Source organism: Planococcus citri, chromosome 2, assembly GCF_950023065.1.
Source record: "Planococcus citri chromosome 2, ihPlaCitr1.1, whole genome shotgun sequence".
In the NCBI taxonomy this organism is placed as follows: domain Eukaryota; kingdom Metazoa; phylum Arthropoda; class Insecta; order Hemiptera; family Pseudococcidae; genus Planococcus; species Planococcus citri.
The window spans coordinates 65908236-65979659 of NC_088678.1; the positions used below are offsets into that span (position 1 = coordinate 65908236).

General features: G+C 33.8%; 5 protein-coding genes and 1 long non-coding RNA gene across 10 annotated transcripts; 5 read left to right on the forward strand and 1 right to left on the reverse strand.

Annotated features, from left to right (window-relative positions):
* Window positions 1–2279: 2279 nt before the first annotated feature.
* On the forward strand, window positions 2280–8966 carry LOC135837156 (esterase E4-like). 3 transcript variants are annotated; one of them, XR_010557146.1, is made up of 12 exons: window positions 2280–2749; window positions 2852–3041; window positions 3517–3684; window positions 3750–3890; window positions 3986–4145; window positions 4231–4416; window positions 4487–4698; window positions 5949–6108; window positions 6213–6385; window positions 6491–6650; window positions 8464–8639; window positions 8755–8966. XR_010557146.1 is itself a non-coding variant. In XM_065352335.1 (12 exons), exons 3-12 carry the CDS (start codon window positions 3544–3546, stop codon window positions 8918–8920), a joined length of 1638 nt encoding a protein of 545 aa, XP_065208407.1. In that variant the 5' UTR covers window positions 2280–2749; window positions 2852–3041; window positions 3517–3543; the 3' UTR covers window positions 8921–8966. The 3 variants fall into 3 exon arrangements, 2 of the variants coding, with proteins under 2 accessions (XP_065208407.1, XP_065208408.1); XM_065352335.1 differs by having other exon boundaries at window positions 8501–8639; XM_065352336.1 differs by having other exon boundaries at window positions 3569–3684; window positions 8501–8639.
* Window positions 8967–9305: 339 nt separating this feature from the next.
* LOC135837154 (esterase FE4-like) lies at window positions 9306–19345 on the forward strand. The gene is made up of 10 exons (XM_065352334.1): window positions 9306–9592; window positions 9660–9800; window positions 9875–10034; window positions 10126–10311; window positions 10382–10593; window positions 17734–17893; window positions 18000–18172; window positions 18247–18406; window positions 18872–19010; window positions 19136–19345. The coding sequence occupies exons 1-10, from the start codon at window positions 9452–9454 to the stop codon at window positions 19299–19301; spliced, it is 1638 nt and encodes a 545-aa protein (XP_065208406.1). The 5' UTR covers window positions 9306–9451; the 3' UTR covers window positions 19302–19345.
* A 944-nt stretch (window positions 19346–20289) lies between these two features.
* LOC135837157 (vesicular glutamate transporter 3-like) lies at window positions 20290–22891 on the forward strand. 2 transcript variants are annotated; one of them, XM_065352339.1, is made up of 10 exons: window positions 20290–20514; window positions 20580–20776; window positions 20949–21179; window positions 21285–21459; window positions 21560–21687; window positions 21774–21894; window positions 21989–22122; window positions 22203–22345; window positions 22472–22592; window positions 22715–22891. In XM_065352339.1, the coding sequence occupies exons 2-10, from the start codon at window positions 20690–20692 to the stop codon at window positions 22853–22855; spliced, it is 1281 nt and encodes a 426-aa protein (XP_065208411.1). In that variant the 5' UTR covers window positions 20290–20514; window positions 20580–20689; the 3' UTR covers window positions 22856–22891. The 2 variants fall into 2 exon arrangements, with proteins under 2 accessions (XP_065208411.1, XP_065208409.1); XM_065352337.1 differs by having other exon boundaries at window positions 20593–20776.
* Window positions 22892–29319: 6428 nt separating this feature from the next.
* LOC135837167 (vesicular glutamate transporter 2.2-like) lies at window positions 29320–34972 on the forward strand. The gene is made up of 9 exons (XM_065352356.1): window positions 29320–29601; window positions 29713–29888; window positions 29998–30228; window positions 30308–30482; window positions 33701–33952; window positions 34056–34189; window positions 34298–34440; window positions 34565–34685; window positions 34768–34972. The coding sequence occupies exons 1-9, from the start codon at window positions 29526–29528 to the stop codon at window positions 34933–34935; spliced, it is 1476 nt and encodes a 491-aa protein (XP_065208428.1). The 5' UTR covers window positions 29320–29525; the 3' UTR covers window positions 34936–34972.
* A 9-nt stretch (window positions 34973–34981) lies between these two features.
* Window positions 34982–43364, reverse strand: LOC135837180 (uncharacterized). Of its 2 annotated transcripts, none has more exons than XR_010557151.1 (8): window positions 43157–43364; window positions 42865–43055; window positions 42543–42737; window positions 42137–42286; window positions 41695–41882; window positions 41468–41608; window positions 36882–36934; window positions 34982–36817 (listed from the first exon to the last, which is right to left on the reverse strand). It is a non-coding gene; the product is annotated as an uncharacterized LOC135837180 (long non-coding RNA). The 2 variants fall into 2 exon arrangements; XR_010557150.1 differs by having other exon boundaries at window positions 42114–42286.
* Window positions 35779–41469, forward strand: LOC135837164 (vesicular glutamate transporter 3-like). Its single transcript, XM_065352349.1, has 10 exons — window positions 35779–35916; window positions 36073–36280; window positions 36510–36740; window positions 39336–39510; window positions 39602–39735; window positions 39831–39951; window positions 40115–40248; window positions 40360–40502; window positions 40595–40715; window positions 40807–41469. Exons 1-10 carry the CDS (start codon window positions 35858–35860, stop codon window positions 40969–40971), a joined length of 1491 nt encoding a protein of 496 aa, XP_065208421.1. The 5' UTR covers window positions 35779–35857; the 3' UTR covers window positions 40972–41469.
* Window positions 43365–71424: the final 28060 nt, after the last annotated feature.

Consider the following 71424-nt stretch of genomic DNA (forward strand, 5'->3'; position numbering starts at 1 on the left):
TTTGATCTTCAAAAATGACTTGATTTACTTCAAAGGGAAAAAATGGAAATCGACAGAAAATATCTTGAAAATGTTTGTATTTTCCTATCTGCTAAAGACTATCACTACAGAAAATGTTATTCAATGTAAACAGTATTTTTTCAAAAAATTACGCCACAAGACAAAAAAAAATGCGAAATTGTCGAGTTTTTTTTCAGTGATAATCAAAATTACAAAGCAGACTCGTACGTAATTTTCAGAATTCGTCAATCCTGCTTCTTCTTCTCAAAAGGAACAAAAATCAAATTCTATTCTTACAAAAAATCTGAATTTCAATTTTTTTTCTTTTTTCACTTTTTAAACTACTCAAAAATGAAAATAGTAATTTTTCAAGTGTTTGTCTTCCAAATAACACCTATTTTATCTTCTCAAACGAAGCATACAAAAATAACAACCATGATCATTGTTTTAAAAATCCCAATTCGGTCCATTTGCTACGAAAAAAGTCAAAAATTTGATAAGTATAAACATTATGAAGACTGTAATTTGGGCTGTATCCTACTTTCAAGTTTAGAAATCCCAGATCGATTGGTTCAAGCCATTTTGAAGCTTTCGTGAAGTTTTAGAATCTCTCAATTTTGGAGAAATGCATTGTCATGAGAAAACTCAACGCAAAATTGGAGTATCTACGAACTCAAATTGACCATCTTTGAGATCCTTTCGATCGATGAAGGAGGGGGGGGATTCGGAATTAAGAGTTTATAGATGCTGAATTTTATTTGATTATGAGCTGAGTCATTTTTTTCGAGCGTTTTTATGAGCTAATTTTAGAAGCTCGTCATTACAGTCCTGCAGTCTGTTGTCTAGAAGGGTGTAACCTCAAAAAAATGTATTCTTCACCTTTATACCAATTTTCAGCACTTTTGGAGAGCAATAATAAACCCACCTAAATGATTAAAAAAGCGAGTTTTGACAGCAAATTCTGTCCTGAAGAATGTCCCATTAAGTTGCAATTTTTTTCAGAGAGTCATTCGATGATTTAGAAAATTTTTAATTTGTTTTCCATAAAATGAAATCAAAAAATAAAAAATATCATTCTCGTTCAATATGATTAGGAATGATAGAATAATTTTTTTCTTTAAAATTACCAAAATCATTTAATATTAAGGTGAAAAAAAAATAAGTCGATCAAATATAAATCAAAGATTTTTTTAAAATGTGGTAAAAAAATTGGATTGAGAAAAATCAAGAAGTCGACCTATAAACCTCGAATGCGTTGCGTATTCATCGAATCAAACTGCCTCAAAATCTACTTTTTCGCAATCAAGTAGGTACCTATATACCTACCAAAACCCAACTATTTGATTTAATTTTGTTGAAATTGAACTTCTTTCATGTACCTACTACCTATTCCCACATTTTTCATGGAAAATTCAAAATTTCAAGGTAAAAACAGATTAATTTGACTCGCTGAATTAGAATAATACGGAGATGTAGGTAGAATTTGACTGATTGGGCCGCCGTCCTCAAGGCGAAAAATACTGTCGAGTGTCGATACATCACACCAAACAACAAGAGTGAAAGTTGAATTGTCGACTCTGAAAACTGAAGGGGCAGAGTTATGTGCTGTTTTATGTTGATTCTTACGAGAGTGTATAACTCCTTGAATTTATTATACATAGATAAACTTAGTCTGATTACGAGTACAGGTAAAAGTTGAGTTATTTTCATTATTTGTCTGAAATCGAAATTGAACGCGCCAGGGCATCTTATAAATTTGAAAACATTTCTGATTTTGCATTTTATCGCCGTAATAATTTCTTCTATTTGGAAGAGCAGAATATTCAAAATTCTGCGATTCATTACTCACCTAAACTTACAATCGAAGGCGCTCAAATTTTTCTAAAAATTTTGCAACACAGAATTTGAAATAGGTGCCTGCTTTTAAATTTTTTAAACACTCTAGCGCCTTCAATTCTGAGTTTAGGCTACCTAATAATAATGTAACTCAATTCGTACCTACCTATAATAATTGTACATGAACTTTGAATCCCGATTTTGGAGGTCAAAAAACCTAAACAAAAATGCGAGCTTACTCAACAATCGCTTCTAGTGAACTTACACAAATAAGTACGTCACAACTGTTATCATGCATTCTCGCTGAATTTCTAGAAAATATCACCTGGCTCGTTGTTATAGATAGGTATAGGTAGGTAGGTAGGTATTTATTATCAAAATCCTATACATTTTTTTTGCATATCATGCAACTTTACACATTTTTAAACCCGTTTTAAATTTTACATTGCACCGTGACCTCAACAGGATTCCACCTCTTGCTGTTTGAGCAAGCAGCGAACATCTTCACTCATGGGTTGAAGTACGACGCATAATAATACACTCACTCCAGGAGATAGAAAAGAAGACTTCTAATCACATGTTTATCGCTCGAGCTTTCGGTCCGGGTGACAAATGCCAGCGGGCTGAGGAATTATTTTCTTTTTGCTTCTCAAAGTCAGTAATTTCATGACGATGGTGAATGTAAACACGTGAAAAACACAATAAGAATTCGTCCGAGTGAAATATTTCAGAGTTGACATCATTTGTGGCGATTCAATTCGCAATAAAATTTAAATGATTGAAGTTCTCGGTGATTTTTTTTTTTGATCGAATTTGAAAAAGTTCTATCAATTATAACATTCAAAATGACCAAGAGTGTAGAGGAATCATTCTATCAGCAAGAAAGAGATGTGAAACAGCAACAGTCACAAAAGTAAGTGCATACCTACATCATTATGTCACTAGGAATTCTAACTGAAATTTTCCAACAACTGAAAATTAGCCTAAAATTATGTTTTTTTGAAATTTTTTTCAGGGTGCCTAATGCTATTAGATCGAATATGCCTTCGATATTGTTTCTTTATGAATATCTACTGCCTATGTTTCTTGAACAGCGTAAACCTGGCCAAGGACGAACACACCTCAGAAGGCAGACACTCCAACCCTCCAATGTGATCAAAGAAACACGCCCAGAAATCAAATAAAAATACTCGGATCAATGGGAGGTAAAAACGAATAATAATGATAATAATTTATTTCATAGTGCAAACCATTCAAAAATCCTGCTAAGCTCAGAAAATTACTCCAAAACATTCACTTGTTACTCGATTATTTAAAAAAAAAATCAAATTCTCACCAGCACTGCTCAAAATACCTGCAAAAAACAGCCCCCCCCCCCCAAACAAAATATCATAAATTTCAAAATCTTTCAAGTTTCCCTATACGTACCTACTTTTCAAGGTTAGCGAAACTTTAATGAAATTCTCAAACCTTCAAAATAATGTTTTTTCACTCATTTCGATACGAAGTCAACGATTCCAGATAATCACGAATAGACATTGCGAAACGCTTGTACTGATGGTGATAAAATGGTAACATTACAGATAGTACACTCATAAAATACGCTAATACTCCGAAATACCCGAAACTTATACACATTAGGTATTTCAAGAACACCTTTCGGCACTTTTTTTTTCGCAGTAAAGTAATTCCCATTGTGCATTGAACATGGCTCAAAAAGTGACTGTTACAGTGAACGAAGGTAAAGTACGAGGGGCCAAGAAAGTGTCCAAATTCTCCGGAGCAGAATATTACTCATTTTTTGGTATCCCTTATGGACAAAATACTCGCGGATCGATGCGATTGAAGGTAATTTACTCTACCTGAATTAATACCAACTCAATATCATGGTCTACGATCGACATTTTCCTCAGGACCCAGTCAAAGCGAAACCCTGGGATGGCATTTTAGACGCTAGTGTTGAAAAAAAAGAAGGATGTTTGCAGTACTCGTATGTTCGGCAAAATATCGTCGGTTCAGAAGACTGTCTTTATACCAATATCCACACTCCAAATGTAAGAACCCAGACCCACCAACATACAAAATACATATTCGAATTAAGTATGTGTAAGATTAGCATTTATGAATATTTAGCCATCTTCTGTCACAGCTGCCTTCAAAAAATGATGCTTTAAAGGCTGTAATTGTCCTTCTACATCCAGGAGGACTCAGTCACGGTTCACCTGAAACTTGGCATTATGGATCGCCTGATTATATTATGCATTTAGACGTCTTATACGTTGGTATAGCACATCGATTGCATTTTCTAGGTAGGTACCTATATTTTCATATGGCCATTCAAGGGTTCTCCTGAGTTCATACTTTCGAGTCTGACGATTGCAACGAATTCTGTAGGGTTTCTGAACCTGGGATTGGACGAATGTTCGGGCAACCAGGGATTAAAAGATATCATCCTCGGGCTAGAATGGATCAGAGATAACATTTCCGTTTTCGGAGGTGATCCAAATAATGTGACTTTACTAGGAAGCAGCAGTGGAGCTGCACTTGTACATAATATGATGCTGTCTCATCGAGCTCAAGGTTGGTATCCAATTCAACATCCTAATAGGTTCGATTCTGAATTCCACTACAGCGGATATTTTTTCCGAAGGATTATTTCACAAAGCTGTAATGATGAGTGGCTACTTCTTCAATCCTCTACGCCTGACCATGGCAGAGAATATGACCATGAGCGCCGAATTAGCTGAAAACCTCGAGTACGACGTGCCCGATAAATCAGATAGAAAAAAATTACTCTCGATTTACAGAAAAATAGGAGCAGAGCACTTGATCGCTTACAGACCAGACAGAAAAATTAACATGGTAACGAAGCGAATTTGAATCACTTATTAGAGAAGGGGCGTAAGTCACAGTTTTGGCAAAAATCGTTTTTTCACTAAAATCGACTCCTTTCATGTCGACACACATTATGCTAAAAAATGGCGCAAGTCCATGCTTCATACTCCTACTTTGATAGCACCAAAGTTTTCATCTATTAGAGAAACGGCGCAAGTCCGAGGACTTGCGCCGTTTCTCTTCCAGCTGAAACATAGTACCCATATAACACACTACAGATGTTGCCTATTGAAGAAAGGGCGTAAGTCCTGAACCTATCTATGCGCTTTCTTCTACATGAAATAGGTACGGACTTGCGCCGTTTCTCTTCCTGCGGAAACATGGTACCCATATAACACACTACGGATGTTGCCTATTGATGAAAAGGCGTAAGTCCAGGACCTATCTATGCGCTTTCTTCTACTTGAAATAGGTACGGATGTTTTTGGAACTACACTATAGCAAATTAAAATATGAAACAGATTGGCTGTTTGCTTTCATCCCGGATCTCTCATGGTGGTTGTATACTTAAATTTATTCGATAACAGTCGGCATCCTAAATTTTGTGTTGTTATATTGAATAATTTTTCTTTATTTAAACACTACAATAATGTCAGATCATGCTAGTGACGATGATTTTTGCGAACCAAAACCGAAGGAAAAAAAAAGGTTTTCGTAATCCTGACTACTTTACTATGCATCGAAATTAACGTTTGAGATGTTGGTTTTATTTTAATTAGATAAGTCGAAAATCTTATGTTCATAAATATTGAAGTAATAAAAAGGTTCAGAAGACGACTTAATTGACTTTTAATTTCATTTTGTGGCAAAATATACTGTTTTCAGCAAAAAAACTTGGAAAAAAAACAAAAAAAAATCTATTAGAGAAAGGGCGTAAGTCCAAAACCTTCGATCGAACCTCGCTAGGTTGCGCTGAACTCAAGATTTGATGTAATTAGTGAAAAATACTCGGCTTGATAAGTACTTTTTCGTGGTGCAATCGTTTTTCAAAAATTTTCGAAAGTTTAGTGGTAAAACAGTTTTTTCCTTCTCCTGTAAAATTTTATTTTTGGGACTTACGCCCCTTCTCTAATAAGTGATTCAAAATTTATAAAATAGATAATTTAACAAATACTTATCTTATGCTTATCATGTATCTAAACAGACACGTGTAGCTATTTAAAGGAGTATGACGTACATATGTTGATACCTTGCTCTTTTTTTTTTTGGTAAGACAGGTTTTAGGCACACCATTTCCAGTATCACCTTTCATGCCCACTGTAGACCATCGAGAAAACGGCGTGCATCCTCATCACTTCCGAAAATCCATCCCATCAACAGCTCGTGTACCTTTACTTTATGGGATTTGCGAAAAAGAGGCGTTCGGAGCATTTTGCAGTATGATAATTTTACCTTCAAACTGATTGCTTTCACACCCACTTATAATTTTTGAAATCCCCGAAAAAAATGTTTGCTACATTTTCTCATCATTGTTTTTTTAGGAGGAATGCGTGAAGGAACAATGAAGAATTTCGTAACATCAATTCGTAACAATCATTATGGTTGGGCATACGACGTCACAGATGATGAAGTTCAATACATTAAAAAACGACTAGGAGACTGCTACTGGAAAGGACAAAACATAGAATCGGCTTCTTTGCCGATATTAATCGACGTATGATTACAAATTTTGAGCTCAATTATTTCAAAGCCTGAAATATGTAGGTACCTACTCTATAAATAATTTCTTTTCCAATGGTTTTTGTTCCTATGGTTTTAGGTTTATACAGACTTGGCTAATTCAGATCTTTACAAAACATTGCTCGATGTGGTGGCGAAAGATCTGCCCGAATCTGTTTATGTCTACAAATTCACCTTCGAAGGAAACGCTTGCACGTTGAAAGATAAATTATCTGTGCTGCTTGAGGAATCCGTACAAGGTAACACTTTTAGAAACTGATTTTACCTCCTCCTCTACCCCCTCCCTTGTTGAACCATAAAACATTATCGTTAGAATTCCCTTCTTAAACAGTTTCGTGATTAGTGACTTCAAAACCGGTACAAGGAAATTCGCTTACTCAGATAGAAATGTTTTTGAGCATGTTTGAAAACTTTTAGGTTCAAAATATGAATTTAGAGATTTTTGAAAAAGACTTCGTACACGACTTTTAGGTTGAAATTTTGCGAGAAATTCAGATATTTTAACGAAAATATTTGTGAGCACATTTCAAAGTATTTTGAGCTTAAAAGCGAGTCTTCATTTTTGGGATTTCTGAATAAGGTGTAATTCGACCTATCAAAACTCAAGTAGACTGAAATTTCAACAGAAAATCAAAAATTTTCATCGAAATTGTTTTTGAGCACTTTTGAAAAATTTTAAGCTCAACATCAATTCGTGACTTTTAAGAATGAATATCTGAAAAAGGTATCATGTAACCTATCAAGATGACCTGAAATGACAGAAAATCAAAATTCTTCCATCAAAAACTGTTTCTGCACACCTTTAAATAATTTTGATCACCAACTTGGGCCTTGACTCTCGAATTCGATTTTTTTTGTCATCTACGAAGTTTTTCCAAGAATGCCATCATCTTAAGAAATTTCTCGGTATACCTTCTTACTTCTCTGTTTGTCTCCATTCTGTTAAGTAAAGAAATCTTTCATAAATTTTTGATACGATTGCAAAGCATCTAAAAAATTAATTGTTTCCAAAAATTCAACTTTTGAAGCTGAAATTTTTCAAAAATTCTCAGGTTTTCTGGCCTTCTGGGAAAATTTTTTGATTGCCTCTTAAAATTGATATCCATTCTAATCGGTCTTATGACAATTTCTCAAATAGCTCAAGAATCATGACTCAAGTTTGGACTCAGAATTCATCAAAATGCAATTTAAAAAGTTTTAATAGAAATTTTTGATTTCCTGCCAAAATCTCAATGACACCTTTCCCCAAAAATCCCAAAAATTATGACCAGGGCTGGGATTTTTATGCTCGAACATATTTTTTTTTTTACACAAAGGAGATAGGAAATTTGTCAATTATCTCCACGAAACCACGATTCATAAAATTTCCAGTAAAATGAGCCTATTTCACCCTTCATAACACATCATATTTAGACATTTTAAAGGGAGTTTTCCGCGTTTTTAAAGAATATTTCACGTTTTTAGCGGTTTTTAGGGGATATTTTGCTCAATTAAAAATTTTTTACCGATCATTTGATTCATTTTTCATTTTTTTTTTATCGCATAATATACAATACTGGCTAGGCATTTTTCAGAGTTCATTTTGATTTCTAAATTTGTAGGTAATGAAATAAAATGCTGTGTACCTATTGCATTTTTGTTCGTGAACTATTTTCACGTTTTAGAGCATATTTTGGAATTTTTTAGACAAAAAAAAAATATTTAAACGCATAGGTATTTAGGGTTTTTTAGGAAAAGAATATGCGAGCTCTGATCATGACAGAATTTAGATTCCAAAATTCTTCAAAAATGATCGGAAAACATTTTTGTCAGAATATTTGAATTTAATGCAAAATTTTAACCCATCTAAAACTACGAAAATCCATAAGTAATAAGCTGTTTTTTCTAAAATTTTCCACCTACGAGAATGCCTAAAAAAAATTCACCAAAAAATTTTAAAAAAATAAAACATTTTCTGGCCATTAGCATTAAAAATTTGATCATTGTAAAAATGGTAGATAAAATGCCAGGAAAACTGAATAAAAATGTACAATTGCGTAAATTTTGGTACAGTGTTTTATATAATCACACTTCACACTCGACGATACAGGAACGTTTCACGCAGACGACTTCAGTTACTGGACCCCTATAGTTTTACCTGGGGACGAGCCGCATCGAATTTTTTCCAATGAAACAATACAAATGATCCATACTTTCACAAAAATGGTCACAAATTTCGCTAAAACCGGGTAAATATGCAAAAAAAGTCGCATTATTATTGTGAAGTACAAAAAATATGACTTGTCTTCATCGTTGAAACCGGAGATGAAAATATCTAATTTTCACGTGAATTTTTTGTTATAGTGATCCCAACATCGATGAGTTCAAAGTACACTGGGATCCTTCGACGACAGATAAACCATGTTACATGCAAATAGACAACGAAAGCAGACTGATAGAAGGCAAATTGAACGGCGAAAGGATGGAGTTTTTGGAAAACTTGAAGCACGAGTTGAGAAAAGATTATTAGATTGATTCGTAAATTCAAATATAAAGACTTCGGTTTCGTTCGTCAATTTCTTATTACGTTATTTTTTTGATGGAGGGGGAGGGAGGTCCACAGTCAAACCTGCTGGTGCTCACATCTACAGGGTGTTTCATAGGTAACCTAGCTCATTAAATCTACCACGTATACAACTCAGTTGGGCTCAAGTAGACATGTTTGCACGGGTATTTCTCTCGTATACTTATGCTTCATGGGTCAACAACGCTCAAACATAATTTTCAACCTTTTAAATAACTCAACTTTTTAATTTTTTTCAATACGAAGTCGACAACTCCTGGTAGGTAATTAGCTTCGTATAAACATTGAGCCGTACTTGTACCTATGTTGATAAAATGGTAATACGCCTTCTATAGATACGTAGTACAAGTACACTCGTAAAATGAGCTTCTATTGTGAAATGTCCATTGTCCACTATATACTTACGAGCAGGCCGTATTTCTAGAACACCTTTCGACAATTCTTTTTCAGTGAAGTGATTCCCATTGAATATTGAACATGGCGCAAAAAGTGACAGTTACAGTGAACGAGGGTAGAGTTCGAGGAGTCAAGAAAGTGTCCAAATTCTCCGGTGCAGAATACTATTCATTTTTTGGTATCCCCTATGGACAAAATACACGCGGATCAATGCGATTGAAGGTAACTTACACACCCTATGAGTTAACACAAGCTCAATATTATAGTCTATGATCTACATTTTCATCAGGACCCAGTCAAAGCGAAACCCTGGGATGGAATTTTAGACGCTAGTGTTGAAAAAAAAGAAGGATGTTTGCAGTATTCGTATATTCGGAAAAATATCATCGGTTCAGAAGACTGTCTTTATAACAATATCCACACCCCAAGTGTAAGAACCAGGTCCACCAATACATAAAATATTCGACTTTTGTGTAAGATGGGCTTTTATATTTTTTATCACAGCTGCCTTCAAAAAATGATGCTTTAAAGGCTGTAATCGTCCTTGTACATCCAGGAGGACTAAGTCACGGTTCGCCTGAAACTTGGCATTATGGATCGCCTGATTATATTATGCATTTAGATGTCGTATATGTTGGCATAGCACATCGATTACATTTTCTAGGTAGGTATCTACATTTTCACACGACCACTCGGGGGTGCTGCAGGGTTCATGTTCATTCCTTGACGTATGACGATTGCAACGAATTCTGTAGGGTTTCTGAATCTGGGATTGGACGAATGTTCGGGCAACCAGGGATTAAAAGATATTATCCTCGGACTAGAATGGATCAGAGATAATATTTCGGTTTTCGGAGGCGATCCAAATAATGTGACTTTACTAGGAAGTAGTAGTGGAGCTGCACTTGTACATAATTTGATGCTATCTTCTCGGGCTCAAGGTTGGTATCCAATTCAACATCCTGATAGGTTCGATTCCAAATTCCACTAAAGCGGATATTTTTTCCAAAGGATTATTTCACAAAGCTGTAATGATGAGTGGTTACTTCTTTAATCCTCTGCGCTGCACTCAAGAAGAGAATATCACCAATAGCGTGAAAATAGCTGAGAACCTAGAGTACGACGTACCTGATAAATCAGATAGAAGAAAATTACTTTCAATTTACAGAAAAATAAGAGCTGAAAAACTTGTAGAATACAGGCCAGATCGAAAACTCAACACAGTAGGTGAAATGATTCATAATGTACAGGGTGTCTGGTGAGTGGATGTCAAAACTTCAGATTTGGATATACCTAGCTGGGTACAACTTGAAAAAAAAAACGTTTTGTTATGGACAAGTTGCCTATCTTTGAAATTTAAAAGGGCACCGAATTTTGAAAAAAAAATTAAGAATGTAAAGGTAGGTAGGTATGTACCTATTAATTATAACTAGATAACCCATTTTTCGCGCATACTGCGCTCCTCTTCTAGACGTGAATTGTTCATTTTGAAAATTTTGAAAGTATCTTTTTTCGCCTATAATTCCCAAAAAGTCTTGCTTTTTGCTAACATTGTTATTGTTGCTTTTTGCCGGAAATTGTGAAAGGTTATGGCTGTTTTAATAATTGACAGAAAAAAAGTTGTTTCAAAGCAAAAATTTCAATAATTGTTACTTTTTCATCAAAAATAACCCAAAGCGTAAATTGTTCTCTAAAATATCCTGAAAAGCATCACTCTGTCATCGCTTTATCATTCATTAAAATAATGTCCTACTTTTCTACAAAAATTGAAAAAAAGTATCAGCTTTCTTATAACAATTGCTTGAAAAGTCATGGTTTCATTTAAAGTTGGCAAAAATTTCAAGTTTTAGGCAAAATTGCGAATTAGGCTACCTATACTTATCACTTTTTTAGCAGAAGTTGCTGAAAAATTCCAAAAATACTTGTTTTTTTTCCTACAGTTGAAATGAAACTAACACATCGGATTGGATCTAATACCACATAACTGAAAATTTCAAAGTTTCACTTAACTTTGACCTGGAACTTTTTTAAGCTTTCTTCAAAACTGCGAATGTGTCAAAATGTATTTTATGGCAAGCTTTTTCTAAGCAGACTATGAGTACTCTAAATATTGGTTCGGTACTGGAGAATACTTCAATAAAATACTTACTTGACACAATTTTAGAAATGTGACGCGACCAGCGATACCATACCATATGTCGGCAAATTTTTTTTCGTTTTATTGTGGTTTCTGGTAGTGTTTTTCTTCCTCTTTTCAATGGTGCAAACAGATTTTCAAAATATTAAAATCTGACAAATTTGCAAAATTTCAAAGTTGCGTATTTTTTGAAATTCAAAAACCAAAATTCTGAGAAAAACGTTTTTGAAAGTTTGGGTTATTTTTGTAACATTTTTAAAAACCAGTGAACAGTATTTTTTTTTTTTGATTTTCTTCATCTTTTAATGGTTTTACATCATAGGTAATATTTTTTTTTTTTTGACATTTTTTTATGAAAAGCACTTTTGTAAAACCGGTTTTTCACCACTAAAACGATGTGTTTAAGATCGGTGGGTACACCCATTCCAAAGTATAGGCTTCATAGTATATGAATCGACAAAAAATTTTTTTTTGATATTTTCTGACTTTTTCCATGAAAACGCGATTATCTCAAAAAAAAGTTTTCCGACTTATGGTATGGTATCGCTGGTCACGTCACAAATATTCCAAGATTTCCGAGTCAAAAATGCAATTAGGAATTTCCTTAAAACGTGATTCTAATTTTGTCAAGGACTCACAAAAAAAATTCAACCCCTCAGTTGAAAAATCTAAACTCCTACATATAACAGTAGAGATTTTCCAAAATAGTCCGAAACTTGCATAAGTTGATGAAAAAGTGAGATGCTAGATAAGTATAACCACTCCAGAACTCAAAAAAATGAAACCATGGTTCCAGGATTAATTTTGATACCCAATGTGCTAAAAATAGCACTTTTTCATGTGTACATCAACACCGTTGTTTATCTGTTTTGAGCTATTTAAAAACTTTTTAAAGCTCCCTTCAGAAACTTTTCAACTTTTGATAAAAACCATGACAACTAAAGTTTAAAAGCTATTTTCAAATTAAAATATTATTGAGTAGTAGAGAATACTGATTGTATGAAGCTTTTTCATGTTTTTTAAGCTTTAGGATTTCATTTAAGCTTTCTTCAAAACTGCGAATGTGTCAAAATGTATTTTATGGCAAGCTTTTTCTAAGTAGACTATGAGTACTCTAAATTAGTTCGGTACTGGAGAATACTAATTTTTTATGTCATATCTGAAGCTTTCTAAAAAATTTTCAGCTTTAAGCTTTCTTCAAAATTTCACGAATATGGTCAAAAAGTATTTTTTGGCAAGCTCGACATAGGTAGACTATACATACTTTAAAATATTCATTGGGCACTGGAGTATTCTAATTTTTACATCATATCTGAAGCTTTTTGAACTTTTTTCAGCTTTAAGCTTCCTTCAGAATTTTGCGAATATGGTCAAAAAGTATTTTTTGGGGAGCTCTTTTTAGGGAGACTATACATACTTAAAATATTCATTGGACACTGGAGAATTTTAATTGTTCTTATGAAGTATGACGCTTTTTGAACTTTTTAAAGCTTTAAGCTCCTCCATGACTCACCCCACAACCTCACCAAAAAAATAACTCCAGATTCGAACTCTACGACCTCGAAAACATATCAATCGACATATCACACAATAATATAAGAAACATTTGACATTTGAGCATTTTTGAACTTCAAGCTTTTTTCAAAACTTTACGAATATGGTCAAAAAGTATTTTTGGCAAGCACATTCTAGGTAGGCCATACATACATTAAAATAGTTATTGGGTACTGAAAAATTCTAATTGTTTATGTCATGTATAACGTTTTTTGAACTTTTTCGAGCTTTGAACTCTTTCCAAAATTCTACAAATATGGTCAAAAAACATTTTTTGGCAAGCTCTTTCTAGGTACACTATACGTACTTGCGCGTATACATCGACACAGTCATTTATACTGCCTTGAACTTTTTGAGCTTTTTGAAGCTTTTCAAAGCTTTAATCAGAACTTTCCAAAGTTTTGATACCACAACCCCACCAAAAAACTGACTCCAGATTCAAACTCTACGACCTCGGTCGTTAGGTCCCTTTCCGTATGCGCCCTCACATATAAGGAAAATATGACATTTGAGCTTTTTTGAGCTTTAAGCTTTTTTCAAAACTTTACGAATATGGCCAAAAAGTAGTTTTTGGCAAGCACTTTCTGGGTAGACCTCTTACGTAATTTAAAATGTTTATGGGGTATTGAAGAATTCTAATTCTTTACATCATGTACAAAGCTTTTTCAACTTTTTCGAGCTTCAAGCTTTTTATAAAACTTAACAAATATGGTCAAAAATTATTTCTTGGCAAGCTCTTTCTAGGTGGACCATACGTATTTTCGCGTATACATCGTCACACTTGTTTATACTGTATCAATTTTTGAGCTTTTTGAATCTTTTGAAAGCTTTTTTCAAAACTTTTTGAACTTTTGACCAAAACCTGCACATCTACGGGTCAAAAGCTTTTTTATGAGACATCGTCGAACAAAATCGGTTTGGCGGTTCTTCCAAACGAACGATCACAAAAAAAACACCTTGCTATTTATAGATATTGAGCTTTTTTTGAGTTTTAAAGCACAAATTTTTTGTGAACTTTTTTCTTCAACATTTGACTTTTTTAGATGCTCTTTCAAGGTATAATATCCCGTTCGCTACCGCAGTCACACATGCTGTGACACACAAAACCACACACACAGACTGCTGTCACATATGTGTGACAAACTTGAATGTTTCTTTCTCAGAGATGGGCCATCCTAGCAGTTTGAAATGTTAGTGGCGGAACTATGAACGCCTCATCCATGTTTAATCAACACCACTGGGATTCCACTAGGCTCGCGCAGTGTTACCAACAACCTATATTTTTGGCTGAAATTTCACCAAATTTTTTTTTTCATTTTTTTCAAAATTTATGCCTGGGCTGTGTGTGTACTGTGTGTTCATGATTTTGGGTGCGGTAGTGAAAGGGATATACGTACTACTGTGAATACGTGACATATGCTACATATAGGCTAAAATCAATTATTGAGCTTTTTTGAGCTTTGTGGCACAACTTTTTTGTAAACTTTTTTTTTGACATTGGACTTCTTTCGATGCTCTTTCAAGGTATAATATACATATTTCTCTATATATGTCGAATGCACTACGTATAGGCTAAAATCAATTATTGAGCTTTTTTGAGCTTTAAGGCACAACTTTTTTGTGAACTTTTTTCTTCAACATTTGACTTTTTTAGATGCTCTTTCAAGGTATAATATACGTACTACTGTGTACATGTCGAATGCGCTACGTATGGACAAAAATCAATTATTGAGCTTTTTTGAGCTTTACGGCGCAACTTTTTGAACTTTTGATTAAAACCTGCACATCTACGGGTCAAAAGCTTTTTTTTGAGACTTCGTCGATCAAAATCGGTTCAGCCGTTCCTGAGATCTCACTGTCACAAGAATCCGGTCATAATTTTAATATATAGAATATAGATGAATGAGATGAGGATTGGATGTCATATATTCTTATAGAAGGATAGATCAGAATAAACAGGAAACACCCAACTCATATAAACTTTTCTTATGGTTTACGGATAGCTCGAAGGGATATGACGATCTCAGGTGTAGCTACTCTGACATAATAATACATACATACTATAATGGGAAGAGTAGGCAATATTCACACAATATATCACTCTTTTGTAGTATTATTCGCAATACAGGCGCTGGTAAATAAAATAATACAACTACAAGTGGTATTTCTACACTCATATACAGTAAAAGCTTGTTATAACGCTCTTCAAAGAACTGAAAAAAAAAACGTTATAAGCCGAAACGCGTTATAAGCAAAAGTCTTGTTTTAACACTGATGAGGGTGTAATACCGCGAATTCTCGTTTTAAAGCAAGAAGAGCATAATATAAGAAATGTAAATGTGAACTTTATTTTGAATTTGAACAACTGGGGACATACATACCTAAGTACTTACGCTAAAATCCTTCTTAAATGCAGAGAATTAAATTTATAAAAAAATGAAACTTTTGGTGACATTAAAAAATGTTCAAACATTTACCTGCAGTTGTTTGAAACAATTCAATTTCCATTCTTTCAATCATTACAATTTCTTCTTTTTTTTAAAAAAAAACACGTTCCTTAGTCACATTACCTGCCTTCTTTGTAAGAATTGTAATCAAGCTTCTATTAAAGTTTGATAAGGTTATCAAAAAATCTTACTTTTTTATGGCCAAAATAATTTTACTTGTGTGTATGAACTGAAATTGTTTCAAGTTAAAACACATATTTTTTGGCAAAATTTTGCAAAAAGTTTTTCTTTACTTTTTTAAAAATCAAAACTGCAAAAATTTCAAAAAAAAATGTTGTCGTGGCCAAAATTTTCTAAAAGTGAGGATTTCTTACATAAAAATAAGCTTTTTTGTTGCAAAAAATTGGTTTTTTGTTGTCAAAAATTATAAAAAAATGTGATTTTTCCTGAATCTTAGAGCATTAAAACGCGATTTATAATTGATCATGAGCGTTATATCGCGATTAATTTTACATTGGTTTAAATGGGGTTGCCTATACTTGTCTAGGGACCAGAGGAAATCAGCGTTATAACCCAAAGTGTTATAACGAGCTTTCACTGTATTTGCGATATATTTACAAATATACACCTTATAGAATTAACACACAGATTGTAGATGTACTTAACATAACAAACTGTACCTTACCATATGTCAAGGACTACACATTTGAAAGCACCAAAGGTTGAACCAATTCTCTAGGTTCACAGTAGAATTAATTAATCAGTCCAGAATCTACAATTAGCCGATTGTTATGAAACAACAATCATGCTTGCGAATAAACCAAATCAACATCCAACATACTTGCAATATACTTAATTATGACACAACCAATTTAGGGCTCAAGAGGTGATCAAATCAAACAGAGCTGTGGGACCGAAACGATCCCAGAACCGGAACAGATTGAATCCAGATTCAAATCCAATCCCAAAACCAAAGTCATTATTTTTCTTGATCCCAAAACCGATATAATTTTGAACCCAAAACAATCCCAAAACTGAAATGATTTTGTTTTGGTTTTGGGATTTCAATTTTTGCCCTTTTGCAGCGATTTTATTTTGATAAATAGTAATTTTACATTATTTATCGTCGAATCATTCAGATTATGATAAAAATTACTTGACGAATTAAGCAAAATATGCGTTTAAAACGTTACACTAATTACACCATTGGATTTTGCACGTCAAAACCACCCATTTTTTTAAACTCTTGCCGGGTCCATTAGTCAATTTGAGCTTAAAATTGGTTAAAATGGAAATCCCAAAACCGAAATCAATTCAACCCGGAACCGAAACAATTTTTTCAATCCCAAAACAAATCCCGAAACCGAAATGAAAATTCAGAAGAGCAAACCCGAAATGAAAAAATGTCGAACCCAAAACCGAAATCCAATCCCAAAATCGTTTTGATACCACAGCTCTGGTGATCAGCCTAGTGAGTACTCCGACTTTTACTACAAGTCAGATTACCCAAGTATGGCAACTTGAACAAAGTCGATCAGTTGAAGCTAACTTGTGCAGTGATGAGAGCTTCTCTCAGCATGATGCAAGGGGCCTCGTACTGCGAGTTCATAGATAGATATACTCGTACCACATTTGGGGGTAGTCATCACATAAACGCAGACAGAGATCATTTTAGAAGAAACACGTAAATGTTACAAGGTATGATGCTACCTCACAAGAAAAACGTATTGGAAATGGATAGTACTTTGGAAAATGAACAAATTTTGTCATCATGAAGTTTTGGCCAACTTTGAAATTGAACAGGCTAGAAATGTTTTGAAATGAAAATTTGAGGAAATTGTGTTTTTGACCTTCTGTAGTACAACTTTGGAAAATGGACAAATTTTGACCTAACTTTGAAATTGAAGAGGCCAGGAATAGGCATTTAAATTTAGGTATTCATTTTAAAATATGTCTGACCGCTTCAATTTCAAAGTTGGGCAAAAATTCGTAATGACAACATTTTTTCATTTTCCAAAGTACTACCAATTCTCACGGTCAAAAATCCGTTTATCTGAAGTTGCCCCTTAAATTTCAAATACAGGCAACTTGTCCCATATAACGTTTTTTTCAAGTCGAACTCGGTTATTATCCAAATCTGAAGTTTTGACATCCACTCACCAGACACCCTGTATATGTAGCCTTGTATAGGATAGATTAATCACCTCACTCATCTAACAACGCAGGTTATAGGTACACCATTTCCTGTATCACCTTTCATGCCCACTGTAGACCATCGAGAAAACGGCGTGCATCCCGAACATTTCCGCAAATCCATACCATCAACAGCTCGAGTACCTGTACTTTATGGAATCTGCGAAAAAGAATCTGTGGCAGCATTCTGCAGTAAAAATAATTGATTTTTAATCGCTCGTATTTTACTTATTACCTAGGTACTTCAAAATTACGGGGAAAAGTTTAATTTCTATCCGCTTCGTCGTTATCACTTTAGGGGGCATGCGTCAAGCCACAATGACAAATTTTATAGGATCAATTCGTAACAACCATTACGGATGGGGATACGACATCACCGATGACGAGATTCAATACATTAAAAAACGATCCGGAGATTTCTACTGGAAAGGACAAAACATTAAGTCGGCTCCTTTATCAATATTAATTGACGTAAGTCTATGAATATGATTAAAACAGTGATTTATGTTTGAATCATGTACCTAATCGTTCACCTGTGATTCTAGGTTTATACAGATCTAGCTAATTCAGACTTATACAACACTTTGCTCAATGTGATGGCTAAGGATTTGCCTGAGTCTGTTTACGTTTACAAATTTACTTTCGAAGGAAATGCCAACAGCCTAAAAGAGAAATTAAATGTGCTGTTCGAGGAACCCGTACAAGGTACGTACATATTTCAAAGCTGCAAAAATTACAGGAGGGATTTTTCGCAATAAAATAAAATTGAAAAAATGGCATGATTTTTGGGGCTAACTATTTTTTTTCATACAAAACTTCCAACCATCCAAACGCGAAACGTATTGAATCGTACATTTTTTTCATAAATACTTACTAAAAATGGTGAAAAATTATTGTCGTAATTTTTCCAACACAACTTCATGATAAGGTATATAGTTTATAATTCCTACGAACTAGACATACATAGGTGTACCTATGCGGAGGGGAAACCAGGAATTTTTCAAACAACTCTACAATATGGCACAAAAAAACTACAAAAACACTTTTCTGTTATCAACACTCAAACCTAAACAATCGTAAGCTCGGTAAAATTCCACGGAATTTGAACGAAAATGCAAGATAGAAAATTTTGGAATAGTGCCTTATAATTAATTATACTTGAAATTGCAGGAACGTTTCACGCAACTGACTTCAACTATTGGACCCCAATAGTTTTGGCTGGAGACGAGCCGAACCGCAAACTCACCAAAGAAACAGTACAAATGATCCGTACTTTCACGAAAATGATCGCAAAATTCGCTAAAACTGGGTAGAGTTACCTACTTACAGAAACAAAAAATTTGAATTCACAGGGTGTTCATTCGCCACCAAAAAAACCCCATGAGAAATAATTTGCCTGCATTATTAACACCTAACACTATTATCTTCTTACAGTAATCCTAATACTGAAGAACTCAAAGCTTACTGGGCTCCTTCAACGGTTGATAAACCATGTTACATGCAAATAAACAGCGAAAGCAGACTGATAGAAGGCAAATTGAACGGTGAAAGAACAGAGTTTTGGGAAAACTTGAAGCACGAGTTGAGAAAAGATTATTAGATTGATTCGTATTCAAATATAAAGACTTCAGTTTCTTTCGTCAATTATTATTATGTACTTTTTACCTACTCGCATCTACTCGGTGTTTCATATAGGGAACCTACCGCATTACATTAAGTAAGTAGGCAACTTATGTTGAGCTCAAGTACGTATATTTGCCTATTTTTAAATTGAAGGGGAATGATTTCTCGACAATTTCAACCGCGGATCACAAAACAAAAACGAAATATTCAGAAAATACCGAAAAAATGATAATGAATTTGATAATGTTTACCAATTTTCTTCAAAATCTCAATAATTCTCAAAAAAAAAAAATGATTCTTTGAATGGTACATTATCCACTTTCTCTATCTTGATTAGGCGACTTGATAACTAAAACTAATGCAAATTCGAAGTCTAAAAAATCATTCCAGTAAAAATTCAAACAAGTGTTTTCATCTTTAAAATCGTTTGAAATTTATACAGCACTAAACAGCATTATTTGAATAAAAAAATTAGGTACCTACAATATTTTTCATGAATCTTGGAAACAAAATTCCTTCATTTGAGTATGAACCAGCTCCTTCAATCCAAAAGGCAGGCATCCATACGTACTTGTGCTCAGCATGACTTGCCTACTCACCATATTGAAGGAGGTAGACCATTTATGAAACACGGTATAAAATGAACTGAACGTAGTAAACAAACACAACCACTTTTGCACTCCTAATCTCCCAAGCCATAAATATTTACACAGGTATGTATCATAAGTCAATACTGAAAAGCTCTCTCTCAAGAGCTTCACCTCAGCAGCTTTAAAAAAAAGTGAAGTTCAAAAACATGGGAATTTGTTCAGCATTTCTTCTGGGAATTACTTTTTTTAAAAATCGGAATAGCTTCCAAAATCACATTAAATTCTCAGAATGTTTCACCCAGCTCATAGATAGTTTGCTATCAACGTCCAAGGTGTTTTTTTTTTTAGTCTACATGCAGGTTGACATTATTTCGAAGTCATTTTACTCGGAATTCAAACGTTTTACAATGATTAACGCAAGTAAAATACGCAATACGCATTCCATATTCATGCACACGAAAACATTTGAAACCATATTATTTTTTCAAATACACCCTTCACACGAAGAAATTTCTTGAAATCGCTCAAAATGACCAAATGTGAAGAAGAAACATCCCATCATCACCAAGAAGTAGACGTGAAATTGTTGCAGTTACAGAAGTAAAACAAAAAATTCTAACTATGATTTTTCTTACACCATAATTGACAAAAAATGATCAATTTAGATTTTTTTCTCAGGGAAAATGATGATTCGGAATCGAAGGTTGCATCGATATGGTTTTCAAAACGATTCTTCGTGGCGATTTTATTGTTTTTTGGGTACGTTTCTTATGCTATGGGAGGTCAAGTTGTTAGCATAGCAATAGTTGAGATGGTATCCAAAAAATCAGACTCTTCAAATAATCAAACAACCAGCACAAAAGTGAGCAAATTATCAATCAGTCAGCAAAAAAATAAAAACCACACACATCCATCTAATTGAATTAAAATTTCTATGTAAATCTCACTAATTTACCCACTCCACTCTCAGTGCATAAAACAATCACTCTTTAAATCTTCTTAAATTTTTTGTTCTTTTTTTTTTTTTCCTAAAGCAACCAACATTTCAATGGAATTCACTAACGGTTGGAATAATTCTAAACACATTTTACTACGGTTCCTTGTTCTCTCCTCTAGGAGGATACTGGTCCAGTAGATTCGGAGGAGTTGCAACTTTTGGAATATCGATGATGTTGGCAGGTCTGCTGGTATTTCTGACTCCATTCAGCTTGAGCAATCACTTTTACTTATTCTTACTGGTTCGAATATTGGTAGGAGTGTTGGAGGCAAGCAAAATTTAATATTACCTATACAGACTTGAAGGAGAGGGGGGATGGTAAGATGGTTATTGAATTCATTAACAATGCTACAATAAAAATCCTCTCTTTTAGAGTTTTTGCAATGCAAGCAACGCTGAAATTTTTACACGTTGGTTTCCAAAACAAGAACGGCCAATTTTCATGGCTTGCGTCATCAACGGTTTATACTTTGGTACAGCTGTAACATCACCTTTTTGCGGATTCCTCATCCATAAGTGGGGATGGCCGATGGCATTTTATGGTGCAGGTAGGTATTCAATTGCATATTGATAGGATAGGTATAGGACTAAAAAAACTGTTTCGGAAAAATGAAAGTACGAATTTGAATTTGATTTTCTTGTATGGAGCTTTTTGCATTTGCTGGTCTCTACTGTGGCTGTTTTTGGTCCAAACTGATCCTTTGAAGGATAAATGGATTTCAGAAATTGAACGCAACCATATCTTACAAGGAACGGAGAATAAAATTAAGAAAACTGTAATGTCTATCTATTCCAAGTTCTATAAGCTGTGCTACGTAAGATCACTGTAAACACTTTCAATGACTTTGTCTAATTTCTTCAGGAACCCTTCCAATACAGGAACATCTTCTCCTCAACTCCATTCTGGGCTCTATCACTGAGTAAGTTCGCTTTTGGAGGAGGAGTGACATTCATCGTCGCTTACTTTCCTACTTATATCAAAGGTCAGAGAAGTATTTTTGAACAATATCACCATCACCATGATTTAAAAATTTTGAGAAATTATTCACGCTAAATTGTTGTATTTTTGTGCCTTAGATGCAGCCCAAACAAACATCAATATGACAGGTGTTCTTTCATCAATACCCAACTTCGTCAACATACTGATAATACCTATCGCCAGTCTCTTAATGACTCATTGGCAAAACCACAGCAAATTGAAGGACACAATGGTAAGGTCATGAACTCTCGAGGTTTCACGAATTTCATTAAAATCGTTTTAAAAAGTTTTAATTCTGTGATTTACATATAGATACACAAAATAATACTCAGCACTGGATTCATATCAGCTTCCAGTCTTTTTGTTGTAATCGCTTTTGCGAACAGCTTCACCATATCCATGATCTGTTTTGTACTCATAAAAATCATTTTATCCAATAACAAAGTAATATTAGAGTACGTATCAACACTCAGCAGCAGATTTTCAAGTCTGGATGCTCAGCTATAAAATATTTATATAATTTATAAGAAGTAGGTAAGGTACCTACTACCTACTTAATAATTATTAGCAAGAGTTTTCAGACTCATAACGGTGAGCATGGCGCCAAATCACTCCAGCATTATATCAGGGCTATCATTATTCTGGCAGACTATTGGTAGCATTGTTACGCAAATTTTTATAGGAATTTCAGTCAAGAATCATGTAAGTGAAAATTGGTAAAAAAAAAAAAAAATGAAATGCAAAATCTTTAATAAGACTTGACGAACGATTCTCATATAACAAATCACCAAGATTGATTTTCACACGAATGATTATGATTACAGAAATTGGAAGAATGGAATTCATGTTTCTTATGGGCCGCAGGTGTTTTAGTGATCATCGCTTTAATATTCGCGATGTATGGCTCTAGTGAACCTCAATCTTGGTCCAACTCACAGACGGATACAATAGATTGGAAATTCTGAATTTTTAAAATGTTTGAAGAAATTTAATCTTCTCTGTTTGTTTTTTTCTTTCACAAAAATGTTTTTGAGCATTTTCGAAGAATACGTATAGAGTCCAAAAATTGAATCACGATGAAAAAGATTTTTGAAAAAGGTGTCATGAGACCCATCAAAATATGTTAAAATTTCATGAGAAATTTATTTATCTCGACGAAAATGATTTTTTAACAATTTGAAGAATTTTTAACCCAAAACTAAGTCATGATTTTCATTTTTTTTTTTTTTTTTTGAAAAAGATGTCATGCAACTTATACTTATTAAAACAAATCAGAAAGGTAAAAAATCAAATTTCATAACTACCTAAGTACCTATCAACACATTTTTGAGCATTTAAGAAACTCACAGATTCAGGCTTAGGTAGCTGATTCTAGGAAAATATGTATAAAATTCAAAGTAGATTGAAATTATATGTACCTATACTATACGAGATTCAAATTTTTTAAAATTAGGTATATGGAATCTCATTGAATTTAATGAACATCTCCACAATATGGAAATAAACAATACACAAGTAAATAAACGAAAAAATTGCCAAAAATGGAGAAAAACCAGAAAAAAAATCGTACATATGTACCAATTAGTAAAAAAAATTGAATTCCATAATAATCGTGACCAATGTTAGGGCTCAAAATTCTTCAAAAAATCTCAGTAAAAGTTTTGAAAATATTTTTGATTTTTTCCAAAATTTTTGACCAATTTTGATAGATAGATTGAGTGAGACTTCTTAAGAAATTCCAAAATTGTGACCTAATTTTAGACTCAAAATTCTTCAAAAGTGATCAAAAATAGCAGGTAGGCCGAACTCGAGTAAACGAGTAAAAAATACCGAGTATCACCTTATGAATGACGAATTTGTCAAATTTTGAGGTGACCTCAGAATTATCAAGTCAAACGTTTGTCCCCAATCAATTTTAAAGATAGGTATGTTTTGTTTGTCTTTTCGAGTACCTTCTTTAAGGGCCATTATTCGAGTGATTCCAACATTTTTTCATTGTCGTCGAATTTTTCAAAAAGTAAAAACCTTCCAGTTTGAAGCAGCACATAACTACCTAGTACCTACTTCAATTAACATTAACAAGATAGGTATAACTCATCATCACGATATTTCTCCATTTTTTTGTCTGTCAACTCGAGTTCTATTAATGGTTAAAATATTTTATAAGTTTCATTTTGTGAGCCTCTATTTTGATCGTATTTTTCGGGAATTGGAAAATTCGAAAACCCACTAGGTACTTAATGACTTCAGAACAACTCAAGACAGCGATCTGTTGATGTAGTTAGTCTCAAATTCAATAAAAAAGTGACGTGCAAGAAAAAATAAATTAAGTCATCTGTCCTTAGACAGACCTAATAGACCATCTTACACGCATTTGAAACAACCCTTAGGTTGGCTAAAAGACAATCCCAAGGGAAGACCTAGCTATCTAGTAGCTTCGCGAATGTCTGTCGAATTACCGCCTCGCCATTCGCTTTTCGGTGAAATAAAAAAAAACAGAAAGTACTTTTTAAGCACTGATAAATCCCATATATTTGAGGAATAAAACAACAAAATATATGGGTCAAAACAAAGGAACAAAAAGGCAAAAAATAAGGAACAAAAAGCAAACAAAAATATTAATAATGAATGGGATTATCCCAGCGCTACCCTACCATTCCTATACCCCTCAGTACCAGGCACGAAAGCATCTGAGAGACAGGAGCACCCTCACTCCATACCTACCCAAAAGGTGTAGGTACAAGGTCGGATTCCCTATTCCGTAGCTAGCAGATAGGTAACCCTATGCGCTATGTACATGCACTTGTAAGCGATGTACATAGACTGAATTTTGACACGTAGAACCATCGCGTCTTTTGCCATAATTATGGCTAACAAATCCCTACCTAACAACGTCCCTATACATGCCGTAGCGGATAGGTACGCAGTCTGTTAGATAGGTGCACTGCTCTAAATTCTAAAAGAAATAACTTTTCTTCCCCCTTAGAGGAAATAAAAGTTTACTTTTTCTCGCACTACATTGCCCCAATTTATTTTACAAAAAATGCGAGCATTCTTTATAAGATAAATCTTTGACACGAAATACGGAAAAAGTGAAATTTTGAAAAAATTACCCTGTAACCTACACACCCGTGGGTGGCCTACGAGGAATGCCCCGATTTATTTTGTAAAGAAGGCACCGGTAACAAAAGGTATAGGATAACAACAAAAAATTATTAATGTCTAATAAAGACCGAAAAGAAAGAAGAATAATAAACTAGTCAGTCTTAGACGTTGAAAACAAAAATACTTCTAAGGGAACATCAAGATATTTATGACTATTCGGATAACATCTTAGAGTTATAAGTGTTCAAAATCAAAAGAAAATCAATACAGAAACATAAGAAAAAAAACTAGTCAGTCTTAGACTCAAAAAAAAATAAGAAAAGTTACAAAGTAATTATTAATGTACTATACAAGTCGTATATAGTCTAAAATTAAACAGAAATAATACTTTTAGAGAATATTAGAATAGTCACGAATATTCAAAAGGCATCTTAATGTTATGAGAAAAATGGTCGATACCAAAAGAAAAATTTAACTAAAGAATATAATAGTCTAACTAGACATTGGATATTAAATTGCTATAATGGAAACGTGAGTGTAAAATTATTATTACACAATATTAAGAAAAAGAAACAAAAACAACAAAAAGATCTATACCTATAGGTATTCATATAAAATACTAAAAAGAAATTTAAATGCTAAGGCATTAGTGAGTATACGAGTATAGTAGTAAAATCCTAATTGAAATAATAAAACCATAAAAGTTAATTTTCTAATAAGAAATTAAGTCATAACTAGTCATAATTTAATCGTATTTAGATCTATACAGTGACTAATTTATGAGACAGTATAAAAAATTCTAAAAAAAAATAAAAAATCGCAGTATCAAAATATAATCGGCAACACTGCTGTCTTCGGTTTTGTCGCGTAGAATGGGAAATTGGCATCATTGGTGCCGTGGAATCATAACAGTGATAAGATGATAACCGTCGATCGAATGAAAATGTAGAGTTCGTATTGTTGATTAAGCATCGAATTTATGTCGTATTTGTCGAAATGTTGAAATTTTCGCAAATCGAAATCGTCGAGATACTGAAGAATACACCAGAAATGATCGAGCTGTCTACTTTGCATGGGACACAATTGGCAATATACGCGTGATTGTTTCTAAAATAATTTGATTTAACAATTGAGGAACATCGGACGTTTTGTCGTACATCGGGCCTGTCTTGTCGAGAGAGTCTTCAACGAATTCGAGGTAAATTATAAAGCCGGGAGCGGCCAGTTGCATAGCTTCTTCGCATAACCATTTTCATAGGGATCTTCTCTTCAATGGATGTACACCATAGAGAATCGGTGGTATTATGACAATGCGTAGAACATTTCTTGAGAGAAGAAATTCGAGTAGACGTTGAATCTCGACAGTCATCAGGTTTTCTGGGACGTTTTGGACCTTGTGTTCCTCGACCGAAAGTAGCACAAAAGAAGACAACGTTATCAGGTGATCTTGAATGTTTTGTCCTATCAATTCGGCGCTAATGACTTCACCAACAAAGGAGCTTTCGTAGAGTGACATTCGTCGGTCTGCTTTTCCACCGATGCAGTCCAGAATCATTGTAAAGATCACTGAGTCTCCAAGGAGCAAATATTGCTGGAGATAGTAGAGATATTCGTCGCTACGGTTTTTTAATTGGATTCTGGCTTCAGCTAAGTAGTAATGAAATCTTTGCATTACTAATTCCGGCGGATTTATATAGGGAGGAATTGTTTCAACAAAAGTGAATCCACTCTCTCTCACGACTGATTGAAAATTGCTAATAGTGACTGGTAAGGTAACTATGTTGTTATTAAACATAACCTTAGTATCGTGGCGTGTGGCGAGCTCTCTACGAGTATTTCTCGTCGATGGGATTCGAAAATTTGTACTGTTTTGGATCCTTCGAGCTGCCAACTGCTCCAACCTTCGCTTGCATCGTTCACTGTGATTGATTGGCGGCGAAACTGGTCTTAATCGGTATGGCTTCTCAACTCTACCATCGACGATTTCTCTCGATGGGAATTGAACGCCTGATGGACCAGGACGTGGAGAATTTACACCGGAAGGTCCAGCACGTGGAAAATTATTCAATGAAGGTGGTTTAGGCACGAATGGCGTCACTTTAGCAGTTGATTTAGTGATCTTAGAGATGCTGTTGATCGATATTTTTGGTTCTCTGGAGTGCTGCTTAGCGACATGGCGTTTCCACACATCAGAGTGATTCTAGTCTGAATTAAATTCGATATTCGGGGAGGTCATGAGATCGAGAGGTTCATCAGCATCGGATTTTACTGGCGATTTTCGACGGTGAGTTTCTCGACGCGATTCTTTCGGTTTGTCTCAAACAGGAGTGTTGACATTACCATCAGTCTCCATGGGCTTCCATAGGACTAATTGATTGTTGATTTCTTCAGGTTGGACGGGAGTCGAAGAGAATGGAGGTAGGAAACTGGCGTATGGTTCGATCGGAATTGGATAATCTTCTCCCTCATCCATGGTCGCATAGTTAACAATGTCAACGACATCGTTATCACGTTCCGGATGCTCCAACTCGTTAATCATTTGTTGAATTTTTTCGCTTTTCGCCGTATCGACATAGGCCTGGAGCGCCACCCACACCTGATTAACGTCTACCGAAATCACTGAAGCAGCGTCATCGATCATCGCCAGAATTTCATCAGTTGCACCGGATAAGCGAGGGAACTTTAGTTTAAGGTCGTGCAGAGAAATATGCACGTCGTGTATGTGCTCACGTTGTGCCTCCACGCGCCAATCGAGTTCAGAGTTCTTATTCCTCAATTCTACCAGCTCTTGGTTGAGCCTGGTGAATTCCCGTTCAATTTCCTTGGTTGCAGCCGGCGATCGTATTAGATGAAATTTGAAATCGGTATTAATTTTGACGAACGAGTTCCGATTTAATCGTTGACTACATGGTCAGTAAGCGCATGGAGCAACACCTTTGAATTCAACCATACTGATGTGTTTGTCAAAGCAGCGTTGGTGGTACGTGTGTCCACATTTCACCGCAGCCACCGTGCCAATTTTGGAAAAAATACCCTGAAAGTTGCTGGCCAACGACCAACGGCACTTTACGCAGGTTGCCACTCGTAAACGAACGGAATCCATTCTGTGAAATCAGTAAAAACAGATTCGAAAAGAAAGATGTTAAAAATGGTTGTTCGCTGGTGGCAGAGTATGAATCCTAAAAGGCAGAATAAATTACCTGTAATGTAATACTTGTATTGCCTTTTCATTTTTTTTTTTTACAGGTTCATAAAATAATAATTTGTAACGGTTTCGTTATATCTTCGGCTTTATACCTTTTGGTTGCGTATGTCGATAATTTTATCATATCCATCGTCTGTTTTGTACTCATCAACGTGATAATTTCGTATAACAGGGTCATTTATGAGTAAGTGAAAGTACATGTAAAATTTTTCACCCATAATATCATTTTTACCCGACTAATGAATATTATTTTGTTTTATGATTTCCTTTTGTGTGTTTTTCAAAGAGTACTGACAGTCAATATTGCTCCCAATCACTCCAATCTGATCTTAGGATTGACTTTATTTGGTCAAACGATCGGTATCATTGTAGCTCAGTCAGCTATCGGGTACATCGTTCAAAATCACGTAAGTTTCCAATTCCCAATCAAGATTATTTACATGAAAATATGACAATAGTTACTCATAAAAATATTTCTTTGGATTTTAGAAAGCTTCAGAATGGGATATATGTTTTTGCTGCGCTGCTGCTGTGTTGACATTCACAGCTGTGATATTTGGCTTGTTCGGTTCAAGTAAACCACAACCATGGTCGGTCTCTCCTCCAGCTCAGGTTGCAAACTCTTCCAAACCTCAAGACTGAAAATAATTATTACTTATTGATACGTTACTTCTTTAATTTAATATGGGTAATAATGAGAATGTATTATTCTGCACAAGTATTTTTTTTTTTTACAGTGTACTTAGAAAAAGACTAGTCAATCAAGTATTGAAATTTTTTTGTGATTCAACACTGTGATCAATTTTTTTGTACTTTCACTTTTTAAAATTTTTTTAATTTAAAAAATAATTTATGCATTTAATGTAAGAACAAGAAGTTACCTATTCAATTTGTTGAGAAGTATTTTTATGAAACTAAGTCGTTTTATTTTTTATATTCAATTTGAATAATTTTCAATAAATTATTTTTCCATTTTTACTCAGTAAATTTTCCGATTGCAAAGAAAATGCTTAGAAATTTCCTTACATCTAGGTACTCATCTTCTTTCGGTAGTTTTTATAAGACCAAGATTACATTTTTATCAGCACTTCGTAATGTATACATAGCAAACATAACCCATAAGTAAATCTTCAAGTAATCACTGCTCTCAGTACAAGACATGTTGAACGAAAAACTTAACACACGTAATGTTAATTTTTATCTTTTTATAACCAAGCGATGTACGAGACGTAAAACCCCCTACCGGTACATTTTGAACTTGACACTGAAATATCGCTTTCCTATACTTAGTTATTACAAATTCATCAAGAGTCAAATTACAAAATATGACATCAGACAACATCAACGTTCATGACAGAACAGCCTATACAGCAATTTCTGCAAGACATCATTCACAATATGGTACGTTTGAAAGAATACAATTTTGCATAACATGAATTATTTTTTGAATTGAATCTAAGTAGGTATTTTAAAATGCATAAGTATTATTCTAAAATGATTTTTATTAAATAGGTAATATAGAAAATGCCAATCATGGTTCGAAACCACCACGGTTATTATTCTCCAAACGATGCAACGTAACTGCATTATTATTCGTAGGATACGTACTGCTGACAATAGGAGCACGAATGCAGGGTATCGTCATAATCGATATGACATATTTATCCGGCAATAATACCACTGTTGATGTAAGTTCTTCTCAAACTATTACAGATTTATGTACCTATGTGCATTAATAAGAGCTCAAATTTTTACACTTGGAACACTTTACACCTTTATAATTTATCAATTCCTAAGGTTGCACGCTACGATTGGGACTCACCAACCATAAGCTTGGTTTTAAACATGTTCTGGTACGGTTTCCTATTCTCACCCTTCAGCGGACACATTTCACAGAAATTCGGAGCAAGTGTAACTTTGGGAGGATCGATGTTGCTATGTGGGGTATTACTCTTCGTCAATCCATTCGGATTACAAGTACACTTCTATCTGTTCCTTTTGATTCGAGGACTAATTGGCTTCCTCCTGGTAAGTAAATGCTGATTGTTTAGCTTCTCAATCTTGATATAAATATTTTTTCTCATAAAACGACGATTTTATTTCATAGGGTATAACAATGTCGTCCATCACTGGAGTCATCGCTAACTGGATACCGAAAGCTGAACGAGCCAAGCTCATGGGATTCATTGTCAATGGAATACATTTAGGTAACGTTTTAGCGTTCGCCTTCTGTGGGTTTCTCACGCAGCATTTCGGTTGGCCAATGTCATTTTATGGCACAGGTGAGCATTCTCAGGTACCTACTATACTTCATACCTGCGAGTAGTTTAAAGCACGGTAAAGTGTATGTGTACAGTTTGGTGAGTTCGATACTTATTATCTGCAGTGATAAATCAGCAAAAAATTCGATCTGGTTGAAATTATTAAACGTAGGTACCTACTAATGAAAAAAACAAAATATCCGGCGAGTAATAGGTAAGTGCTTAAATTCGTTTTCATTTTCAATTTTCTGTTTTTTTTTTTTTTTTTTTTTTTTTTTGTAGAAATAATGTCTTTAGTTTTTTAAAATTAAGCGATTAATTTTAAATTTTGTCGAAAAAATTCTACACTCAAGAAATGCAAAATGTTGCCTACTCCAGAATTTTCAATCAAACAAATTTCAAGTTTATGAAAATTTAAAAAGAAAAAAATGAATAATATGAGTAATAAAATAAAAATAAAATTTACGAAAAATTCCCCAAAATCCAAACATCTAAAACTGGGGAATTCATTTCATAATACATGACACCATTCAACAGCAGTCGGGATTTCAAATAATTGGCGTCTTTTCTTCCTCGCCCCTCCCCCTTTCACTCCTAATCTCAATAGGATATGCAGGGTAAACTTCCAAAAAATTTCTGGGGCCTCTTATTTATGGCGGTAATAGATGGTTTTAGAGCTTAGAGCCAATCATAATAATATTTCCATATTTTAGGGCGAGAGAGAGGGGGGATGACTTGTAAAAAATGTTTTTGATTTGCTAGATTTTGAAAATTCTTCTCTCAATTGTAAAATCTATGTAACCATAATCAAGAAATCAAATTCTAAAAAATTTACTCTTCCTACAGAAAATTAACCTATACCTAAATCTCAAATTTGTATTGTAGGGAGCTAAAGTTCTAGTAATTATTTTGCCTAACTTTTCGAACATAATACAGTGAGGGGAGGGGAAATTGGAAAATAAAAATGGTCGAGGACTAAACAAAAATTTTAAAAAACTAAATCTACCTAGTTTATTACTATAATAAAGTTATTTATAGCGAAATGTTATGCTCATGCTCGTTTTCACTCAAAATAATATGTTTTAAACTATTTGGGGGGGGGGGGGTGGGAGGAAGGGGGTAGATTTGAATTTTCTTTCAAAATGACGTCGGGCCAAGGTAAAACATGAATCACATTTTTACATTTTTTCTTCTTTTTCCTCTTTTGCCTTTTGAATGGCAGCGTTGTCCTCTTTCAAACAAAAATTATGGATTTTCAATGCCTATTTAGAACACTACTTTGATTCAAATTGTTTCAAAAACATCAATAAAGAGACGATAAAATGAAAAAAAATACCAAACACAGGAAATTATAGGAACTCATGAGTCAAGACCAACCCAAATTAAACGATTCCGCGTTGTTAGGATTTCCTATAAAAGGGTAATTCTCAGAAAAAGGGTCGATTTTGATATGCATAATTTTGAAAAACGAAAATCATTTTTTTGGAAAATTTCAAGTGGGAATCATTTGTATATGTGTCCCAGATCCCTTTTCTAGTGTTGGCCTCAATTCAATCCCCCCACTGTGGACCCCGGCCCCCCTAAAACGGCGATAATTAGAATTCGACCCTCATCGATGTGTAATATGTCGATTGACATGTTTTCAAGGTCGTAGAATTCGAATCTGGAGTTATTTTTTTTGTAGAGGTGGAGGGTGAGGCGTGGGGAGGGGGAAAATTTCAAATTTTGCTTATATTATCGTGTAATATGTCGATTTATGTTTTTCAGGCCGCAGAGTTCGAATCTGGACTTATTTTTTTGGTAGGGGTAGAGGTGAAGTGTGGGGAGGGAGAAAATGTAAAATTTTGCTTGTATTATCGTGTAATATGCCGACTAGCGCGATAAAAGTACAGCTGTCTGAAATTTGGCCAAGTCGAAGGACAAATGGGCGCTGGACAAGCCGAAGGACAATCTCAACGTTTTTTCGTTTCTAGCCTTACCTACTGGACATTATTCGATTTTTAACACGTAATAAATGTGTACTTATCATGTAGAATAACTTCCCGTGCTCAATTATTGGTTTTGGCGGGTTCATTGGCGTAAATGAAAACACCAAGCCGAAGGACACAGATTTTGCGAAATATCAAAACTTCACAGATAGGTACGATCAGAACGAGCTGTAATGTAGTTTTTAAAAAGAACGGTGCGGGGTAACATTTCTATGAGAACAGTGAACCAGTGCAGCCACTCACCAGAAAAAAATGTTGGATTGGGAAGCTACCAAAAATAATTGAAAATTGCTCGAAAATTTGCGCAAAAAGTGTGTGACAGTTTTCAAATGTGAATTGTGAGCTTCCTATAGACTTATTGCAATTGCAATTTGCACAATAAGAGACCTTCATGTTCTATGATAATGAGAATGTGTCAATTTTTCCAAAAAAAAATGAAGTTCATGACACTTTATAACATTCATTTTCAAAAACATGATGTGTGACAGCCAAGTCGAAGGACATTTGGGGTATAAAATCAAATGTACACCAATGAAAGGAGGGTCTAAAAACCTCAATACCATGTGTGAAATGTGTGCGGGGTCATTCTTGAATGGACCAAAAAAAAAAAAAAATTCATGCTAAAACCGTTGAGAAATTTGCCATGTACACGAATTTTACCTATTTGCCATGTACACGAATTTTACCTTTTTCTGAGAATTACCCACAAATATAAAAAATTATGCTCAATTCTTATCAATGTTTCAGAAAATGAATTTGTAACGAAAGTGCCAAATTACTAGGTACCCACTGAGATGACCAAATGAAATGAAAATTGTAGAGTACTGACAATTTGAAAATCGAATGGTTCCTTGGATAGAAAAAACACAAGAATTCTGTAGCATATTTTGCTTATAATTAGAAAAAAATAGGTAATGTTACCTACAATTAATGTTTAGTTGTTTTTTTTTTTGTTTTCAACAATGAAACATGAAAAATTTAAATCCTGTCTATCTTTATCTCATCTTGAAAAAATTTCATATGACATCCATATAATTCATTTCCCTTTTCCCCCATCACCAATCATTCAAAGAAGTCCAGATAATTTTTCAGTTCAAAATGAAGAAATAAAAAATAAATATCAAACACTGCACAAAACAACAACAACAAAAATTCTAACCAGATGTGACATTTTTGCTGATTTATTTGTACATAATATTGAACTACGAATAATTTATGAATTGTAATCCGATAATTTTTTCGTTATTTTAGGTGCTATATCGGTAATCTGGGCAATCATATTTTTAATCTTCGTCACAAACGATCCTTCCCAAGACAAATGGATCTCGCAGAAAGAACTCGCTTATTTGCAAAGCACCATTGCGAGAGCTCCCAACAAAAACAACCGCTCTCCGTACAAGGCTATTTTTTTGTCACCTCCATTTTGGGCTCTATTTTTATGTAAATTCGCCTACGCTTGGACCAATGTTTTGGTGGTGAGCTATTGTCCATTATATATCAATGGTATGTTCTCATTTACGTACCTACTTAATATCTTCTAATTTCGACACAGGTACCTAGCTACCTACTACCTACCTAATTATTATTGCCGTTATCCAATTTGCAGACGTAATCAGAGCAGATATAAACTTAGTTGGCTACATTGCATCTATTCCAAGTTTTGCTATCATATTTATTTTACCAGTTACCGGAATATTAATGGACCATTGTCAAAAACGCACAAAAATTGAAGATACCAAGGTACCTACTTACTTAACAACGTGGTTCAATTTACTTAGAAAGAATCGTGGAATTCGTTAAAAATTCAAGTCATTTTTCTCTTTTTTTTTTTTTTTTTTTTTTTTAGAGGCTTATAAAATAATAATTTGCAACGGTTTCGTTATGTCTTCGGCTTTATATATTTTGGTTGCTTATGTCGATAATTTTATCGTATCCATTGTTTGTTTTGTACTCATCAACGTGATAATTTCGTACAACAGGGTCATTTACGAGTAAGTTGAAAAAAAACATAAATTTGATACTTAAATATAGTAAAATTGTTCATCCATAATTTCACTTATACTCGAATAATGTGTATTATTTTGTTTAATGATTTCCTTTTGCGTGTTTTCCAAGAGTTTTGACAGTCAATATCGCCCCCAATCACTCCAGTTTGATCTCAGGGTTGACCTTATTCGGTCAAACGATCGGTATCATCGTAGCTCAGTCAACTATTGGGTACATAGTTCAAAACCATGTAAGATTTCCAATTCCCAATCAAGATTACATCATAAATCTGACAATATTTACTTATAAAAAAATATTTCTTCGGATTTTAGAAAGCTTCAGAATGGGATAAATGTTTTTGCTGCGCTGCTGCTGTGTTGACACTCACAGCTGTGATATTTGGCTTGTTCGGTTCGAGTAAACCACAACCATGGTCGGTCTCTCCTCCAGCTCAAATCGTACAGTATCAAACGTCGTCTAAACCTCAATATTTAAAATAATTGTTACTTATTGATGCGTTATTTTCTTACTTTAATGTGATATGAGTAATACCTAATGAGGAGTTATCCTTCTGTTCAAGTATTTTTTTTTTTTTTTTTTTTTACAGTGTAGGTACTTAAGAATAGTCTAGTCAATCAAGTAGGTACTAGAATTTTTTTGTAATTCAACACTATGATAAATTTTTTTATACTTTCATTTTAAAAAAATAATAATTCATACTTCCAATCCAATGTACAAAGTTACCTATTTAATTTGTAGTGAAGTAATTTTATGAAACTAAGTTGTTTTATTTTTTATATTTCACTTCAATAATTTTCAATAAATTATTTCTTCATTTTTACTCAACAAATTTCCAACTCTAAAGAAAATGCTTCGAATTTCTAGTATTTGTATGAATAAAATGTGCAATTTCCTTAAAATCTCATTCACACGAACTTCACAAAATTCTCTCAATGAAAACATTTTACCAATTGTTTTCACTTTATTTTTTTGTCGTCGATTTTGAAGAATACGTATTTTCAAAAAATTGTCATTTTTCAATTCTTCCATCAACATAATTTACAAAACGAAAAGTAAAATTTCAATTCAGTATAATCCAAATCAATGAACGAATAAATAAATAAAACGGAAAGTGAGGGGAGCAGTGGGAAAAAAGGTATACCTATCTAACTAGTTAACTACCCACAAAACTGTAAACCCATTGTCAAGGTAAGTTTATCGAAATGATAAAATACTCGAATAGGAATTTTATTACCTATACTACGAGATATACACACACTAATTATGATAAAGAGTGCTCATGGTAGAACAATAATTTTCAAACCGATTCAATACTGAATAAGCAGCCAAACACGTGAGTAAATTTCAAACGAAATGTGTTTCATTTAACTTTCACCAACATCGAGAATAAAAACTGACAAAATGACATCCGAAGATATCGCAGAACGAGAAAAAGATACATTGTTACTAAGACTGCAACGGTATGTAATGTTTCGCTATTTACATAGAGCCAATATGTATTTTCTAATTGCCTACTCGTACTTTCGTTTCAACTTGAGAATGCATTTGTGCGTCATAATTAGGTAAACAATTCAAATCAAACAAGTAGGTATCATAATTACATTGTTTGCTTTCAGAGAGAAATACGTAAATTTGAAACCACCGCCATCGCCAATACTATACTCTAAACGATTTATCGTATCGGTGTTATTATTTTTCGGTCACGTTATGATCGCAATGGGTAGCCAAGTGATCCATATAGCTGCAGTTGAAATGACATCGAAAAACGATCATACAAATCAGTCATCAACAAACGACTCAACATTTCTAAAATTGTTATTCGAGGTACCAAAAATTATTTCATATGCATTAAGATGAACGATCGTATTTATTTATGAAGCTAAGGATGGGTGACAACCGACAGGGAGAGGCCGGGGGGGGGGGGGGGGGGTAATTCGAAAGTTCGAATAAAAAAGATTGTTTTTTTTTTCGTTTAAAACCCTACAACTTTATGTACAATTGTACACCTATAATCATATACGAGTAAACCTTAATTCAATTACTCTTATTCAAGCCAACAGTATATCAATGGGACACGATAACTATCGGTGCAGTTCAAAGTATGTTTTGGTATGGATGTTCGTTCAGCCCAATCGGTGGAGTTCTATCCCAAAAATTCGGAGGTGCAACGATCATGGGGGTAACGATGATGATGGTGGCAGGAGCTCTTCTCCTCACTCCACTCGGCCTCCGAATACACTTCTATTTATTCCTCGGACTTCGAATACTGGTCGGCGTACTCGAGGTATGATAATTGTGATATTCTCGGAAAAATAGGGACGAGCTCTGTACCTTCCAGATTTTTTTACGTATATCGATCAACTACATCGGAAAAATTTAGAGAATTTTTGAAATTCAAACAAACTTAGTAGGTCTAGGTACATACCGTAAATTCGCAGCTTCGAAGTCTCCGCCATCTTGTTGAATTATACCTGATGCCTATAAGAAATCAAACAAGGAAACATTATTTTAATAAAAAAATTGCTCTGTGAATAATAATATTCAAATCTATGTACATTGTACATAATTATTCTATAAATTAGGTACAAATTACTAATCTTATAACCCCTATAAAAATAAAATAAAAAAAAACTCTTGGTAATACAGCAAATGTTGGAAGGACCAACCATATCAAGTACATATGTACCAATGACTCTGGCTCAGTTATTTCAGATTTTAAGGTGTTCAAAAATTAATGCCTGCTTTTTTTTTAGAAATCTCAAAAAAAATTTCATACACATTTTTTTTAAAAATTAAGTACCTAATGTTTCTTGAAAAAAAATCGGGTTTTCCAATGGTGCAACGCAACACTCAACACCCATTTCTCCATGTTGATTGGTTGCTTCGAGCCATAAAAATTTTGTCCAAAAACAATTCCCAACAACTTCTTTTTTTTTTTTTTTGGGGTGTTTGTAATTACTTGATTATAACACCCGTCGTATGAGATTTAAATCGAGTTGGTAAGGTTACGTATTTTAATTAGGTCTAAGAATTTTTTAATTTCGGAAGGGTCGTCTGGTATGAATTGGGATCTTTCATCTATTTGTAGGGACAGTCTGTGCTGATGTAAGGAGGGACAATGAAATAGTAAGTGTTGGACAGATATAAGTTCTGACAGGCAGAACTGACATGTGGGTTTTGGGGCCTTTTCATAGAGGTGATTGTGTGTGATTTTTGTGTGGCCAATTCTCAGTCTGGTTATAATGAATTCTTCAAGTCTGTTTAAGTGGGAGAGGTTTTTCCAAGGATGGATTAATTTTTTATGTTGAAAGAGCTTGTTTTTGGTTTGGAGGGACCAAAAGTTTTGCCATTTCTTAAGTGTGCTTTGAGTGAAGATAGATTTGAGGTCGTCAGCTGTGATAAATATAAGGGGAGAAAGGATGGTGGCAGATTTTGCATTAATATCTACAATTTCATTTCCTAAGATTCCAACGTGGCTGGGTACATACATAAACTGTATGAAGAAGTTTGAATTTTGTAAGTCAAATAGAGTTTTATGAATATTTTGAATTAGAAGGTGATCGGAAAAAAGATTTTGGATAGCAGTTACTGAGCTGAGGGAATCACTTTGAATTAAGAAGGACTTATTTTCTGATTCATAAGTGAGTATATCACAGAGACAGTGGAAAATAGCTGTGAGTTCGGCAGTGTAGATTGAAGAACAGTTATGGATTTTAAAATTTGAAATTCTATCATTTATAGAGTATGCATATCCTGTGTGAAGTGTTGGTATTTTTGATCCATCTGTAAAACAAAGATTGAATTTTTTGTATTCTGATAAGAGTTCAAGATAGTTCTGTTTTATTACTAATGGAGAGTGGCTATTTTTTGGGTAGTTAATAAGCTGTAGGTTGACTTGAGGAGGTTTTAGAAGCCAAGGGGGGTATAATATTGGTTTTTGGACGAGAGTTTTAGGATTGATTTGAAGATCATTCAACATTGTGATGAAATTAGAAATGGGTCCTTCTATTTATGATCAAAATGTTGGGGGTTGGGAGGGTTAATTGAGTTTTGGAGTGGATGGGAAGGGTTGGTGGATGCATTTGAGATGAATTTGTTTGTTATGAGAGTTCTTCTGAAATCTGGGGGTAATTCTGCTGCTTCACAATATAGGCTATCTATTGGAGAGGAATAGAGGGCTCCTAGACAGATCCTTAGGGCTGAAATTTTGAATTGTTTTTAGGATATTTGAAGTTTTATTTGAGATATTTGCAAAACAAGGGCTTCCATACTCAATTTTACTGCGAATTAGAGATTTATACAAGTGAAGTAGGAGTTTGCGAGATGGTTTATACTTGGTGTTTTTGATTATTTTCAACAGATTTAGGCGTTTCATGATATCTGATTTTACTTTTAGAAAATGAGGAGTCCAATTTAGTTTTCTATCAAAAGTTAAGCCAAGAAATTTAGTTGTGGTTTTGAATTCTAAAGAGTGTCCTTTGAAGTTGAGAATGAGATCTGGAGGAATCTTATTTTTTTGGTGAAAAGTATACAGTGGGTTTTTGACTCAGAGAAGGTTAGACCGTTTGAATCTGCCCAGGATTCAATTTTTTCAAGGGTTTCTTGGATTACTTGAAGAGCTAGTTGAATATTATTTGAACGAAAGGAAATGTTTATATCATCAGCAAAGATTCTCAGAGAAATGGGTCTAGAAACAACATATGGAAATGTCATCAATCAAAAGTATAAATAAGACTGTGCTAAGAACTGAACCTTCTTCTCCAAAATTCATAAAAATGATAATAAATAGGTACAAAATATTTGGATCAATATTAAGAAAAAAATTCTTTAGTCTAATTCTTCAATTTTTTAAACTTGCTCATCTGTGATAATTTTGCAGGGTTTCAGCACCACAAGCTGTGCTCCAATATTCGCGCACTGGATACCGAAGCAAGAAAGATCCATTTTAGTATCATCCATCGTCAACGGATTCTATTTTGGAAACGCGTTTACTTTTATTTTATGCGGTTTTCTAGCTCATCGTTGGGGTTGGCCGATGTCATTCTACGGCGCAGGTCATATAATTTATCTACTTCTCTATAGTCGTTTGCATCCATTGGAATTCTTCTAGCTTCATTAACGTATTATTACTTTAAATCAATGCAGGTATCATCTGCTTCTGTTGGTCTCTATTATGGTTACTAATTGTCACCAATGATCCAGCTGAAGACAGGACGATCTCCCAAAAAGAACTCGCGTACATAAAAAATACAACAGAAAGTATTTGTCCTGCAGCCAAGGTAAATGTATAGGTATTAGGTATCGACTTATTGCTCTTTGCTGCTATAAAAATCTTATTATTTTTTCTCATTCGAATGAAATTTATTCTTTTTAGAAGGATCATCCGTACAAAGAAATCCTCTTATCTCCTCCATTTTGGGCATTGACTCTCTGCTACTTCGCTTACAGCTGGGCGACTGCATTTGTTGTAGGATATTGCCCCATGTATATTAAAGGTAGGCTACCGAATATTGATATGTGCCCAATTCACTAATAACTAGATAATATAAGGTCTAGGTGGAAAGTACGAGGTTTGCGATAAAACTTCCAATCAGTATGCCTATCTATGTACCTACTTAAAATAGCTGGTGATGGGAAAAGTGTGCATTTTTGTGGCAGATGTGACACAAAACAGTACAAATGTCGTGGGATACCTTTCATCCATTCCAAATATAGCCAACATGTTCATAATACCAATCAGTGGAATATTACTGAATAAGACTCAAAAAACAATTAAATTACGGGATAATCAAGTAGGTAATGTAAATTTACTCGTAAATTTTGTAAACGCAAAATCAAAATTTGGCGAGAGCATTTTTGAAATATCTACCTATGAATCGATCTTTCGTCTGTTATCATTGTAGATCCATAAAATCACAGTTAGTGGAGGATTTGCGATTTCTGCGGTATTGTTTGCTTTAATCCCATTGGCAAATGACTTCAACGTGTCAATGATTTGTGCTGTAATAATCAACGTTCTCGTTTCTGTTAACAGGGTTGTTTTCGAGTACGTATAAATACTGCTCGAAATATTCTTATTTGTACATCCCCAGTTCAAAGCTCTAATAATAAAAGGGTAATATTTTATACCTACAATAGATTGATCAAGGTTAGCATGGCACCTAATCATTCCAGCTTGATTTCTGGTATGTCGTTAATTGGTCAATCTTCCGGTGCGGTAATTGCTCAAATGTTCGTAGGGTATATGGTACAAAATCACGTAAGTGTGTACCTATTCATTTCTCAGGTATTTTAAAATAAAAATTTTATCAAACGAAAATGTTTCAGTGATGCTTAATTCATTTTTTCAGAGCATAGCAGAATGGAATACGTGCTTTTTTTGGTCAACAGGAGTATTAGTACTGACAGCATCATTTTATCTCATTTCCGGATCCAGTGAACCACAATCATGGTCCATGCTTTCTCAATCTCAAGAGACATATCAAGAAGATAAGGCTCGGGGTGCAAATCAATGATTTTTATCCACTGTTTAAAATAGATAAATATTGAATGTGTCATACATATCATAGAATTCGAATTGGAGGTTGGAATTTTTCACCCCCCCCCCCCCCCACCCGTCCCTTGAAGTTGTTACCTCGGATGAGAAAACAATTTCCCATATTCCCCCCTCTATTTTGAAAAAGTGCTGCCAGGAGCTCTGAAGTAAAAAAAAGTTTTTTTTTAAAGTAACTTTACAGTTCATCCAAAAATTTTCCATTTTTTTCAGAATTTTTCTCAATAATCTTTTTTTCAAAAAAAAATTCCTCCAGTACTCCTAAATCTACGACGACCTTAAATAATTTAGAAAAAATTAAGAAAAATAAAATGATCAAAATCAGTGAAAGTTTTCTAAAAGCTACTGATTTCCGCGCCAAAATTCTTCATGTCTGTCTCATCCTTGAACACATACCCCCAAAGTTGAGAAAAAAATTGATAAAACTGATAATTTAAAAAAAATTCTCACTCACGAACCTTCATTTTGTAAATAAGTAAGCGAACGTCGATGAATTTGATACGGGAACAGATTTAAACGGTTGTAAATTATCGCTTCGTATAACGTAATAAAATTATAGCTGCGAATGTCGATTTCACTTTGAGCCATAACATTCGTGCCTGTAAACGAACGATGAAAATTAAAAATCGATATTAAACCTAATAAATAATAATATAAATCTGCAATGAATGTATTATTGAAATACTTTGTAGCTGGCCGGTCGAGCTCGAGATGAGTGATAATTCGCTGATTATCAACCGCACCGTTTCATTCCTGGTTTAATCAGTATAATTACTAGCCAGCTCAGCGTTGATAAGCTCTTATACTCGTACAGAATCTGCATTCTTGATTTGTTGAGGGATGGTCTGATAATCAAGGTCATTAGTACAGTATCTGAAAGTAAGAAATCATAAAAGTTGAAAAAAATTATCGGTCTGCCATACCGCGAACGATCACAATCACAACGAATTTCAATTTAGGTAGATATATTGAAATTCGAAAAATTCGAAATTGAAATTCGATAAACTTCAAAAGGGATGGGGTACGATAAGGTCAAGTTGATAAAGCACTAAACTAATCCTATAGCAAACGAAACGCAACTAAACAATTAATCTGATTAATTACTTTAGGTACAAAGATTTCTGAACCTTCATGATCGGCGAACATTTTGAGTACAGCAAGCATTCACAGTTATGGCGGTTCTTCAAATTGTGACTTCAGCCATCTTTTGCAGGTAATAGAAATTCATTGTTTGTATCTTTAGTTAACCGAATTAAGGCTAGGTACATCGACATCGACTGTAAAATAAGATAAACATTTTTCAATTTTTTTTCTTCAATCCAAGAACTTTGATGCTTATGAGGAGTCAAATGTAAATTATTTCGAGTGAATAAGTAAATCGATTGAATTGAAAATTTTTGGATGAAGCGAGAAAATATGTAATAGCTTATAAATAATCCATCCTCTTGATAGTCTAAAGATAAAAATACGTAAATAGGTAATCATTCGTATTCGTATCTACGTAGATACGAATATATACCAATTAAAACGTACCAAATACACAAACGTTTCAGTCTGTCAGTCAAACACGTACGTAAAGGCTTCGACTAAATTGACTTTCTCAACAGGAAGATATAGAAAACCAATCATCATTTTTAAAATAACAATAATCCAAAGATTTCATCGTCGAATACTCTGCACTCTGCAACTGTAACCATTACCAACGCAATGGGACTCGAAAGTGTAACCCTGAAAAATTCAACAACAATAATGTTTGAATTGATAACGTATCGTCATAATTACGAATTATTTCGCCATATCCATAACCCAAAAAAAGACACACAAATTGATAATACGAGTATTACCGAATACCTACCGATTCTTGACAGAAGAAATCTACTGATTCGGTCATTAGATCGGCGCTGGTGTAGGTAAATCCTTCACCACTACGATTGAATTTGCTTCAATGCTTCATGATAATAATTGTTTCGAACGTTGATCGAGATCGAGCATTCTGTCTGCTTTTTGAATCGATTATTCGATACTTGAGGACATTTTACACGACAACTAGGTAAACATAGAAACTGTGATAAGAAAAAAAATACAGTGATTGCATACTTATGAATCAATTTGAAACAACGACAATTAACATGTTTTCATTTCATTACCTCTTGAAATTCTCCTACCGGAGCAAAGCATTCTTTCAGTATAGCTAACGCTGCATCATTTCCGATAATCTGTTATCATTTCTTACGATCAAAATCACTGCGATTTGGACTTTGGTTTTCACCGATCTTGAATCGAAGAAGATCCTGCTGTTATCAATGCTTCTAGCTCCTTTCCTCTATTCAAAATTATTCGATGTGCTTGTGCTTATATTCTATAATACAGAAACAATTACGGTTTTAAAAATAACACCGATACCGATATGATGAGTAAGACATAATATTATATATGTACTTAGGTAGTCGAAATCGTAATCATTTTACCATTTTTACCTGATTCATTTTCGTAATTTTTATAATGAGGATTCGACGTTCGATGATACATGATTTTTACTAACACAGTAACGCAGTAAAAACTGTAAAGAACTGGAAAATTCGTAATCAATTTGACAATTCCTGAATTGTAATCATCACAATAAGAATCTGAAACAATAAATTGCTAACTTTATCGTAATACGAACTCGCTGTCCAGGTATAACGATGATATTTCGATAGCGTATTAATTACATCCTCGTCTTATCTCTACGAACAACTACCACCTGGTCCGTTGCAAAAGGAAGAATACAAGAATTGGATGAACAAAATATAAAGTGATAAAAATAAGTTTACCTTACTTCGTAAGTAGAGTACAGAAGCCGGATCGTACTACATCGAATTTCGAAACAATACATGTGCTAGTGCTTGAGTGCTATACTAGCGCATCTTCCCATCATTATAAAATCACTAACAGCGGTGTGCGTTGCTTTCCGATTAGAAAATCACCCAAAATACATTGAAAAATACAACCAAGTTCACAATGTCAATAGCAGCAGAATGTCACTGTCGAAAATGGAAAAGCAGCGAATGAGTGAACAATATAATACCTTACGCATAAATCCACCACCTGCGAATCTTATTATTAGCTTGATATGACTATGACTAAAAAGTAAAAAGAATACTTACTTATGTGAAACTGAAGATGACTCACTCGATGCAGATCGGTTTTGAAGAAAACGATAACAATAGGAGACAGGAGTATTCTGCGTTCTTTTCATTCAAATTGGTAGATAAGGAAGTCATGGCAAAAATGTTTTTCATTCGTCATTCATCTCCTCTCTCCTCGAAGACTGCAGTTGAATTTTAGCAGCCGATTTTCGCAACACCCTGTATGAAAGGTTTTACATGCTTATTATTGAAAGAACTCATCAATTTCCAAAATTTCTTCGGAAAGGAAGAAATTAAGTATTTAATATTTATACAGAAGAAAAATCGACATCATTATTAAAGCTGTGGTTTTCCCCAATTTTTATCTCATATCCTTTGTTCTGTAGTCCTGTAGTCTGTACTCTGTACCTCGTTGAATTATAAAGGCTATAGGTGGATGTGGATAAGTATGGCGAATTTGTCCCCGAGAGCTTCTGGGTTGATATTTGCATGGAAGGTGGGTAGTGGGTACCCTTGAGCACCTTCCGTCAGGAAAGTTCCAGACCCCCAGACCCCCCCCTTTTTGAGAAACCCCTCTATTATGAAATCTCAATAGAAATTTTTTTCTCAGCCCCATGTGAACCGATTTTTTCAATTTTTTGGTATGTTGTAAACATCCATAGGAGGTATCCCCACAAAAATTTTCACCCCCCCCTCCCCTCATATTTTCCCCCCAAAATGACGTTTTTAGCTTTGTTTGCCCGATTTAGCAATGATCATGATTCTGCACAAAAATGGGAATAGGATTTTTAAATGTGTTTTCGACCCCCAAAAAACATATATTTTTTTCAAAAAAAAATTTCTGGTGGGTCGTGGTCAAAAATTGAAAAAACTAACAGAGGGGGTAAAAATGAATTCTGGTGTAAATGAGTGTTTTTGGTAAACGAGGTGTCGTTTCCATATGAATCGAACCCCCCGAACACGAATATGACTTCCAATTTAATGCTACCCTCAACCACACCCCTGCAGTGCCTCTGCCCCCACCTCAATTTTTACTATTATACTAAAAATTGAGCTATATAATAATATTGGTGTCGTTCTCATATGAATCAAACACCCCGAACACGAATATGAAGTCAAATTTTATGCTATTCTCATCCACACCCCTCAGGTGCCTCTGCCCCCAACTAAATTTTTACTATACTGAAAGTTGAGCTATTTTCATAATATTAGTGTCGTTTTCATATGAATCAAACACCCCGAACACGATAAGACGTCCAATTTAGCTCTACTTTCATCCACACCCCTCCAGTGCCTCTGCCCCCACTTCAATTTATACTATTTTAAAAGTTTTGATATTTTCATAATGTTGGTGTCGTTTCCATATGAATCAAACCCTCCGAACACGAATATGACATCCAATTTTACGCTACCATCGTTCACACCCCTACAGTGCCTCTGCCCCCACCTAAACAATAAATTTTTTAGCCAACTCCGATCAATCCTCGACCAATAATTACTTCATATCAAATCAATTACTATTAAAGGTATGTTTCGCAAAAGTTGAAAGCTCAACGACATCGCAAGGGTCAAACTTTAACATTCTCGAGGAGCTGGCTGTAGCCTGGAAGGGGATAGATTCGGGTAGACCTAAATTATAATGGTTTTTGGGTTCCTTATTTAATTTCAACTTTAAAAAATAGCTTCAGCCAGAAATTCATCGATTGAATATTGAATAATTCTAATAATTGGTCAATGAAATGTAGCTCCTCAATGCTCATTGCTCCCTAAAACTTGAATGTGAATGTCCCACTGCGTTTTGCGGATAATGGATAGCGGAGTGTTCTCAGAAACCAGATAGCGGATCCGCGGTTCGATTTTTGCCAATAGGGATTTGTATTCCATTCAAAACTGCCAGAAAGTTCCAAATTTCGCTGAAATATAAAAAAATGACCTATTTTTAGCCGAAAATGCGGAAACAATTTCCAATTTTTGCTAGACGAATTGAATCTATGTAAATGAAAATATAAAATTTATGCTTAAAAAAAATTAACAATCGTGAATTTTCGAGAGATTTTGCTCTCGCCTCGCTTGGGTCTTATTCATATTTCTAAAAATACGTAAAAATTCTAAAACCATGAAAACCAATTTTTTGTATCATCTAGAATTTAAGAATGATGTACATAGTTGAAATTGTGATTGAGTGATTCGTGTGATTCGTTCGATTTTAAATAGGTATATATTTTTCGGTTAATCATTCCGAAAACTCGACTAGGTATAGCGCAGCCGCAGCCAAGAGCACCCAGCGGGAGGAATTGGCATTACTCAGCTCGGATATATTGCCATGATGGCTGCCAAGGCTGATGGGTGTCTTATTTAGCAAGTCCGGTGTCGGCAGTGTCTATAGGTAAGTGCCCAAGTGGCATAAATATTTTTAAAAACACCCATTTTAGTGTATTTTATTTTGTTCAAGTGCTTTGTAACCGATTGTTTTCCGCGTTTTCGTTCTCGCGCTTTGATGTGAAACTTCGAGATGATTTCATTATTCCATCATCATATTATAGGTACTTGAGCTACTTATTACATCAACGAACTCGAAATAAAATCCGAAACTAGGTAACGGTTAGACATTTTCTGCTATGAATCTGAAAAGAAAAATTGTTGAAGAAAATCTTCATTTTCTAAATTTACACACAATATTATTCGAAAAAACGAAAAAATTTGAAGGTCATCGATATTTCTCAAATTTGAGATAGAGCTTGACAAATATTTTTTTCAGTCTCATTGGCCTTACTAACAAAATAGCGGCCATTTTGATTAACAGGTCAGCCGTAATCGCAAATTTTGCGTTCCAACATAGGAATCGCAAGAAATTTTTTGAACTTGACAAGCTGGATTGAAAGAGAGAGCAACAATTCACCACCAGCCAAAATTTCAAGTGCTAAAGTGTATTTTTCGATTTTTGAAAATTAAATTTAGGCTAAAAATGAGCGAAAAAATCAAAATGTGACCAAATTGACCAAGAAATCTAAAATTTGGGATATATTACTCTATTTTCGACCTGCCAAATCGATTCGTAACAGTTTCAAATCGTTTTGAGCATGTTTTGGAGGCTCTAGCGGATTTCGTGCCGGAATTGATAATCAAAATGTATTTTGCTATTTTTAATTTTTATTGCATTATTGCTTTACACTGGGAAAAATTTATACAGTATAAATTGTCATAATTATGGTAAACTTGCTCCAATTGTGGGACGAGGGTGTTTTTAATGGACTTCGAGCTTTTTAAATGGATCATTCATTGTGGAAATTAATTCAATTTGATCGACGAAAAAAAAGACAGAATGAAAGGGAAACATTTGAAAATATGCTGGTTATTATTATGTATTTAAAGTAGAAAATATTCCGAGTCTGACTGACATTTAAAAAATGATAATTACATACAGAAAAAAAAAAATTATTCCATTATTCCACAATATTGAGCGAGTCAAAAAGGACCTGTATCTACTTACTATAATGGTTATAATATAACCACGAGTTTTAAATCCAAATGGGAACCTACGTAAACGTTGCGATTTTTGAAATAATTTCCCTCACACGATCAGAATATAATATGTATAATTATGAATGAATTTGGCGATGTGATTGTTTTGTTATTTCATGTACCTATCCATTACCTACTTATCAAGGTGTCTGATAACACTTTAAAATGAAAAAACAAGCCTTTCGACAGGACATTTTTCAAACATTTTACAACTTCTTGGGAGAAGGGAGAGGGAGGAGAAGGTGTCAATATCTTACACGTCAATTACCTGATTGTTTTTTTTAAATGTCTCCGAACATTCTACGATTTTTTTGGAGGGAGTGTTGAAGTTTATACACTTTTTTACGTTTTTTTAAAAGAAAATTTTGAAATGACCAACTTTTAACAGTTCTCACCTGGCAAAAAAAAAGTATTAACTGAAATTAGTTTAATTAAACGGAAGGAAAACACATTCTTAATTCAGAATTGGTGATCAAAAATCAAAAATTCGCACCTTTTCTTGTTTTTTTGCGCTTTTTTCAAGCTCTTATTCAGTTTTTGATCTTTCAAAAATTTAATTAAAAAAGAGAGAACATTTTAATTACTAAGTGATGCAAAGAAACATAATTTTTGGAAATTATAATTTCTAACACAAGATTATTTATGCTTTAACGTAAAATTTTCGTGTTTTATTTTGCACCTTGATTCGTGGTGCATATTCAGCGAATTCTTGGCGATTTCTGATTTTAAAAATGCATCTACTCGTATATCAAAGTACGTTAGTTATGGGTATTTAAAAAAGGAGATTTCTTACTATAGTTGTAGGTATTCATCTCGTTAGTTTTCTTGCTGTTTATATTATTGTCGCCTCGATTTTCCCTCATCACAGCTAGATCATGATCGGGTTGATTATTTTCTTCTATAACATATAGGTAGGTAGTCAACAATTCATCACCACTCAAAATTTCAGGTGTTATAGTGCATTTTTCGATTTTTGGAGAATTTTTGAAAATTAAATTTAGGCCAAAGATGAGAGAAAAATCAAAATTTTACCAAATTGACGTACAAAACTGAAATTTGGGATATACTCTATTTTCTACCTGCCAAATCGATTCATCGTAACTGTTTCAAACCGTTTTGAGCAGTTCTGGAGCCTCCGGCCCAGATTTTCGAAACTCGAAATTCCCACAAAATTTCATCAAATAGAGTTGGAAAGCCGAAATTCATTCTGCAAACTAATTTCAATATGCTACAAAGTCGGCTGCAGGTGGATTTCAAGTCGTTTTGGAGCCTCCAGCGACTTTTTGAAAATTACTGGAGCCTCCAGTAGATTTTTGAAACTTGAAATTTCTCCAAAATTTCATTAAAATGGAAATGGGAAGTCGAAATTTACTCTGCACTCCTAATTTTAACACACTCATATGCTGGTTATTTATGAATAATTATAATATTATGTATTCAAGTTGGAAATATTTTGAGTCTGACTGACATTAATATGTGGTTGAAAGTCGACAAAAAATGAATGACATAAAATTGTAATGATTTTACGAGTTTAAAATCCAATACGTTGCGATTTTTGAGATACTTTCCTCACACGATAAGTAATAAATAAGAATTTGACGGTGTGATTGCTCTGTTATTACATGTAGCGGTTACTTTACTTATCAAGGTGTTAATAAAATTTTAAAATGAAAAAGCAGGTCTTTCGACAGGAAATTTTTCAAACATTTACAACTTCTTGGGGGGAGAGGTGACACAAAAATAAGATGCGATGCCGTGATGTTAACCGTAATACTCAAATAGAAATTGACTTGGAACACGTACGTTATGTAGGTATTGAATATTCGTCAAAATAGATATCTATGTTGTATCACCTTGATAACTTTAACGATGCAAGAGTTAAATCTTTTAGAGAAGGAAACATATTTTTTTAATAATAAATTCTGAATATCAGTACCGTAAAGTGGGGTGAATAGAAACAGTGGGGTGAATAGAAACAAAAACTGGGAATTTTGTTTATGCTGTGCGCAGTAGCTACACTTGAGTTGGAAAGATGCGTACTCAACAGGAATTACTAGGTACAACCTTCCAGATGTTAAAAAAATTAACCCGGCCAATATTGGACAACCTGGTGAGATTTCATCACCGAAAATGAGCACCATGCTTTTTAACTGATTTTTTTTAAGCTAACAATGTTGGTCTAGAAATATATGTTCTAGTTGTACTGTGGTATTGAAAGTTGAAATAATCGCTTAATTGGAATGTTCTACAACTTTTTCAATCATCATAAGTACAAATTCTGTCAATAAAAATTTTTGTGGCTGAAGAATAGAAAAAATGAAATTTTTTTTTGAAAAGTGGGGTGAATAGAAACACCTGTTTTCTATTGTTTTTACGTGAGAAAAAGTAAGCCTGATTCGTTTTGCAGACTGTACTGACTGTACAACGGCACATTGACTGCATTTCATGTCTTGAATCCAGAAAGAATACAAGATGACATTGAATTTTGGCAAAATATGACTAAATTGTGAAAATTTTGGAAAATCATACTGAAAATATAGGGATATTTTCAATTTTTATTGAAATAGTAATTTTTAATGGTTTTTTTATCATAAATGACTACGAAAATGTGTTTTTAACAATATGTGGCAATAATTTGCACGAATTTATTCATTTACTGTGGTAAAATTGGGGGAAAAGGGGAGTGTTTCTATTCACCCCACTCTTAAGGTGAATAGAAAATTGCCTATTATTTGGACCTGGGTGCTAGCTTTGTGTCTGGAGGTTACATATAAACACTGCATATTAAAGTGTAGGTCAAGATCAAACTTTTGAGTCATCGCACAGCTCTGTAACTCAATTTGTCTTTGAGATACAGCGCTTCAAACTTCAAAATTGTTTCTATTCACCCCACTTTACGGTAGCTATCAGATAAGTTAGTCAATAATTAACTTTTGAATCTTGATGTCGCAACATCCTTCTAGAAAAATGTCAGCGTTTCAGATTTAACTCGAATAATGAAAATGAATTAATTTTGAAGGTATTGAGTGGTAATGCAATCACTTAAAAAATTAGGATTATCTACTTGGTGTTAGAAAATTTTAGCATCTTAGTAGTCCGGCATATGACAATAGGAGTAATTGCACCCCCCCGCCGATCCTCCGGAACAACTTTTTTCTTAAAGGGGACATCCTAAGGAATATTTTAAAGCAAACTTACCAAAAAAAAAAGTTGGCCTTACTTACAAAATGGCGGCCATTTTGATTGACAGGTCAGCCGAAATCGCAGATTTTGCGTTTTAACATAGGAGTTGCACGAACTTTTTCAAACTTTACAAAGGTAGATCGAAAGATCATGCAAAAATTTATCACCTGTCAAAATTTCAAGTGCTAAAGTGCGTTTTTCGATTTTTGGTGAATTTTTGAAAATCGAATTTAGGCCAAATATGAGGGAAAAAATCAAAATTTTACCAAATTGACCAAGAAAGCTGAAATTTGGGATATACCCTATTTTCGACATGCCAAATCGATTGGAAACGGTTTCAACTCGTTTTGAGCAGTTCTGGAGCCTCCAGCAGATTTTTGAAACTCGAAATTCCCACAAAATTCCATCGAATAGGAGTTGTAAAGCTAAAATTTATTCTAAAAACTAATTTCAATACGCTATGAAGTACTGCAGGTGAATTTAAAGTCGTTTTGGATCCTCCAGTGACTTTTTGAAAATTTCTGAAGCCCCAGCAGATTTTTGAAACTTTAAATTTTCACAAAATTTCATCAAATGGAGATGGAAATCTGAAATTCACTCTACACTCCAATTTTAACACCCTCTGAAAACGACTTCTGGTGGATTTCAAGTCATTTTAGAGCATCCAACGACTTCTTTGAAAATTACTGGAGCCTCCAGTAGATTTTTGAAACTTGAGATTTCCCCAAAATATCATCAAACTAAGATAGAGAGTCAAAATTTATTCTAGAAACTAATTTCAATACGCTACGAAGTTGACTGCTGGTGAATTTCAAGTCGTTTTGGAGCCTCCAGCAACTTTTTGAAAGGTTGTATGACGTTTTTTTGGAAAATTAAAATTTTCTAAAAGTAGCTGGAAGCTTCAAAACCATTTGAAACCACCATGTAGTCTGCGAAGTAAATTTCAGCATGCCAACTCCATTTGATAAATTAATGTTGGGGAAATTTCAAGTATCAAAAATCTGCTGGAGGCTCCAGTAATTTTTTAAAAAAGTCGCTGGAGGCCCTAAAATGACTTGTGCCCACCTGAAGTCGTCTTCAGAAGGTGTTAAAATTGGAGTGTAGAGTAAATTTCAGCTTTCCATCTCCATTTGATAAAATCTTGTGAAAATTTAAAGTTTCAAAAATTTTCTGGAGGCTTCAGGAATTTTCAAAAAGTCGCTGTAGGATCCAAAACGACTTGAAATTCACCTGCAGTGCTTCGTATCGTATTGAAGTTAGTTTTTAGAATAAATTTTAGCTTTACAACTCCAATTCGATGGAATTTTGTGGGAATTTCGAGTTTCAAAAATCTGCTGGAGGCTTCAGAACTGCTCAAAACGAGTTGAAACCGTTTCCAATCGATTTGGCATGTCGAAAATAGGGTATATCCCAAATTTCAGCTTTCTTGGTCAATTTGGTAAAATTTTGATTTTTTCCCTCATATTTGGCCTAAATTCGATTTTCAAAAATTCACCAAAAATCGAGAAACGCACTTTAGCACTTGAAATTTTGACAGGTGATAAATTTTTGTATGATCTTTCGATCTACCTTTGTAAAGTTTGAAAAAATTCGTTCAAGTCCTATATTAAAACGCAAAATCTGCGATTTCGGCTGACCTGCCAATCAAAATGGCCGCCATTTTGTAAGTAAGGCCAACTTTTTTTTTGACAAGTTTGCTTTAAAATGTTCCTTAGAATGTCCCCTTTAAGAAAAAAGTTGTACCGGAGGATAGGCGGGGGGGTGCAATTACTCCTATTGTCATATGCCGGACTATAGTTGTTAGGGTTAGTTAGTTTTCAAGTTGAAAAAAAAATAAAATCCCAACAAAAAAAATATAAAAATCCAACCAAAAAAAAATTATTATAATCGACATTAAACAATCGCCAGGGCTACTTGGGCATGGCGAGCCGCCAAACGTCCGAGCTTTCACAAATCCCCACGCGAGCACCGCGGGAAATTGAGAGACTTTCGGGCAATTTGGCCAAGTGGCCCATAAACTCATCGCATAAACTACTGCCCTCGATTAAAATAGAATGCTTACCTAGGTATTTGTAGGCAGCTCATCGCATTTGTGAGACTAGTTCTCCAGGAGTGCTGCGATCCCCCTAAGCATTTGACGAGTTCCCCCCTATTCAATGTAAAATTTTACCCCCCCCCCCCAATTACTCAACAAAAATTTTTCCAACTAATTGGCCAGAGATTGTTCGAACCATTTTTTTGAAACGGAAGTTGGAAACAAAAATGCTGCAAATTATTTAAGTGTAACTGACATTTTTCATTAATGAAGTAAGTAGATATGTTTTTATAATATCTTGGGTTCATTTTTCCATTCTTGGAAATGTTCGAAAATTGGAGTAGCAGAATTCAAATTTGCCCGAGCGAAGCGAGGGCGTAATTCGAATATTCGCTTATATTTATAGGAAATATTAATTACATCGTTATAAGTCAACGAAAACAAAAACAGAAAGAGAGAAAAAAAATATAAACAAAACACATAGGTAGGTAATAAACAGACAAGTAGAAAAGAAAGTTTCTCACTGTGCCAGTACCGTAAAGTCACTGTGATAATTATTCGTCGAAAAACAATTGTATGATTGCCACGATGAATGCCTCCACCCAAAACTCCGGTATTATAACCTCATGGCTCCATGCAGCCCAGCTTAGGTTTCGTATGGAATTACGATTGTCACACCCATGATGTGGAATCTGTATCGGTTGTGTCTAACCTCCACATACATCTGCACGGTTGCTGGTCTATCGGCCATTGCTGGTTGTTTACTAGGAGTAGTTGTTGGCATCATGGCGGTTCGGTTGATTACTTTGTAATTTTTTACCTTACTTCGCTGTTCGATAACTACTAATTTTCCAACGGGTTCTTCCTTTTTCTCTTGCTTGGAAATATTATTCCCCATTGCTACTCTCTAAATTTAAAGCAGTCAAATTTCACTGCTTAGCAGTCACGACATTTTGCCTTTTTAAAGCAGTAGTTTTTTTTAATGCAAAACAGTGAAAAATTACTGAATTGGTCAGTCAAAATGATTTTTTACTGACCAATTCAGTAATTTTTCACTGTTTTGCAGTAAAAAAAACTACTGCTTTAAAAAGGCAAAATGTCGTGACTGCTAAGCAGTGAAATTGACTGTTTCAAATTTAGAGAGTACCTACTTGGAAAATACAGAAAACAGCACATGTTTTTTGATTAGGTATTTGTGGTTTTATTTGATAGATCTTCAAATCCGAACGATTAGGTACACTAGACAACAATTTTGAACTTTTTTTGTATTTGGGTTGAAAACAGGCTTAATCGATAATTTAAACTCTAAAACAAAAAACAGAGTAGAGTGGGGTTTTTCAATTAGAGTTTTTTTTTTGTAGGCAGGAGAGATCATGGCCAAAAAACATAAGTATATGTATCAGAAATTGAGGGAAAATTTGATGATTTCAGTCTATGAATTGTGCATATTTTTCACCACTTTAGCAATCCAATTACAAAGAATATATAGATCTGCCGACCCATAAGTGCCGCAAAAGCCCTGCCAGACTGGGTCAAAAAGGGGGAGTATATTTGGAAAATTTCATGTTTTTGGGATAATTTCTCATAAAAACTATAAAATTGGGTTAAAAATTATTTTCAAACTGTTTAACGGAATGCTATGTGGCTAAGATTATTTTCAGGAGCCGAAATTTTTAAAAACTTTCATTGTTTGGGGGGTGGGGCGTGAGAGGAGTATTCATAAATTTGCCAAATATGGCTTTGTGATGCATCAAAATGTATGTTTTTTGGACCGTAGAATTCAATTATGGCAATATTTTTCACATTGGAGGACAATACGGTCGAAAAAATATATTTTGATATATGACAAGGTCATTTGGTGAATTTATCGATACTCCCCTTACGCCTCACCGCCAACAATGAAAATTTTGAAAAATTTCGGCACATAAAATCATCTTATCCATAGAATATTCCGTTATAAGCCGCTTGAAAATAATTGTTAACTCCATTTTATAGTTTTTTATGAGAATTTATAGCCCCAAAAATTTCTACATATTTAAGTAGGAAATATTCTGAGTCTGACTGACATTTTAAAAAAAATAATTACAAAAAAAACATTATTCCATTATTCTATGTACAATACTGAGGGAGTCAAATAGAACCTGTACCTACTTACTATGGTTATAATACATATAACCAATAACCATGTTTTATAAAGTTTTACAGGAGAATAGGCTTTCGATTTAAAAATCATGAGTCAAGTACAGCGATTTTAATAATGTAGTTGAAAGTCAACAAAAAAATGAATTTTGACACAAAATTGTAATGATAGGTATTACGAGTTTAAAATCCAATACGTTGCGATTTTTGAAATAATTTCCCTTACCTACACGATCAGAATATATTTGAATGTGGAGATGTGATTGCTTTGTTATTTCATGTATCCATTACCTACTTACCAAGGTTCCTAATAAAATTTTAAAATGAAAAAACAAGCCTCTCGACAGAATATTTTTCAAACATTTTACAACTTCTTGGGGGGAAGGGAGAGGGAGCAGAAGGTGTCAATATCTTACACGTCAATTACCTGATTGTTTTTTTTCTAATGTCTTCGAACATTCTAAGATTTTTTTGGAGGGAATGTTAAAGTTTACACATTTTTACGTTTTTTTGAAAGAAAGTTTTGAAATTACCACCTTTTAACAGACGTTCCTACATGGCAAAAAAATGTATTAACTGAAATTAGTTTAATTCAATGGAAGGAAAACACATTCTTAATTCAGATTTGGTAATCAAAAATCAAAAATTCGCACCATTTCTTGTTTTTTGTTGCGCTTTTTTCAAGCTCTTATTCAGTTTTTAATCTTTCAAAAATTGAATTCTAAAAGAGAGGAGAACATTTTAATTACCAAGTGATGCAAAGGAACATAATTTTTGGAAATTATAATTTCTAACATAAGATTATTTATGCTTTAACGTAAAATTTTCGTGTTTTATTTCGCACCTTGATTCGTGGTGCATATTCAGCGAATTCTTGGCGATTTCTGATTTTAAAAATGCATCTACTCGCATATCCAAGTACGTTAGATGGGTATTTAAAAAAGGAGATTTCTTACTATAGTTGTAGGTACCTATTCACCTTGTTATGTTTTTGAGTTGTTGATGTTATTGTCGCCTCGATTTTCCCTCATCACAGCTAGATCATGATCGGGTTGATTATTTTCTTCTATAACATATAGGTAGGTAGTCAACAATTCATCACCACTCAAAATTTCAGGTGCTATAGTGCATTTTTCGATTTTTGGAGAATTTTTGAAAATTAAATTTAGGCCAAAGATGAGAGAAAAATCAAAATTTTGCCAAATTGACCTATAAAACTGAAATTTGGGATATACTCTATTTTCGACCTGCCAAATCGATTCATCGTAAGTGTTTCAAACCGTTTTGAGCAGTTCTGGAGCCCCCGGCCCAGATTTTTGAAACTCGAAATTCCCACAAAATTTCATCAAATAGAGTTGGAAAGCCGAAATTCATTCTGCAAACTAATTTCAATATGCTACAAAGTCGACTGCAGGTGGTTTTCAAGTCGTTTTGGAGCCTCCAGCGACTTTTTGAAAATTACTGGAGCCTCCAGTAGATTTTTGAAACTTGAAATTTCTCCAAAATTTCATTAAAATGGAAATGGGAAGTCTAAATTTACTCTGCACTCCCAATTTTAACACACTCATATGCTGGTTATTTATGAATAATTATAATATTATGTATTCGAGTTGGAAATATTTTGAGTTTGACTGACATTAAAAAAAAAAAAAGATAAAAAACGTTATTTTCATTATTCCACAATACTGAGTGAGTCAAATAGGACCTGTATCTTACTATGGTTAGATAATTAGGTACACCAACCTATAATATATAACCAAGTCCTTTTAAAGGCGAATAGCGATTTCGATATAAAAATCGTAAGAATCGAGTACCTAAAGCGATTTTAATATGTATGTATAGTTGAAAGTCAACAAAAAATGAATCACATAAAATTGTAATGATTTTACGAGTTTAAAATCCAATACGTTGCGATTTTTGAGATACTTTCCCTCACACGATAAGTAATAAATAAGAATTTGACGGTGTGATTGCTTTGTTATTTCATGTATCCGTTACTTATCAAGGTGTTTAACAAAATTTTAAAATGAAATAACAGATCTTTCGACAGGGCATTTTTCAAACATTTACAACTTCTTGGGGGGGGGAGGAGAGGTGAAACAAAAATAAGATGCTGTAACGTTAACCGTAATACTCAAATAGAAATTGACTGGGAACACGTTATGTACCTATTGAATTTTCGTCAAAATAGATACACGTTGTATCACCTGATAACTTCAACGATGCAAGAGTTAAATCTTTTAGAGAAGGAAACATATTTTTTTAATAATAAATTCTGAATACCTATCAATATCAGATAAGTAAGTTGATAATTAACTTTTGAATCTTGATTTCGCAACATTTTTCTAGAAAAATGTCAACGTTTTAGATTTAACTCGAATAATGAAAATGAATTAATTTTGAAGGTATTGAGTGGTATTTTAGCATCTTAGTTGTTAGGGTTAGTTAGTTTTCAAGTTTTAAAAAATAAAATCCCAACAAAAAAAATATTAAAATATAAAAAACCAACCAAAAAAATTATTAAAATCGACATTCAACAACCACCAGGGCTACTTGGGCATGGCGAGCCGCCAAACGTCCGAGCTTTCACAAATCCCCACGCGAGCACCGCGGGAAATTGAGAGACTTTGGGGCAGTTCGGCCAAGTGGCCCTTAAACTACTGCCCTCGATTAAAATGGAATGCTTACCTAGGTATTTGTAGGCAGCTCATCGCATTCGTGAGGCATCGTTCTCGAAACTCTTCAGGTTCTTCATCCTTCACCATTATCGTCACCTGGCGGTATCGACGTCTTTGAATACGTAGAGTTCCACATCCGACTTCAACTAGAAATTTCCCAATCGGTTTTTTTCAAAAGAAAGTTTTGAAATTACCAACTTTTAACAGTTCCCACCTGGCATAAAAAATATAAATGCTGAAATGATAGTTTAGTTCAATGGAAGGAGAACACATTTTCAATAATTCAGAATTGGTAATCAAAAATCAAAAATTAGCCCCTTTTCCTGTTTTTTGGTGCTTTTTTTAAGCTCTTGTTGAGTTTTTGATCTTTCAAAAATTAAATTCAAAAAGAAAAGATAATATGCACCTTGATTCGTGGTGCGTATTCAGCGAATTCTTGGCAATTTCTGATAGAAAATGCATCTAGATATGTCCAATTACATCAGGTATTTAAAGAATAAGATTTCTTACTAGTATACTGGTTGTATTCATATGATACCAGGCAAAAATTTTGATATTATTTTAATTTAAATGTAAAAAAATTATTGCAACCTTGAAACTTTGAACTTTGATAAATCGAAAATTTGATCGAGCACATAGGTGTTTGAAACATGAAAAATGATCTACTCTTTCTCCTCTACAACCTCGTTTTTTCCCCAAAGCTCTAGCGCTTTTTGATCAAATTCAAAAATTATTCAAGAAAAACTAAGAAATTGGGCAATATCCCATAAGACAATGAAGCGGTAATCGCCACCTTCTGTGACGTCAGAAAATCAGTGCTCTGGCCTTCTTGTATATAGGAGGTATTGTTTGAGTGTCCTTAGGCTCACCCCGCCCCCCGGGCGGTTAGCGCAACAAACAAGATTTCTCCAGATAGGAAATTCAACGTATGTAGATTACTATTTTACCCTCATTTACACGCTAGGTCCCTTATTTGCGAGCATAGAAGCCAAAAACCTGTTTTGGGGGGCTTGGATCCACAATGGGGGAAAACGCACAGCCCGGGAGGACCGGACGCGCCGGATTCGTATTCAGCACTCCTATATAAACCAAAATTCAGTTTGCCAACTCGAGTTCCCCTTATTGATGCCGCTTTTTCCTACCAATTCTACTAAGGTAAATTGTACTGGACTAATGTCTGTATTATTTTTGATTTATTTTGCATTAAACTTTTCGCATGGTCTTGCAAGATAGGTGAATGTTTGTAAAAATATTTGTTACTGAATAAGTAGTAATTCGAATATTCGCTTATATTTATAGGAAATATTAATTACATCGTTATAAGTCAACGAAAACAAAAACAGAAAGAGAGAAAAAAATATATAAACAAAACACAAAATAAACAGACAAGTAGAAAAGAAAGTTTCTTACTCTGCCAGTACCTACCAGTCACTGTGATAATTTTTCGTCGAAAAACAATTGTATGATTGCATACATTAAGGTGAGACTCACGATGAATACCTCTACCCAAAACTCCGGTATTATAACCTCATGGCTCCATGCAGCCCACATTAGGTTTATTTTTCTGGCCAGTCCGGTCTCTGTCTGCATTACTTCGTACGGAATTGCGATTGTCACACCCATGATGTGGAATCTATATCGGTTGTGTCTTACCCTGTATGCACATACATCTGCAAGTATTCGTGGAATTTTTAGGTTTCTCTTAGTTTTAATGAAAATGTAATGAGGTATGTTGTACTCGTACTTACGCTGTCTCTTAGCGAATTCATTTTTACTCTGCGTCAGTATATGGTTTGATGTAATTTTGGACACTGCAGTCAATTTTAGGCAAGTAAAAGCATATTATAAAAAACAACGAAGACTTTATTCGAGATTGAATTAACAAAAACTCAAATTCTCATAATGAAATTCGTAAGTTGGTCGTATTCATTGAATTCCTTCGTATTTTGGGACTATATTGACTCATATCAGCGACCCGGGGTGATTAAATTTTTCAATAATAAATTCTGAATATCAATATCAGACAAGTCAATAATTAACTTTTTCATCTTATACGTACCTAATATAATAATATAACCATGCCCTTTAAAAGCGAATATAGCGATTTTGATTTAAAAATCATGAGTCGAGTACAGCGATTTTACAATCAACAAAAAATAAAATATTTCAACACAAAATCGTAATGATAGGTAAGTATTAAGAGTTTAAAATCCAATACGTTGCAATTTTTGAAATAATTTCCCTTAAACGTGAATTTGACGATGTGATTGCTTTGTTATTTCATGTAGGTAGGTATCCATTACCTACCTTATCAAAAAGTGTCTAAAAAATTTCAAAATGAAAAAACAAGTCTTTCGACAAGACATTTTTCAAACATTTTACAACTTCTTGGGAGAAGGGAGAGGGAGGAGAAGGTGTCAATATTTTACATGTCAATTACCTGATTGTTTTTTTTCTAATGTCTTCGAACATTCTAAGATTTTTTTGGACGGAGTGTTAAAGTTCTTACTTTTTTACGTTTTTTTAAAAGAAAGTTTTGAAATGACCACCTTTTTAACAGTTCCCACCTGGCAAAAAAATGTATTAACTGAAATTAGTTCAATTCAATGGAAGGAAAACACATTCTTATTATTATTCAGAATTGGTAATCAAAAATCAAAAATTCGCACATTTTCCTTTTATTGGTGTTTTTTTAAAGCTCTCATTCAGTTTTTATTTTATCAAAAATTAAATTCAAAAAGAAAATATAACACTTCATTGCCACGTGAAGCGAAAGAACAAAATTTTTGGACAATTTTCGTGTTTTTGGATTATTTTGAATGGAATTTTGCACCTTAATTCGTGGTGCATATCAGCGAATTCTTGGCGATTTCTGTTTAAAAAATGCATCCAACTTATGTAGTGAGATATGTGTAACTTTATCAGGTAGGTATTCAAAAAAATAAGATTTCTTACTATGTAGTACACTATTTGTATTCACGCTGTTCTTTCTGCTTCTTTGATCCCAACTGGCGTGTGGTTTGTGTTATTGATTCCTTCGGTGGTGATTTGTCGCCTCCATCTTCCTAATCAGAGCTCGAACTGATCAGGGTGATTACTTCTTCTATAACATAGTCAAACAATGATACAAATTTGCTGTAGGTACTCATCAGGTAACAATATAACGTTATAGGCACTTCCGTCTCGCCTTGTATAGGAACGGAAGTGTTTGAGGATCTATCTCGATCTTCACTGAAAATAGAAGAAAGCAAATAAGGATAAAAATTGTCAATTGAACTTTTAATTTACCTAGTTTATACTATGTACGTACTTCTTATCTTGCCCATCATATTCAGAATAGAATTGTGTTCAGCAGAAGCTGATAGGCAACGAGTAATTTTGGAATTGCTCGGACATTGTACTATACCCACAGAGCGAATTTAAAACTTCGGTACAAACACTTGTTTAAATTCTATTTTTATATGTATTAAGTATAGATACATATTATTTGTCCGACCGAGAGGATTTTCGCATAATGTACAATTATAGCTTGCACTTACTTGCGCCATTTTAAAAATCCAATTTTCAATTTGAAATTTCAACTTTGAACTTCTGTAAACTTATATGAACGTTGTCGATTCAAATTTGGATGCATTTTCGAACTAAGTATGAAATTATTTTTGAGTCAGTGGAAAAGTTAGACTCGTAAGTCTCCAAAGTGGAGTAGGTACCTACATAATGAAATTGCAAAAGCAAAAGAAACCCTCACGCTGGGCCCTCGAAAGGGCTGGGCGAAATTCTGATTGAGCTTTTGTGCATTTCTATATTTTTGATGTGTTTCATTCAGCGTCAGGGTTTTTTTAAATCAAAAACAACTGACCGGAGAACGTTTATGACATTCAGTTGTTTTTCTGTAATAGTAATATGCCAAGTTGATATCAACTTCCATTACCATAATGTTTCTTCACATTTTTCCTTACTGTCTCTATTTTACTGTGCATGTTGATTGTTCATAACTCATAAGCATGATTAATTTTTGCATGAAATATTTTTAGTCTAGCATCTTCATACTTATTTCTTTGGAATATAATGTAGAATGTAGGTATCTCCGCCCTCTGTAATATGTATTTTAGGAATTTATAATCTAGTTCTTTATTGGCGGATAATATCTTTTTTTTCATCTGTTCAACCGTCTCTGGACTCAAATTCTTTTTCCAAGATCTTTTTTACTTCTGGTTTTGAAAATTTGTCTGCAAAAAACTGATATGATAATTCCAATGCTTGTTTTGTAAGTACGTACATATGTACTTTGAATAACACATTGAAAAAATTAGCTTACCTGTAAAATTGAACAAATTAGTGATGCAAATTCACGAGTTCTATTTGTGAGTACCTATTGAGTATTTCTCATATTCATTGAATACTTACTTACATGAATTTTATCCAATTTATACATTCCATTTTCATATCCAAGCAAAAACATTTGTCTTGACCTTATTCTTGGACTTTTCCTCATTCAGATTGAATCTGCTCCTCTAAATTCTCCATGTGACTGGCAAGGCTTCCATCAAAGTTTCATTTCTTAATAACAATGTTTTACTGGATGCGACATGAAATTCCTGAAGGATCAATGGCGATCCTGACTGAAAATAGAGGAAAGCAGTTTACCTGAATTGGCAGTTCAAATAAAAGTTGACACTATATATTTGAATTTTATTTTAACATAATATAACAGTAATAATAATTAAAATACAAGTACAGCATTTCACATCTTAAAAATTCACTCACTCATGCAAAACTTTGACACAACATTGTAATGATTTTACGAGTCTAAAATCCAATACCTACATATGTTGCGATTTTTGAGACAATTTCCCTCACTTGATAAGGTATACGTAGTATATGTGGCGATGTGATTGCTTCATCGTTATTTTATGTACCTATCCGTTAACATTTTAAAATGAAAATGCCAGCATTTCGACAAGACATTTTTAAAACATATTACAACTTCTTGAGGGGGAGGGGAGAGAGATTGTTTTTTTAAATGTCTTTGGACATTCTAAGATTAGCCCTACCCCTCCTTGCTTATTTTTTCAATGAAAAAAAAATCAGGTTTTCCGGTGAAGATTACACTTTTTTACGTTTCTTCAAAAGAAAGTCTTGAAATGACCAACTTTCAACAGTTCATCCCGTCTGGCATAAAAAATGTATTGAAATTAGTTTAGTTCAATGGAATGAAAACACATTTTTAATAATTCAGAATTGGTAATCAAAAATCAAAAATTCGCACCTTTTACTGGTTTTTTTGTGTGCTTTTTTCAAGCTCTAGTTCAGTTTTTGATCTTTCAAAAATTGAATTCATAAAAGAAAAGAGAACATTTTATTGCCAGGTGAAGTTACCTATGCTTCAACGCAAAATTTTTATGTTTTTGGATTATGTATTTTCAATTTGAATGGAATTTTGCACCTTGATTGCATATTCAGCGAATTCTTGACGATTTCTGATGAAAAAAATGCATCTAGATAAATGTCCAACTATATCAGGTATTTAAGAATAAGATTTCTTACTAGTACAAATGGTTGTATTCAATTATTTGTATTTTTCGTTTTGTGCTCTTTATCAGATTTCAATTCATCTCGCTCTCTTCTCTGGTGGTATATGTACATACTTACATTACATATGTACATATCTCCCGTCGGTGGTGATTCATCGCCTCCATCTCCCTCATCAGGGCTCGGTCTGATCAGGATGGTTACCTCTATAACATAGTCAAAGCTTCGCAATGTTGATGTAATGACCATTTAGATAATGATAAAATGATTTCAAGATTTACTTTATGGTTTGTAATGGCATTCATATCAATGATAAATAATATTAATGACAATAATTCGAAGAATTTGAAATAAGACTGTAGGCTATAATAGTCAAGGTTCCGCATTAGTGCACCATGGTTAATTCTTTGACTTTTTTTGTTTTCAACTAATACCTAAGAAACATTCTTAACTGAGTGAGTGTTAAAATTTTATTCTCGCACCGCGACCTATTTTTTTTTTTTTTTTTGAACCCATCAGAATGTGCATATACTCAATTTTCAATTTTTCCTGAAATTATGTTAGATAATACCTACCTACAAATAGATACCTACCTACTTAATAGTGCTTACTGTGAATTGTGATAAAACGTTGTATCGCTTTGAGCATCTGACTTAAGTGGGGAAGGATTTTTTAGAGAATGAAAATTAACAAGGAAGAAGAAAAGTGAGGTAATTTGGGAGATGTGAAAGGAGGAAAAATAAGAGAAATTAATCAAAGAACAAAAAAAAAATTATGCGGTTACCTGGAGTAGGTGAAAAGCCTGGTACCTACTTGATGTCATTGTAGTAAGTCGGCACCCTAAAGTATTCAACTCGAGTCATTATTCTGCAAATAAATTCAAATCATTCTAATTCTACTTAAAATAAAATACAAAGATTGAAAACAAAAATATGTACAAAAAAACATAAAAATTGAACAATATCACACCGTAAGGAAACAAATAAGCACCTACTTAATGTGCTGAATTAATCGATTGGAAGATATTGTAAGTCTTACAGAGGAAGACTCATTTGATTTACTGGATAGTAAAATAAAAATAAGAGACTGTATCTTCAACAAAAATAAACTAAACTGAACTGAAAGGAAAATAAAGTTGATCAGTCCTGTTAAGGTACCTATCTGATCAAACTCATCTTCGGATTGACATAGTTAAATTGTCAAGTCATTTTAGTGTTCATGGTGCTCACAATACTCATCTAAAAAAATCTGATCGTGAAGTAGTAGGTATGTAATTATTTTGATTTATTCAACTTTAATTGATTTTGTTGGATCTAATGGTGAAATACGTACATTCAATATAGCAGCCAATGAGACAGGTAGGTATGCAAGTACCTACATTTAGATTGGAACATATAACATATTGATGTAGCATCAACATAAAGGTACAATTCTTTCACGAAAGCTGTTGCTTTCACAAATAATTTCTCAGTAATCATCTTATGCTATGCAAATAGTTGATGCAGATTAGAGAGATGGAAACCTGTGAATATTCAAATTGGAACTGAATGGATTCTTGGGTTGCACTTAGGTTAAAAAAATAGGCTAGCCTTGCATTTGCATTGTTTTGTTTTTATCTAATACAATGCACGTATCATCGTTGAGTGCATTTCTATACCTATGTACATTATTATTTGATGTGTTTCAATTCAGCGTCAGGGTTTTTATCAAAAACAGCTGATCAGAGAACGTTTAACTATGACAATCAGTTGTTCTTCTGTTCACCATGCATTTCAGTGTTTGATATGTTTAAATTCAGCGCTGTGATTCTTATTAAATACAACTGATCAGAGAATGTTTATGACCATTAGTTGTTGTTCTGTAATATGTCTCGTTGGTATCAACTTCCATTACCTATGTTTCTTCAATTTTTTTTTTCAATTGAGTAGGTATATACCTATGTTTATTTCTTTGGGATATAGTGTATCTCCACCCTCTGTAATTTTCAGGAATTTATAATCTGGTTCTTTATTGGCGGACACATTAGTTTTTTTAGAATTTGTTACCTTGTAGTTACCATTTATTTTATAAGTTTTAGTACCTGTGTATCTCTAGTCGAAATAAATAACTCAATTTTTGTCAACGAAAAAGATAATTTATTGAGAATAAATCTACAGAGTACAGACTTAATGAATACATGAACATTGAACACCTTACAATTATCACGTAAGCCTGTGGCTTTATTTTTCAAATTTTATGTGCGACTGTGTCGTCAATGGTAGATTTTGCTTAACTTTAATACGAATTCAACTGTGTTGATTTACGCTGAAGCTGTTGCTTCAAAATTTTAATAATTACCGAGAATGGTGTAATAGATCAATCGCATCGTAGCCGTTGGTACCGTATACGTATCCTGGATTCCGTTGATCGTGATTGTAACACGCTGGCGGTCCATTTGAATTTCTTGGCGGTTGATCCGAATTTCCGTCGCTGTAATTCCCGATAAGTCTACTTGGTCTTCGACGTCTAATCCTTCGAGGATTTGTACCATTTTCCATACGTTTACGGCCTTCGACTTTTTTGATGGTTACTGGTATTTTTGCTTCTTGAGAGCGTTTGCGAGGATGGATTCTGATAATTAAAATTCCCACTGGGGAAGAGTTCAGATAGGAAGGGGGGAAAGAGAAAAACAACTCGTATTGGTGCGATGATTTTATTGGATTTAGGATAAAATGCATAATTGCTTTCTAAGTTTGAATTATAACCATCGAAAACATGCACAAACTGTTTGCGCAAAAGTTGCGCGATCATAATTTGCTCCTGATGAGGAATAACACGACATATGGCAGTGAAGATATTTTTTATCGGGTAATGTAAGGACAATATTTGCAATGAATAGGAGAAGTTCGACCTTGGTTCCATCAGCAAGCTCAGCAACCACTTTTTCCGATGTTTTCGCAATTCTCACTCGTGATCGGTGGTTTGTCATCAAAAAATTAAGAAAAGGTTGAGTTGAAAAATAATATTAGACAAAGCACCACTATCGATTATAGGAGTAATCAATTTATCACTAATGTGAGCCTCAATATAACACTCCTCAACTTTTTAAGGTGTCCACTTTCATCAGTGAATTGACGAGTGTTCACTTGAGGTTTTTTCCAGTGTTGTGCCAAAGATACCATACCTTACAAACTACGAGACGGATTTTTCGTTTTTTGGATGCGTTTTTGGAGTACCAAAATTCATTCCTTCAAAGAATTCTCGTAGCGTGAAATAAACGAGTTGGTTATCATACGGTAACCATTTAAGTTGAAATTAAATAGACCGGTTTTTATGGAAATTGCATCAAATTTCAAATCATCAATATTTTTTACAACATTTTTACGTAAATCAATGAAAAGATCGAACCTCGTATCTATTGATCGTACCTAGGTATATTCGGTAGTTGATTGATAACTTCTAATGAAGCTGAACGTAAACGGATGTAATTTGACCATTCAATATCGGAGAATACAATAGGTAATGGTAGCACAAAAAATACCTCGTCGATATTCTTTCGAGGGCTTTTATAAGACTTAATAATAATGGTACTTTATTCTTAGGTATAAAAAAAATGAAAACTGGAATATGATGCGCTTACCTAATCAAATTCAAAATTAAGTCAAATTCAAAATTGAAATTAAAATATTGTAAAAGTTCAATAATTACTATGGTTGGTACCCGAAGTTGACAGACAGTAATTCCATGCAATATTTGTAAATGTGCTGGAAATTTGGATATGATACAAGACAATAATTTCAATGCGAGTTGTAATCTGAATTTGAACTTGTGGTTCAATCTGTAATATGTGGTATATTTTTATTATACATAACGTACTCAATACCAGAAGGCCTGAACACTAAGGTATCTAAAAAGTCTACGTGACGTCATAAAAGGAGGCGATTACGGCTTCATTGTCTTATGGGATATTGCCCAATTTCTTAGTTTTTCTTGAATAATTTTTGAATGGTTAATGCTACAGATTTGAATTAAAAACCAGCTTATTGTAGAGGAAAAAAAGTAGATCATTTTTCGTTCTTCAAACACCTATGTGCTCTATCATAAATTTTGATATTTTAATTAAAATGCAAAAAAAATTATTGCAACCTCGAAACTTTGAACTTTGATAAATCGAAAATTTGATCGAGTACATTTAAGTGTTTGAAACATGAAAAATGATCTACTATTTCTCCTCTACAACCTCGTTTTTTCCCCACTTGTACTATAAATACTTCTATCTATTTTATAATAAAAAAAACGATGCTAGTTCATATGAACAAGACGTAGGTAGGCATATTACAATAATATTTTCTTACGAGAGACGTGCCTTGGCGAATTCCAAAGTTATTCTGGCTTCGTTTCTCAATTCGAATAACCCGTAAGAAATATCATTTACTTTTTTGCAAATTTTACGAAGGTAGGTATTTTGTAGCATGTTTTGTCTTATGATCTCCCTGATTGAGTCTGTTCCGGATAATTCGTAGCAGTGAAACTGCGAAGCTCATGGCTGTGTGGAGATGCGAAAGGGCGATGACGGCTCTTTCCAGAGTGCGGGCGTCATCTACATATTTCTCCTTCATCCAAAAAAGTTTTAAGGCTGTCACGTCGTTGAATCATAATATATTGTCGTAGTACTCCTGCATCTTTCTGCACGATATTTTTATTTTATTTTATTTAAAATTATCCTCGCTTCAACCTCTGTAGGTTATTTTGCGAGTTACACAATTTTATACAATAAATTTATACAATTTTGTGTCTAAAAACCTTTTTGATTGATTTGCATGCAGAGAACATAGTTTTTAGAGAAGGAAAAAATTTTTAATAGGTAATAAATAATCAGATAAGTCGATAATTAACTTTTCCATCTTGATGTCGCAACATCCTTTATTTGAACTTTTTTTGTGTTTGGATTGAAAATAGGCTTAACCGATAGTTTAGACCCTAAAACAAAAAACAGAGTAGAGTGGGGTTTTTCAATTCGAGTTGTTTTGTGGGCAGGAGAGATCATGGCCAAAAAACATATGAGAAATTAAGGGAAAATTTGATGATTTCAGTCTGTGAATTGTGCATATTTTTCACCACTTTGGCAATCCAATTACAAAGAATAGATCTGCCGACCCATAAGTGCCGCAAAAGCCCTGCCAGACTGGGTCAAAGGGGGAGTATATTTGGAAAATTTCATGTTTTTGGGATAATTTCTCATAAAAACTATAAAATCGGGTTAAAAATTATTTTCAAGCAGTTTAATGGAATGCTATGTGGCTAAGATGATTTTCAGGCGCCGAAATTTTTCAAAACTGTCATTGTTTTGGGGGGTGGGGCGTGAGAGAAGTATTCATAAATTCGCCAAATATTGCTTTGTGATACATCAAAATATATGTTTTTTGGATCGTAGAATTCAATTATGGCAATATTTTTTATATTGGAGGACAATACGGTCAAAAAAATATATTTTGATCGTCTGACAAGGTCATTTGGTGAAATTTATTGATACTCCCCTTACGCCCCACTCCCAACAATGAAAATTTTGAAAAATTTCGGCGGAGTATTCCGTTAAACTGCTTGAAAATAATTTTTTAACCCGATTAATATATTTTTTTATGAGAATTTAGCCGAAAAACATGAAATTTTCCTTAACTCCTCCTTTGACCCAGTCTGGCGGGACTTTGGCGGGACTTATAGGTCGATAGACCTATATATTCGGATTCAGCGCAGGTACCAGGTACTTAGATCAATGAACTCGAAATAAGATCCAAAGTAGGTAAGAGGTAGACATTTTCTAATATGAATTTGGAAAAAAAAATTGTTGAAGAAAATCTTCATTTTCTAAATTCACAATAAGTATTATTTGAAAAAACGGGAAAATTTGAAGGTCATCGATATTTCTCAAATTTGAGTTGAAACTCGACCAACATTTTTTTCAGTCTCATTGGCCATACTAACAAAATAGCAGCCATTTTGATTGACAGGTCAGACGTATAATCGCAGATTTTGTTTTCCAACGTAGGAATCGCACGAAATTTTTTGAACTGGACAAGCTGGATCGAAAAAGCAGCCAACAATTCATCACCAGCCACAATTTTAAATGCTAAAGTGCAATTTTTCGATGTCTGGTGAATTTTTGAAAACTATAAATTTACGCCAAAAATGAGCGAAAAAATCAAAATTTTTCCAAATTGATCTAGAAAGCTAATATTTGGGAAATACTCTGTTTTGGACCTGCCAAATCGATTCGTAATTGTTTCAATTTGATCGACGAAAAAAAAGACAGAAAAAAAGAGAAACATTTGAAAATATGCTGGTTATTATTATGTATTTAAGTAGAAAATATTCCTTGTCTGGCTGACATTTTGAAAAAAATAATTACTTACCAAAAAAAAACATTATTCCATTATTCCACAACACCGAGGGAGTCAAATATGACCTGTACCTACTTACTATGGTTATAATATAAAACCATGACCTTTGAAAGCGAATATAGCAATTTTGATTTAAAAATCATGAGTCAAGTACAGCGATTTTAATATCAACAAGAAATAAAATATTTTAACATAAAATTTTAGTGATACTGTAGGTATTATGAGTTTAAAATCCAGTACATTGCAATTTTTGAAATAATTTCCCTTAAACGTAAATTTGGCGATGTGATTGCCTTTGTTATTTCATGTAGGTGTAGGTATCCATTACCTACCTTATCAAGGCGTCTAAAAAAATGTAGCCTAAAATTAAAAAACAATCTTTTTGACAAAACATTTTTCAAACATTTTACAACTTCCTTGGGGAAGGGAGAGGGAGGAGAAGGTGTCAATATCTTACACGTCAATTACCTGATTGTTTTTTTTCTAATGTTTTCGAACATTGTAAGATTTTTTTGGAGATGGTGTTAAAGTTTACACTTTTTTACGTTTTTTTAAAAGAAAGTTTTGAAATGACCACCTTTTAACAGTTCCCACCTGGAAAAAAAATGTATTAACTGAAGTTAGTTCAATTCAATGGAAGGAAAATACATTCTTAATTCGGAATTGGTAATCAAAAATCAAAAATTCGCACCTTTTCTTGTTTTTTGTTTTGGTGCTTTTTTTAAGCTCTTGTTCAGTTTTTAATCTATCAAAAATTAAATAAGAAAAGAGAACACTTTATTGCCAAGTGAAGCGAAAGAACAAAATTTTTGGACAATTTTCGTGTTTTTGGATTATTTTGAATGGAATTTTGCACCTTAATTCGTGGTGCATATCAGCGAATTTTTGGCGATTTCTGTTTAAAAAATGCATCCAACTTATGTAGAGAGATATGTGTAACTTTATCAGGTATTTAAAAAAATAAGATTTCTTACTATGTATTTCCACTATTTATATTCACATTTCTGTTTTTGTTTTTTTTTATCTCCACTGGCGTGTGGTTTGTCTTCTTGATTCCTTCGGTGGTGATTTGTCTCCTACATCTCCCTAATCAGAGCTCGAACTGATCGGGGTGATTACTTCTTCTATAACATAGTCAAACAATGATACAAATTTGCTGTAGGTACTCATCAGTTAAGAATATAACGTTAGGATCTTGCCCATCAAATTCAGAACAGAATTGTGTTCAGCAGAAGCTGATAGGCTACGAGTAATTTTGGAATTGCTCGGGCATAGTGTAGGTACTATAGAGAGCGAATTTAAAACTTCGGCACAAACACTTGTGTACATGCTATTGAATTTTATATTAAGTAGGTACCTATTATTTGTCCGATCCACTTTGAACTTCTGAAAACTGTAATGAACTTATATGAACGTTGTCGATTCAAATTTGGATGCATTTTCGAACTAAGTACGAAATTATTTTCGAGTCAATAAGTTTTATAGTGGAAAAGTTAGACTCGTAAGTCTCCAAAGTGGAGTATCTACATCGGGAAATTGCAAAAGCAAAAGAAACACTCCCACGCTGGGCCCTCGAAAGGGCTGGACAAAATTCTGATTGAGCTTTTGTGCATTTCTATATTTGATGTGTTTCATTCAGCATCAGGGTTTTTTTAAATCAAAAATAACTGACCGGAGAACGTTTATGACATTCAGTTGTTGTTCTGTAATATGCCAAGTTGGTATCAACTTCCATATTAATGTTTCTTCAAATTTTTCCTTAAACTGTGTTGATTCATACTGAGAATGTGTTTAATCCATTCATGATGCACCCCACACATC

What these genes read in the sequence shown, in the direction of transcription:
- LOC135837164 (XM_065352349.1), top strand. Translation starts at nt 35,858, where the DNA reads ATGACATCCGAAGATATCGCAGAACGAGAAAAAGATACATTGTTACTA. An exon ending in TTCTAAAATTGTTATTCGAG is followed by an intron (nt 36,281 to 36,509) that starts GTACCAAAAATT and finishes CTCTTATTCAAG; the next exon opens with CCAACAGTATATCAATGGGA. An exon ending in GATGTCATTCTACGGCGCAG is followed by an intron (nt 39,511 to 39,601) that starts GTCATATAATTT and finishes AAATCAATGCAG; the next exon opens with GTATCATCTGCTTCTGTTGG.
- LOC135837167 (XM_065352356.1), top strand. Translation starts at nt 29,526, where the DNA reads ATGACATCAGACAACATCAACGTTCATGACAGAACAGCCTATACAGCA. An exon ending in AAGACATCATTCACAATATG is followed by an intron (nt 29,602 to 29,712) that starts GTACGTTTGAAA and finishes TTTATTAAATAG; the next exon opens with GTAATATAGAAAATGCCAAT. An exon ending in GGTACATAGTTCAAAACCAT is followed by an intron (nt 34,686 to 34,767) that starts GTAAGATTTCCA and finishes TTCGGATTTTAG; the next exon opens with AAAGCTTCAGAATGGGATAA.
- LOC135837154 (XM_065352334.1), top strand. Translation starts at nt 9,452, where the DNA reads ATGGCGCAAAAAGTGACAGTTACAGTGAACGAGGGTAGAGTTCGAGGA. An exon ending in ACATCGATTACATTTTCTAG is followed by an intron (nt 10,035 to 10,125) that starts GTAGGTATCTAC and finishes CGAATTCTGTAG; the next exon opens with GGTTTCTGAATCTGGGATTG. An exon ending in ATCTGTGGCAGCATTCTGCA is followed by an intron (nt 17,894 to 17,999) that starts GTAAAAATAATT and finishes TTATCACTTTAG; the next exon opens with GGGGCATGCGTCAAGCCACA.
- LOC135837156 (XM_065352335.1), top strand. Translation starts at nt 3,544, where the DNA reads ATGGCTCAAAAAGTGACTGTTACAGTGAACGAAGGTAAAGTACGAGGG. An exon ending in ACATCGATTGCATTTTCTAG is followed by an intron (nt 4,146 to 4,230) that starts GTAGGTACCTAT and finishes CGAATTCTGTAG; the next exon opens with GGTTTCTGAACCTGGGATTG. An exon ending in CAGACAGAAAAATTAACATG is followed by an intron (nt 4,699 to 5,948) that starts GTAACGAAGCGA and finishes TTGGTAAGACAG; the next exon opens with GTTTTAGGCACACCATTTCC.
- LOC135837157 (XM_065352337.1), top strand. Translation starts at nt 20,444, where the DNA reads ATGACCAAATGTGAAGAAGAAACATCCCATCATCACCAAGAAGTAGAC. An exon ending in ATCAAACAACCAGCACAAAA is followed by an intron (nt 20,777 to 20,948) that starts GTGAGCAAATTA and finishes TTTTTCCTAAAG; the next exon opens with CAACCAACATTTCAATGGAA. An exon ending in AATAACAAAGTAATATTAGA is followed by an intron (nt 22,346 to 22,471) that starts GTACGTATCAAC and finishes AAGAGTTTTCAG; the next exon opens with ACTCATAACGGTGAGCATGG.